General features: G+C 40.4%; 2 protein-coding genes across 2 annotated transcripts in view; one reads left to right on the plus strand and one right to left on the minus strand.

The window, feature by feature from the left end:
• pigk (phosphatidylinositol glycan anchor biosynthesis, class K) overlaps positions 1-7,692 on the plus strand; it is a 28,139-nt gene extending 20,447 nt beyond the window's left edge. Inside the window, exon 11 of the mRNA XM_019253601.2 lies at positions 6,321-7,692. Within this exon, the coding sequence (XP_019109146.2) occupies positions 6,321-6,437 (117 nt within the window). The 3' untranslated portion in view covers positions 6,438-7,692. The remainder of the gene's footprint in view (positions 1-6,320) is intronic.
• A 6,195-nt stretch (positions 7,693-13,887) lies between these two features.
• Positions 13,888-59,566, minus strand: st6galnac5a (ST6 (alpha-N-acetyl-neuraminyl-2,3-beta-galactosyl-1,3)-N-acetylgalactosaminide alpha-2,6-sialyltransferase 5a). The gene is made up of 5 exons (XM_010741583.3): positions 58,977-59,566; positions 57,873-58,082; positions 29,161-29,573; positions 20,110-20,217; positions 13,888-14,250 (listed from the first exon to the last, which is right to left on the minus strand). Exons 1-5 carry the CDS (start codon positions 58,989-58,991, stop codon positions 13,992-13,994), a joined length of 1,005 nt encoding a protein of 334 aa, XP_010739885.2. The 5' UTR covers positions 58,992-59,566; the 3' UTR covers positions 13,888-13,991.
• Between the last annotated feature and the right edge of the window lie 1,382 nt (positions 59,567-60,948).

Consider the following 60,948-nt stretch of genomic DNA (forward strand, 5'->3'; position numbering starts at 1 on the left):
GTTTTATGAGAGAATAATGCACCTGCTACTTAAACTGTCCCAGCAACTTGCCGAGGTCTTAAACGTCTAGGCGATACAGTGGAGTGTCCTGGCAGTGCACGCTGGCTGGCTGTTCTGTCATTCGGCTCCGCACAACATAAATTTTCCTGCAGTTTTGACCTTGGAGTGAGAGTGTTTGGCAGGGTGTTTCAGTCCTCCCTCAACGGCCATTAGCATCCTGCATGGCAATATTAATTAGCTCCAATCAATCAGGTGGGAAGCCGTTAATTGATTTTACTTGTGAATTGAATCCGCAACACAAAGCGTTTGTAATGGAGGCAGGCTGCCTGAGTCTAAGTCCCTGTCCTTGGCAGTAGGATGTGAATGTTTCTGTCAGTGAAGGTCAGCGAACACTCTCCTCTTTTCTGCTTCTCTCTCTCTCGTTTCTGTATGGAATATTTTTCTACCATCTGCCTCCCTCATGTCTGTTTTTTTGGTTTCTTTTGTTTTTTCTTCTTTGAAAAGTCAAAGTTAGATAGTCAAAGTCGTTACTAAATTAAATTTAAGGCTGTATCAGTTAATCATTTAAGCAAGTTATTGTGATAACAGATTATTCACTGAAGTAATTTATCAAGCAAAAAAAAAAGAAAATTGGTTGGTAAGTTGGTTTCACCTAAAAAATGTGAGGATTTGTTGCTTTTCTCTGTTGCTCTATTCTCTGTGCATTAATTGGATTTTGAACTGCTGCAATTTGAAGACATCGCCTTGGACGATAGAAACTTTTCTTGAGAATTGTTTTTTTTTTTTTTTCATTTTTATTTTAGAGCTATAAATGGGCCAGGCCAATGTATCATCTGAGATTATCTTAATACAGATGGGTATAAATGTATCAATACATAGGTGGGTCGATAATCTACAAGAAGTGTAAAAGAAAGGCAGCGAACAGTCACTTGGAGTGAGTTTCAGATGTAATCAGTGGGCTGAAAAATATGATATGTGACAAACACAAATCTAATGCAATGCATACAACAGCTCAGCCATCGATTCTACCTTTTTATTAAAGATAATATTGTTCAGGTTTGACTGATGTTGTCAGAGAGGTCTTACAATAACTATGTTTATTACTGAGGTGGTGGTTTGCAATGGTGCTAACCTGGTCCACGTTATATTAAGGTGTTTTTGATATTTTACCCAGCCAAATCACAAACATGACAGTGAAACAAAGCCAACATGGAAGTGCCAAAAGCAGCAGTTCTTGGCCACGTAAGGCTGGCTACAGAACAAGTCAGTCTCCAAAAAAAAACCCACATTAAAATGTCCAACTTCACAGGAGAAATAAACACGTTTACAGCCTGATACAATGACGCTACACCTCTTTGGTCATTTTTGGATTATCCGGGAGGCTGCAGGGGCAGCGGCCAGAGCCACCCAGAAACCTACAGGTGATGTCACGGAGACTACAGTATGTACTGTCTATGACTAGCTCTGTAATAAATATAGTTGAATAAACAGCTTGTGAAGAAAGACTTCCTAACAAGCTGTATAATATTTGCAAAGGTTGAACATGTTGCAGTGCCATTGTACTGGATTGCATTAGATTATATGGTTGGATTTATGACTGTGGGAAGTATAATGATCTTTAATAACTAAATTTAAAGGATCCTTATGAAAGGAACAACAGTGTAAATAATCAGCCTATTAAACTTCATTTGGTGGAAATGTGTAGTTATCACCCTCTCTTCTCCGACTTTATGGAGCCTACTTCTCTTCTATTATCTCCCTCGCTCTCTCTTCCCTCTTGACATATGCTCCTCGATCTGCCGGCTGTGCTGACATGGCATTCTGTCACAGTCCATCCATCTCCCTTTGCTCTCCCTTACCCAAGGGGCTTACACACACACACACACACACACACACACACACACACACACACAGTCAGAGTGACGCACACCTCTTCCTACAATTGTCACGAAGGGTCAACTGCCCCCATTGGCCGAACGCCCCCAGTCATCTCACATGAACATCCCTAGCCAGACTCTGCCTTAGCTCCTCTACTCGTCCTCCTGACATCCACTTTGTCAGCAAGGCTGTAACTGTGTCCAACTCATAACACAGATCTAATGCATGCAGTGTAGCGAAAGCAGGTAGAAGCATAAACATCGAGATTGTGCTGTCTGAAGTAAGTCAGAGCTGTCAGCTCAGTATTCATCTGATGGGACGTATCACTGTCGTCGTGGCTCTGTGTCAGTTTGACCGGAAAACATGGAGGACAACGACTCGAGCATGCTGGCAAATTTAATTGGGATTTGAGGAGATGCTCCTGTTTCAACTAAACTAGAACAGACGGGTTAAAATCGACCCCGAACCTGTGACAGGATTCAGCTTGCGGTTTCAGCGAAAAGTTGGGAGCCTGTTAGCCAACCTGCAAAATGTGTTTTTACAGTGAACATAACCACGATTTGGGCAAATAATAGTTTTGTCAGTCATCTCAGGATGGAAGTCTATTCAAACTAATATCATGGATTGTTGCACAAAGATACGGTCTGTTCAGTTAGTCTGATCGAGTTTTAAAAGTCTAATGCCACCACAGCCTCAGGGTATCTCTATGGTAATTGTCAACTTCACCTGAAATAATGTGGCACTAAATGCTTCTCTGTGTTCGCCACCAGCTAGTATGTAACTGTCTGCCTGCTCTTTAGTGATGTGCAGATATTGTAAAGTGGGTTTTTAGAGCTTCCTCTCTGACAGCAGCTGCCTTCTGCAGCAGAGTTTTGGGCCGAACAGCTAAAGTAGAAACTCAGTATGAAACTCCATAGAGAGATTCAGATGATAACCCCCTGTGGGTTCCTCACATTACCACCGACCCCTTTCACATTGTCATTTTATACATTATGAGTATATAAGAATATAAATTATATATTTTCTATAACTGTTTAAGTATCAATGGCTTAAACAAGCAACAATTAAGTTTAAAGTTAGGAAAAAACATCCTTCGTTTGGCTGAGCAGGACAGAGCAAAACAGGATAACAGCATGTCCGGCTGTAAACTTTACGAACTGAGCCTTGTCTTAAAATATCCCAACAACACAACTCTGGGGATGGAGATGGGCGACTGAAGTGACACAGAGCAGTGTGGCTCATTTCTGTTTACTGCTCTGATGCTCTCGGCTCCAGTGCTGAAGTGAAGTACTTTTGAAACAGTCTCTCTACTCCCATCCTGTGTGATTGACTCTGTGTGGTGCACTAGGATTTTATTACTGAAATATGACCATGATACACTTTTTTTATTTTTATTTCTCTGTGTAGAAATCGGATCCATACATAACACAGATGATGAAGAAAGGCATTAAAATGGGAGTCTTGTTGGAGAAACATGAGAGTTTTAGTGTAGGGCGTCTGCTCTGCATGTGTGCTGTACTGTAACTTGGCAGAAGCCATAAATAATATATTTCTCATAATTATAAATAGGTGGATTAAAAAAAAAACATAATTATATCTAAAGATAAAAAAGGGCACAAGATATAATGAAATGCTGAGTCGGTGCATTAGTCTGAAGTGTTGATTAATAGTTTAACACTCTGCTAATCTGCTTCATTTGCAATGTGCAGAGCTGGTTTGATCATATTTGATTGGCAGTGGCCTGGGAGCATGAGCAAACAGACCCAGAGCTGTCAATCTCAGTTCTGGTGCATACAAGTAGAAGATATCACACTTTTCCAACTTAGTCCAGTGAGAAGAGTGCAGACAAAAAAAAACCATCTCATGCAAAATGGCCAAAAAATGTTCCAACTATTGCAGAAAATAATTGGTTGGCTCCAATCCTTGGTGATAAGAAGTTGATTGTGAAAATATGTTTTCAGAGCCTTTAACTCCGGGCTGTTTTTTGGACTAAACACCCACTTGACATCTGCTTGTCTGATGTCAGACAAACAGGACCAAAATCAGTCTCTTGTCGAGATGTTTCCTGTAGTTTCTTTCGCTCTCTAACAGAATCTGAAAACATTTCTTTATAGTTTGAGCTTCGTGTGTCTCTGCTGCTCGCTCTTTCCACCACATAACCTGCAGCTTGGTTTCTGTCAGACACTATCTACTGTAAATATAATGTCTTGTATGAAAGGATTGGCCCATTTCACACAAGTGATTGATGTGCCACAGCTCATCTCTTACCCCTAAATTTAACTTCAGTCTTTTGTCTTATGATTTCATTTCATATCTGTCTATTGCCGGCCATTATTGGACAATAAAAACAGAAAATACAAGCTAATATCTGCATTGTGAATGCAGCTTTAAATCAAAAGATCTCTGCCTTGGACCTCGAGCACTGACTCTCCCCAACAATAAGCCTGGAGCTCAGGGCTGCCAACATCTTTCTGTCTCTGCTTTAGCATTCTGGATGGCAGTGGAGCTTTATTGATTTGACTTGATTGAGCTGTTAAATAAATTTGGAGTCAGACATAATGCAATTTTACTGCTGTCCTCAGTCCTTCTACATTAGAAATTGAAAGCGTCGTCACGTAACCCGGAGTTTGGATTGAAAAGACAGCCTTGAGAAGATAGTACCCTGCACACCAGTGTTGCAGAGGCATGAGTACACAGTCGCGCACACACTTTCTGAAATTAACTTTTCGCCTCACTTACCAAGAGCTGTTAAACTAATAAGATATTACAATTACAATGTTCACCAGCCAACGTCATTAATATTCATTATTCTAAGAAACATGTAACCATGCCTATTGTAAATGCTATTTCATGAATGGAAACAAGTGCAGTGTGTTACTTTAACTTATCACTGTGGGTCAGGTTCATCATCATCCTTCTCCACAAGCTGAGCTAATGTTGCTTTGTGTAGCAGGAGCATTATAGTCAGCTTCTGAGAAGCCTGTTTGAGACAGAGCCATTCTTTTTCTGTCGTTTGATTGGCTGACGAACAGAGCGCACGGCGGTCAGCACGGGAGATATTTAAAAAAAAAACTGAATATAATTAATAATAAGGCATTTGAATGTCACCGTGTCAGCCAGCGTGCTGGATGTCTTAGCTGCCAAAGACACTTTTCACCAGCATTTGGCGCTTGGTGGGTGGTAATTTCAGACACTGCACATATTTAACAAGCTCCACAGTGTGTGCCAGTCATTTATTTGTACTCCAAAGGGGACCGCTGTACATATGCCACTCAAGCGGCTCTCATAAAAAAAAGGAAATTCAGCAAAATATTAGATGTCCTATTGAATTGTACTGAATCAATTTACGCATAAACTGGAAGGCAGTTTTGGAGAGTAGGAATTCATCTGTTCAGTCGTTCGCATTCTCTTCTGCTGAGATTCAGTGAACGTGCTATCAAATCATAACAATGAGCTAAAAATTTCCTTATTATGTTGTTACTATAAAGAATATGGATTCATACAAATTTAATTTGACACGCACGCTGTATGTTTGGTAACTTTGTATCTTGTTTTATGGCTTTACTCAGAGTTTGTGGGTAATACTGACCCTGGTCTGGGCTTTCACACCGGCATCTAATGCTCCAGGACCTGTCAGTCTGCTGTCAGCTCGGCTCCAGCTCCTGCTGCAGTGTGTGTGTGTGTGTGTGTGTTTTGTGTCAAGCTGATATGGATGTACTTCAGAAACAGTAAATGTACACTGAATACTGTAGTAGCTCTCAGACAAGCTCGAGAGACACAGATCTTTTAAGTATATGTGTAGCAGCTTTACTGTGCTGAATGTCGTTCTAAGACAGACTCGGACTACGTGCTGTGTGTTCATCCTCTTTGCCAAGTCTCTGGGTTTTGGCTTTGGGGGAAGCCTTTACTGACTGGTGATTTCTTGACTGGTTAATGGCAGCTTGTGTAGCGAGGGATAACAGACATTTCTTAAGTGCGTCCTCGCAGCCTATCTATAGCTTTGTCGCCAGTGGAGGAGTTAGGAAGATTTTTTAGAGGTTAAATCTCATCTCTCCACAGAATATTGCTGCCGCATTAGCATATAAATGTGCTCCTTTGTGAGATGCATGTTTAATACGGGAGAGATTTAAAAGTATAATCATACACAAAGTGATGATGTGGCAGTGAATGGGACAAACACAAGACAGGGGAGGTGTACTGATGAGCTTTACCGCCCGCTTTTTGTGTGAACCTTTGTGTTTGTGTGTGTGACACAGCAGATAGTGTACGTAAAGTGTGTGAAGAGATAAAGTGAGTGTATATGTGATTCTGTGCCTGCATGCCCGTGTGAATGACAGAACAATCAGCGGTGGCCTCAACAGGAGAAATATACACACTATTACTAACCTCCTCCCCCATCTTCACCTCACCTCACCTCCCCCGCCCCCGCCTTCTCTCCTCAGAAACCAAAGCAGAAAGACTGGCATCCTCCTGATGGCTTCATCCTGGGCCTGTGGACTCTAATCCTCCTGGTGTTTTTCAAGACGTACGGCATGAAACACCTCAAACACATCTTCTGAGACGTCTGTGTTTACTCTACGCTGGATACCTGAGGACATCAAGCTGCAGATCAGGAACCTCCTCTGAAGTGATACTGGAGGAAGGATGCAGTTTGTATTTTGCTGCAAATGGAAGAAAGATGCATGGCACCGTAACTGCTCGGTGGGATGCAATTGGTGCATTTTGTTTTGTTGGTTTGGAAGATTGCTCTCTATTTGTGTATTATACCAGATGTCATGTGAGAAGGGACAAATACTTGAATACTTGAATTCATGCATCATCATCATTTTTTTTTTCAACTTATATTTATTTTATTGCGTCAAAAGTTTTGTCGAGTCATTCCGTAATAATAATTGCATTGATTTGGTTAAAAATGCACTGAGTTGAGTCCGCAGATAAGAGTCTAATTTATTTTTGAGAGCGTGCTGCTCTGCATATTTTAGCAGCAGCATTTTTATTTAAGTGCCACTCAGAACGTCTGCCCGGTCACAAAAAGAAAATGTGGTCACGGGGGCTGGCTGATTGGCTGCGAGTGGGCTGTGGAGAGATTACTATTTAATGTCTCCCTTGTCCATATACATTACACCCCTTGACCGTCATATCACGCTTGTGAAGGATAACAATCGCACATAATCCCATCTCACATGATGGACCCATCCACTTTCCCATTCACCAAATTGCCCTCCCTGTGGAAACATCCATTAGCTCCCCAGCCGTGTACTGCGCTGATTGTATTCTGGGTGATGGACAGCTATTTCCCCGGCCATTCCACGTCTCACACTACAGCTACAGCGATAAGTGAGTGATAACCCAGTAAGCCGCCGGCCGTCCCAAATGAATCTCCTCTGTGCTGGGACGTGTTTTCGTCCTTTTTTTTCCATCCCCTTTCTCCCCGTGTTAAACCACTTTGCATTAGACTCATTGTTGTGGGGAGTGACTGATGCTCAGAGCATATGGATTGAACCCGCGGTAGTTTATCTTTGCTCCTTGGCGTTAGGACCCACCCATCGGGGTGCTCGCTGCCACTCTCCCTCGTGGCTGAAGTGGAAAATAGATGGAGTTGGAAATTGAACCATTATGTATCAGGAGGCAGCTGCTGCGTCAGCCACCGAGTACGTTTTCTTAGAGGCTACATTATTTAGACTAAAACGCTTCCCCGTTTCTTATTATACTTGTAATCTTATTCTCCTTTCCAGAGAGAGCAAACTCATTTTGTTTCCACAATTTCTTGGATTTTGAAACCTTAAATAAAGATAAAACACTGGAACAAAGGAATTCATTTGCATCTTTATCTGCCTGTTTTATTATTTTACATTGAGTTCTCTTAATTACTCTGTAATGCTGCTTTAAAATCTCCTTTAATGTTATAACCCCTTGAAGATATGTCTGGCAGAGCTGAGTCTAAGCTTGCTTTATACCACAAAAATATCCTTGAAAGCTGTGCTTCTTGAGTTAACTTCCACACCTGCTCTGTTGTTTTCTTACTGGAGGCATTTCAAACAATCCAGGGAGGTTTTTAAAATGTTGTGTTCTTTCTGTTCCAGTCTTTTATTTCAAAAGACAGAGCAGCAGTTGGATCCAAGCCTCGATATACAATCAGTGTATATCAGGCTGGCAGCAGATACAAATTGAAATTAAAGCCACCCGATCTCAGATGGATTTGTTTGTTCTTAAACCCACTTCAAAATTGACTCCATCTCCTCTACGCCTCTCTCTTGTTCCTACTTCAGTGCTCGCAGATGGAACTGAATATACTCAGCCTTTCAGTGCGGCGATGTACTCCCGCGACTCCTCTGTCACTATGGTTTCCCTATGTTAATAAAGATCTGCGTCTGTCTTCCGTCACACCTGACTTGGTGGGGGGAAAAACAGTGACAGGACAATATTAGAGCAGCCATCTCCAAAGAGGCAGAAAGATCTCTGGTAGCAGAGTCAAGGAGAATGCTCTGAATATGTCACACAGGTTGTTCAAACAGCATACAGCAGTGAGCGCACACACAACATCGACATTAGCCTTATGTGGCAGCCTGCTAAATTTAATCATTTATACACAAACAAACAGAAGCACACACACACATGCTGATTTAGAGGCAGTATGTGTGAGCGTAGTGACAGGTTGTCCAATTTCTATGGAAACTCTGGATTTCCAACTGCTTGCCTGTCAGTGAGCCTTTGTAATGTCAATCATTCCCAGGAATGATAATAGTAATTTTAGCAGTCAGATTTTTATTCTCATCTGCAACAATAGCTGTGCATAAATCATGCTCAGTGGTGCAAGCTTACTGAGTTTTCTTAAATTTTAAATGTGGCTTTTTTTTCTTAAACTTTGAGTCGGAAAACAAAAATGAAGAGAGAGAGAGGAGAAAAAGTGTCACAGTCTGATGATGATTGCTCAGGCAGAAAGTTCTGTAATAAATATGAACAGCTTTTCTCCTCCTTGTCCAGATTGCAATGTTTGTCGATTTTTACAGCAAGTATAAACTAAAAGAAAGCAAAGAGAATTCAAATGAAGGACTGCACATACAAACAAAAGTTGTATTATGAACACAAGAAATAGGTTTTGAGTTAGAACGAGAAGTTCAAACAAGTAAGTGGAAAATGGAGCACCAACAATATCATGAAACATAACTGGGCAATCTCCAGCTTCTATCTGAATTAGTTCATCACATCAACATATTTGTCCTCATGTGAACAGAAACTGGTTATTCTAATAATAAACAGTAAATCATAAGTAATAATCATAAGTAAATCATAATTTCCCAGGAACATTTGGGTCGCAGTGACCTTATCAGGATCCTGTTGAGCCAAGAATCAAACGGAAAACAGAATCAACTTGCATGGCTCATTGCTGTGTATTGGATTGGTGTAAGTTGCCCAACCCTGTTTCTGTTGTAGGGTTTCCTCGTGTCTACCTTGACCTTTGTTTTATCAATTAAAATATATATTTGATGTACTGACTTACATGGTAGCAACATTAAACATTTATACAAAGCTTTTAACATCCCACGATCTTCACACACTTATCACATGAACGAATATATTCCGTACTCGAGGTCTTGTGATGACTAGACAACTGATCAGACTTCATCTGCTGTTGACGACTGAAAAAAGGTAGTAAGAGGATTTTTAATTCTTTTATTGGGGGGGAGTAGGAACTACCATCTTATATAGGTATATTTTAGACAGTGAAGTGGCTTGTTTGATTAGCTCATATTTAGAAACCCACCTTACAGGTGGGCTACAAAACATTATCTGTGGCTGTCCTGGTAACTCAGCCAGTCATCAGTATTATTACAAGAAAATGCAGCACAAAACTCCCTGATCTTGTTGGAGATTCTGAGAAAAGTAGAGACGTGAAAGTACGTTTAGATGTTTTTTGGTATTTAAAATCACATAAATGTTCTTGTGAATATCAAAAGATAAAATAAAAACACCTGAAAAGTGTAAAAAAAATGGGACATTTAAAAGGTAAAGAATGAATTTTGTTCAGTACTAACATGTTAATTTAAACCATTTATGTGTAACATGAGTAATCATTCTATTAACAGAACATTTAACTATTTTACTGATGGATTAAATCAAGTTAATACCAATCAAAAGCAGAAGGGTTCTTACACTGTTAACCTAACAAAACAAGATATTTAATCACCAGCTGTGGTTAATTTGGAAAGGCTTTTCTTTTCTATTTCCATGACATTTTGTCAGAGAACCTGCAGGTCGTGAAAGGTCTTAAAAGGCACTGAAAAGTTTCTTCACAAAAGGTCTCAGAAGCTATTAAAAAACTCTTAAATATAATTTACAAAGTCTTAAATCTTATCTTTTGCCCCTTTCTGAGCCGTATTATTAGTTATAAAATGTTTTTATATCTGCAGGCTGAGAGACATTAAACACCAATAAACTAGACAGCGGTCTGTGCACGCCGGAGGCTGTTTAATCATTTCTTTGTAGTTTGAGTCAAAACCATCAGACCTGTAGCAAACATAGTCACTACTGCTAGCTACAGTAACTATAGAAAACAGTTCATCAACTCATGACGACTCCAGTTATAATATATTTATTGCCACTGGGGTCCAGTAGTGTTAGTGTTTGTACCACAGGGCACAGGAGGATGCTGATGGGGAGCAGAGCTGGTGTTGTGCCAGAACCGGAGCTGGGAAAGCGTGTAATGTAACTGGGCTCAGCTTGTGTGGACATACTGACAGAGGTGAAAAGACCAAAGAGGATGTTGATGGAGGAAGCTAGGAGAAGAAAAAGAGACAATGACTGAGCAGCCTCCAGACAAGAGTAAATCTTAGACTGACACGGTTGGTGAGAGCTCGGTGAACTAAAAGGCTGAAAGACAGACGCCGAGCTGGACTTCTTGCTGTTGAACTAGTAGGTAATATTTCCTCAGGATCAATAAAGTATTTATCTATATATCTATTAGCTGGCTGCTGTGTCTTGTTTGCTTGATGTTGGTGGTCCACTTGCAAAGTTTTGATCATAAGTGATATAATCATAATAAATACAGTTGATGTACAGTTGTCCATATTTATCACAGTGGTGTTGCAAAAAAAAAAAAATGATACAGAAACTCTGTTTATAATTCTTATGATGTTGTGTTAACGTTACTAACTTGGTGTACATTAGAAGTGGATGAACAGAAGAACATTGTTTTTCAGCCCTGTTCATCGTTTCTTATATTGACATTATAATGTGCCATCAATCATCCTAAATGAATTTTACGTACATTTTATTGAACTCTAATAATTAAAGTGTTCATAACGCTCTGCTGAATACTCGGTTTCCCTTCATCATCTTATAATATTACCCTGATCGATGTGCTTTACCTTCAGGTGACGTGATGGTACCACTCTCTGAAGAAAATGCTCCTTCTCTCAGTCGTGAATACGGTCAGGGATGTTTGTTGCTCTGGGGAGAGATGGTCTCGTAGCTCTGCCTGTCTTTCATTATTATTTCAGTACACAGCCTGATGTCACAAGCAAACGGAAAGAAAGATTGAGAAGTGAAAATGGCAGCTGTCGTCAGCAGAAGGTGAAGGTGAGTCACTGGCCATAAAATCTCAATGTTTCATTTCTGGAGACTACTACACACAAGAGATAATATAAAAATAAAAAAAATCTTGCATTTAAACATCTTACTGTTACATAAAGAAACTGCTGAACGCAGCACTGTTGATAAAAAGTATTTTATTGAGTGGAATGTTACATTTCCATGTACATGTGCAAAAACGGAAAAAAAAAACAGATCAATGTTGGAATAAGTAGTTGAATCAACAGAAAATTGATAACTGATAAATCATTTAAAGCAACAGTTTGATATTTTGGGGAATGTGTTTTCTGGCTCACAGTTAGATCATCAAATTGATACCCATATAAATAAAAATTAATCCATATAGCTTAGAAACAGACCAAAACAGCCACGCCTTGTCCAAAGATAACAAAATCCACCCAGCAGCCCCTTTAAAACTCACTAATTAATGCATTAAATCTTGTTTGTTTTATCCGTACAAAAATTCGAATAAGCATTAGGAACAGGAACGTCCTGGAATCAAGAAATAGTCCGACACATTACGCTAAAAATGATCTTTCCAGTTTTTGCTGGCATATGTATATCATGTTTTCTAACATTTTTTCATATGCCATTATTGTTTTTATATTTTTGCTTCTTTACTTGAAGCACTTGCCATTTATCTTCATTTGTTCTACTAACTATGTTTGTTGTTATGCACCAAAATACCAGGACAATGTATGTGAAAACTTCTTGGCAATGAACCAGATTTTGATTCCAACTTGGCAAGAGAGGGAAAAATCATATTTCACAAATTGTCAAACTATTCCTTTGAGTTATTTATGAAGCAAACATTTCAAAGACTTCACTTTGTCAAATGTGAGGATTTGCTTGTTTTATGTCACAGTAAATTGAATACCCCTAGGTTTTGTACTGTTGTTTTTACAAAACAAGCAATCTGGAAATGTCACCTTGGGCTCGGGGACAATTTTCGGACATTTTTAAGACCTAACAATTTGTCAGACAAAAACAGTCTTTAGTTGCAAGCCTGAGCAACATAATAGGGTTCAGTTTTTTAGGTGAAAAAAACAAAGATATTACAGTGCTTATCACTTTGCTAATATGGACCATTGTGCACAGCCATTTGTGGAGTGAACACCTCTAGAAAACAAATCTTTTCTACAGTACAAAGTCAGCAGCAGGCTTCAGCATCTCTCTTCTCATCATTACTCACATTACAGAGGTGAGGGCAAAATCAATAAGGACTTAGCACCAGGATGTATCATTAGGATAACCACACATCTCATCACTTTCTCCAAACTGACAACGCAATTCTCATTCACGGAGGGGAGAAGAAGGGAATAACGTTGGATATCAGAGAGATCTCGGGGCAGTCTACAAGTAGAATATACTCCATCAAATAACAGGAGAGTGCACATAATACACAATCGGGAGCGAGAGAGGAGGAGAGTGACAGATCACATACTCATCAGTTTAACAAAAAGAAGAAAAAAAACGATGTAATAGAAGCAGCAGCAGATGAATTTAGTAGGATGGATGCCACCGCTGCATCCCTGCTCTCGATCTTAATCTCCCACTTGTCTTGTGTGACACAGCTGTGCATTTACATGGAAATCCAGCTACATAAATCGTGCTATTAACTGGCGACAGGAGCCGACAAAAGCCTTATGATACATACATACGGGAGCGGGGAGGAGGTGCCGCATACACATGAGATAAAACCTCCAGGTTAATGTTGCGCACTTGTCATTCAGAAAGTGCTGCATTGCAAAGTTTGACTTGGGTGACACTTTAGTGAGCTTACAATGCGCACCTCTGAAAGGCAGAATAAATGAAAGTCAGGGAAGTGAATATCTGCTTTGAAGAGTTTGAGCTGTTGTTACACGACACAGGTCTCGAGAATCTCATTCAGCATGACCTCCTCTGTGTCTGAAAAGAATATAAAATCTGAACAGTGACTCTTTCAAATGGTCAAATTTAAGCAACAGCATTTTTAGTATTCAGAGTACTACATTGTCAGATCCCGGGGCATTGTTAAAAGTATTTTTCTGTCAGTGAAGTGTAAGCAGTAAATCCTGTGTACATCCTTCATACAACAGAGGCTTTGTGATGAGCCCAAACTGAAGTATGTATCCCTCTGGTATGAGCACACACACACACACACATACAAAAACGAGGAGGATACACAGTAAGACACTGCATGCATGCATGGAGAGTGGAGTGTGTAATGACTCTGCCTCCTTGTTGAACCTCTTTACAAGCTTTTCAAAGACAGATGTACAACTTTGAACTGGATCACCTCCGTAAACAAAACACTCTGCTGGAGCTGAAGTGGTGGAAATGTTCAGAACAAATGTCCAGCAGAATCTACAAGACCCAGGTCTTCATCTGTGGTATCTATTTTCTTGCCTACTTCATGTTTTAACTTTTTTTTTTTTGTTGTTGTTGTTGTTAAAGGGTCCAGTATCCCTGAATGCAAATGTTCTCCCATCATCAGGCTTTCTGAGATGAATCTCTGAAGCATTTTCTTCACCGGACACCGGTCACGTCTTCTGGGGTACCAAAGGCGCCGCCGTTACCGTCCACTCCAGCGTTCGGTTGGCTGGGAGTGGCGGAGGGCTCCAGTCCGGCTGATAGAAGTGGATGTCAAAAGTCCGTGCCCAGTTGGCAAAGACCCGCTTCTCCGTGATGAAGCGGTGGTGGCTGCCCCGCCGTCCGCGCTCATGAGAGATATACATGGCGCACTCATCTGGACCACGTGGCTCGTAGTAGTGGTAGGGGACGGAATGGTGCTGAGGCTCCCTGTGGTGATGGTAAGAGAGGAGACAGTTGACATTTAAAGAAATGTTTTAATGAGTCACTTGAGTTTCATGTGACACCAGAGTGTTTTAATTTTGTGGGAGCCAAATTTAGCTTGTTTTTAACAATATTTAAATGCCGCATGCAGCTGAACCAAAATAAAGAAGCAAGTTTTCAAACGAGGATAGTGTTTTTTTTTAACCTTGAATGAAAAAGTACAGCCTGCAATTGTGTATGGCCTCTCGAATGGTCCATCTAAAAAATCTCCAACTCGTTCATTGTGCAAAAAAAACAACAACACAAAAAATCTGCAACTGTGCTGCTTCACTGCTGCTTGCTTTCAGAAGTATAACTCTCCATCTCCCCATTAGCACTTAAGTGTGAATTGTGTGTGCTTGGGTTTCTTTTAATCTGTCATTAAACAGCCCACACATAATGACTTCTCCACTTCTCCACCAAAGACAACAAAGCAAAGAAAAGCACACTAGTTCAATCCACTGGAAAACAGTGGGCATTGTGTGAGAGGCAAGTTCATATGTGTTTGTTTTTATATGTTTAACTTATATATTGTATTCATATATTAATACAGACAAACAAATTAATTCAAAAGTATTATTTAATGATATTATACAGTATATTAGTCTTATGTACACCGTTTACTCTACCGATTTTAGTGCTATCACCGTACCGTCACTCTTGCCTTGTAATTTAGTCTGTAATTTCTATTTTTTTACTTCTTATTTTTCTTTCATGACCCTCTGATAATTTCTTTTTTATTTTCTCTGTAAATCTGTATCTATTTCTGTGCTGTTGCAACAGGCCTTTATTGATCTCCAGAGGAGATCAATAAAGTCCTATCTCATCTTTACAAGACCATAAAACATAAAACAGAAGCATTAGAAAATATATAGGAGTGTACACTTCACGGCCAAACATATGTGGACACTTGAACATTATACTACTCCTCTGGGAAGACATTTCACAACATTTTGGAAACTGGCTGCAGGGCGGGAAGGGTACGATCACTCAGGAGAAGTACATGATTCTTTACGGGACTACAACACCGACTATTTCACTGATTTTGGCGAAACTGGATCATATTTAATGGAGAAAATGTTTTCTGGTTTCCCCTCTGTTGTCCTCCGGTATAAACTTTCTGTGATTTACAGGGTTTCCTGATGGACAGTAAAGTAGCTGCTGTTAGCTCAGTTTGTGAGCCGGGCTGCCCGGACTGTGAGCTCAGAACACTAGGGGACAACAAGCAACCAGAGCTGGGCAATGTAAACGGGCTAAATGAACATAATGAAAGAAGCGAAAAGACCAAAGAGGACGTATTGCTGAACTCTGAAACTGGGGGCAATAAGTCGCAAGTATATTCATTTCCAATCTTCAAGCACCCAATGTTGCTTTCAGACTTCTCCTAGGAAGTGTGTAAGTGTAGTGTCCACATACTTTTGCAGTGATAGAATGCTGCTGCTAATGATTGTGACAGCGTGACTCACCGTCTGTAAGAACTCTTTGTTTTTTTATTTGAATTAATGATTATGATGATAAAAATAGACCTCTTGTTCTTGTATGTTAAACAATTTATGTTCCTGAATGTGTTCAATGAGGCAATCTTTTTTTCAGACTGGCAGATATTCACACACTCACACACACACAGGACCCTGATCTGTCTGTCATAAGTAATAGTGCCCCAGTCAAAATGTCCACAGAGTCATTTATCTTCATATATTAATCACTGTACCATTCTACATTTTATTTTTCCTCATATCTGTGCATATTTTCCACATCTGATTCTTATGGAGTATGATCCTACAGACTGGTCATGTGAACATTCAACCTGCTTCAGGACTTGATTTTATGGATTTTGGACCTATATAGCAAACACAAACTCATCCATCCGGATAGTAATATGGTAAGCTCTCTCCTCTCAAAATGCTTCAAGTGAATAAATAAGACTGTGAATCATACATACATAAGGGGGATATTTTTATCTTAGGACATGTGGTGTTCTCTCATGCATGTGTTTTCCTTTCAAATACAGATGCTTGTCCTATTTATTTATTCAATTCTTCAGAGACGTCAAGTGACATTTTCTCGACGATTTGGGGGAACACCGAGTCTCCGCCATGTTCTACTGCTTTTCAAAATGACTGGCTCATATAGCAAGATATTCCTTTTGTGCCGCTCTCTAAATGTCATGTACAGCAGACTTGATGTTGGTGAAATTGTTCAGTGGTCTGAAGTCCTTACTAAGTAGTACACTGCCATGACAATCTAATAGGGAGCAGTTTACGTCATTCCCTTGTCTCTAAGGAGATATTGGCAGATGATAAAAAAAAAGCTTAAATTGTTAAAAAATAAATAAAAAAATGCTGCACCACTGTGTTCCAGCATTTTCAAAATGACAGTAATTGAGGCTTGAGACACAGGAACACTAGTAATGGTTTAGTGTTCTGTACGAAGTAATTATGGACACTGTTAACTTCATAGGTCAGTATTTTTTAAACGTAAAAAAAAGAAGAGAAAAGTACATAACAGCGAGCTGCAGTTTAACAACATGGAAAAGAAAGGACTGGATGCAAAGCCAAACACACACAGTAACAGTTAATGATTAACCATTAAGTGTCCCAGTAACACAGACAATAAACCAGCACACTCAATAGCAGGACCTACACTAAGTATGGGATACAGGTATTATTAATAAACCTGAATGTTTCCTGCTATGACTTGTCAAAATGTCTGGAGAAGGAGAATAAATGAGGACATGTTTCTGATAATACAACAGCTGTTGCATCATTTATATGTATTGATCTATTATTGCTTTGGCTTTATAAATATCTATAAAACATACTTGACGCAACGTCAGGGAAACATGTTTTTTTAATTCTCAGCTCGATCTCATCCAGTAAAATCTTCACTTGATATGAAGATGAAAACGATTGTTGAGTGTCGACTCAAGAAAGTGTTTGTTTAAAGAAGTGAACAGGCGTTCCCTCCTCATTATGACCATGATTGAATTTGCACTTAAACCCAAAGTAAAAAAATAAATAATAATTCTGTAATAAATCAGAGGTATGAACAAAGAGATACTGAACATTTTACAGTTTGTTCTTTTCATTGAGAAATCTAATAAGAGTTGTTCCTTGTCCAATAAAACCCCCAATTAAAGTGTTGGCTGAGATGGATGAGACGTGAGCTGTAATTCAAACCATTAAACTCTGCTAATGAGGCTGGATGAGTTAGCTGCTGAGAGCAAGACAGAGTCAGAAGAGTTTTTTTTATTAAATAAAAAGGACGAAATCTGAGGACCGCCCTCCTAAAGTGGAAAAAGCATAGTACATATACAGTAGAAGGGAAAAAATCTTGAACGCAGCTTTAAAAAAAAAAACTTTCTTTTTGCAAAATACTCACACAACAGAAATATTAAATGGATAAAGAAAAATTTACTTGTAAGACTAAGAAGTAGAAAACCTGGTTCAGTGTTTATCTTTAACACTGGTGGTTTGTAACCTTTCTCCAGTGAAAGAAATTCGGAAATACTTTTAAAAAATGAAATAAATTAGCAAATTATACTTTAGAAACATAATTATCACAACATAATTTAAAATTTTTGTTTCAATATCAGTGTGAAACGTAGCCATGTAAATCCACATAGCACTCATATATCTGTGATTAATCATGAGCTCAAATTTGAAGGCAAGATATGAAAGCAGAGGTCAAATGAACGCTCCAAAAAATCGTAGCTCCAAATGGGAAATGTTAGGAAGAGAAGAGCGGATCAGCAGTACACCTTTTCCACTAAATCAACTCTGGTTCTTGACTTGTTTTCCTCAGGATTCAGCAAAAGTCAACACAAATATATATAGCAAATATTTTTCTGATTGGAAAATAAGGGCTGACCTCCGTGGCTGTCTTTTAACGTCTGTCATAACAGTGGTACTTGTAGAACCTGATATTTTCTGACGTAATAGTCTAAAAAGTTTGAGAAACGCTGCTTTGCAACATTTAACATTGTCGTGAAGAGTTGACATTTGTGACGCATGGACATTCACAGGACGAACTGAGATTTGTACCTCGAACATTTTTAATGTTCCAAATGCAAAAAAGCATGAATGCTGCTTAGCAACCATCAAGTGTTAAAACTAAAGAATCTTTAGGGGCAAAACTATTCTATCTAATCAACATTTAAAAGATTTTAAGATGGTAAAAATTCAGTCTAACTAGTCGGGCAGCATTTGTGTGCTATGATCATGTTATATGTCACTGTTTGACTAGCTGGACACAAGCCTCCTTTACCACTCTCAGACCTTTACATCAGTGTACCACCAGCCTCCTGACAGGAAGCCAAACACCCATCACCGTCGCTGTTGCCTAAAAAAAAATCACAATTTACTGAGCTGGGACTATCTTATCAAATTTTACAGACGCTTGTCTTGTCCTCCTCCTCCTTCCTGCTCCCCCGCTCTTGTGTTTTTATACAGCAGAAAACAAATGATGATAGACACACTTGGACTGTGGCAAGAGAGGATTGTATAACACCAATGAAGAGGACAGTCAGCTTTCTCAGTCTGCCAACACTTATCAGAGACTCTGACACATTTTTGTTCATTCAAATCGATCAAGTGTGTGACCCCACTCTATAACTTATTTAATAATCTGAACTCATTGTACTGTAATGTGATTTGACTGACGATCATAATTGGTAACTGTAAAAAGTTTTTTCTTGCCATTGTCACCAAGTGCTTGCTCATGGTGCATACTGTATATACTGTAATATTTACTACCGTATGTACATAACACAACCTGTGCACACCATATTAATTCAGCATCCTTTGCACTGTAAAAAACAACAACAACAAAACAAATAAAAACCTTATTGTCTATATTGTTTTATGTCTATATCTAGATGTACATCGAGAGCAAAGATTTTACACTTGCAGTAATCTGACAACAGAAAATGTGATGGAGCATTGACAAAAGGGGACATCTGTTTTGTATTTGAAGGTGAAACAAAATGGCATCTTTATTTACTTAGTGTTAGCAGTGGCTGTGTTAACCTGACCAAAAACTACTCTGAAAGACCAATCACTCCAGTAAAATATGGCCTTCACTTATCGTTATCCCTCATACGAGTAAGCTGTGTTCAAGTTCATCAGCTGGATCGTCAGAAGGCTGCATAATCCAGAATATGTCATAAAGGATGAACAAAAAGCCTGTTCTATCTTCTTTTGCCTGAAAAAACTTGGATGCTGTTTGTAGCGTCTGCAGAGTGAGATGAAGCAGTAAAGAATGGACTGTGGAGATGCTGTACAGTGTGACAGACAAAGCAAATATGACCACGCAAAAAAAGAGGTAGTTGAAGGGGAAAGAAAAGGGGGACTGTTTGACTGCCACACCTTTAGTATTGTAGCATGGAGTGAGCTAAAACTCTCTAATGAGGGAGGTCCATGTACTAATACAGACCCTTTCTTCTAAATCCTTATATATGTGCAACATTTCCTAAAACATTTGCATTGTTAACGCACTCTTGCGTACTGTGGGACATCTGCTGTTTCCCCCTCTCATGTCTCAGATGCACACAAATATAAAAAACCCTGAAGTTTTGATATTTGTAATGCTAGACTTATTTTTATACTAACATTCAGGCAATATGAGCATTCCCAAAACACCTCCATGCCATACTGACATTTTATTTATCAGCTGCCTGACTATATTTAAAGCTTTAATCTCTCTTATCAGGTGACTGTGCTGCTATAAATTCATACACTTGAAGCGGCTGCATACACAGCTCTGCTCTAAAAACTCTTAGTGATGGTGCTTGTCGGTGATGTTTTACATTCAGCTCCACTGTCTCACCTGCAGAAGTCCGGGGCAACCATGCCGTAGACATTGATCCTATCGCACAGCTCCAGGGCGATGGTCATAGTGAACCAGCCGGTGCTCAGCCAGGAGTTTGATATCCTCCTGCAGAGAAGAAGAGGAGGAGGAGGGTGAAGACAGCTGGATGAATTTCATGCGTGGGAGACCACAAGGATGAAAAGCTATACCACTTTTTTTTTTATGTGATTAACTTGGAAAGATAATGAGAGAATCTGATTGTGGCATAATAAAGATTTATCTGAAACCCGAGGTCGATTTTCCTCGCTGCAAGATCATTCAGGTTCCTCACAGCTTCATTAAAATACAGATCCATCCTACATATCGATTGATCCAAATGAACCCTGTCAAATAATCAAACCCATAATCAGAGACAGCCTTGGTCTGCGTGTGGTGCAGATAGTTGGTATGACTGAAGCTTTCAGCTGCAGAATGATCTGCCTGCAGTTTTCTAGTCAAATAAGCACTAATCACACTTTTCTAAGATATGCGGTTATGAAAGAAATGTGAAATTATATTTTCGTTGCATGAGAAAATCTGAGTGTCCATCAGATCTCTCTCATCGGGATGAACAAACCGTCCAGTCTGACTGCAATACATTTTTTTAAAGAATTCCTTGTTGGTTTTGAATTAATGAGCTCCAGAGTCATAAAACTTGCACCACGTCTAAAAGGATCATTAAATACCTTCAGGTTAAATTTAAAATAACTTTGACGAAACAAAACTTTAAGCCTGTTTTTCTTTTTTTTACAGCCAGATAAATAAGCCCTTATGAAAGTTAACTCAAACATGCTGTAAGACTTCTAAAATTAGTGACGAAGAATGTTAAAGCAACACTGTGTAAGTTTTCTACCATAAAATAACATACTGATGCTACATTGACTTGTAATCAGGTGAGTGTTTCTCTGTCATTTATCTGCTCTCACATCATGTAACTTTGTGCTCAGGGTATGATCACTCGTGAGAAATATATAAATAAAGTCACACACCACCAACCATTTCACTGAGTTTTCTGATTGACAGTAAAGCTGCTGCAAATTTGAGCTGCTGTTAACTCAGTTTTTTTTAGCTGGGCAGTCTGGACTGTGACCTCAGAGCACCGGGGGAGTGTTAGTGTTTGAAAGAGGAGGTATTCAGGCCCAGAATTTGAGGGAATGCTGACGATGAGCAGAGCCGGTGTTGTGCCAGAACTGGAGCTGGTTAAGCGGACAAAGTAAACCAGACTTTGAAGCCACTATGGACGTAATGACAGAGGTGAAGAGACCAAAAAAGAATAAAGCCAAACAAAAGCTGTTGTCTTACTAGTTTTTGGTCACAAGTATTATAATCATAACAAATATACATATACAGCTGTCCATATTTACCACAGTGGGCAACACTAAAACTGGGATGCTAAATTACAAAAATACCAATTTATACACAATGCTGCTTTAATGGCCTGAATGAAACAATAAACTGTTTTATGTGTTTTAGCCCAACAGTTGTGTAGTTCTGTCAAGTGATGCAAAAATCTCTTAGTTATATACTCAACAAGCTTTCACTTATTCCATGAAGTATAGTAGCGGCTATTGGATGGATTGCCATTAAACTTGACTACAGACTTTCAAAGTAGAAGTACTTTGGCAATCCCTAGACTGCTGTGCAAAAGTACAGCCTCACATTGCTGCAAGCTCTTGTTTTCACCGTGCAGTAATGACAGAAAATTTCCTGATGTTGATCTCTTGGTTCGTTGGCCTGTAGCCACGACTGTGATCATTGCCAAGCACAGTCATGCAGGAGGTTTAGCTGTTGTGGTCTAAAGCACTTTTGGAACGATCAGTATTCATCAAATCAATTTATAAATTAGCTTGAGTGGGAGGAAAAAAAAAAAAAGCAAGTTCATGTTGCCTCACCCACAGTGTGAATATATTCAAGTATGAGCTGAGAAAATTCAGCTGGGATAAATTTGAATCCTTCGGCTGAATCAGGCACAGCTGTGCATCCCGTCATGCTCCCCCTGCTGCACAGCTGAACCTCATCTCGAGTGGGATGGCGACTGGTGCCCAGTGGATGTATACATGCATCAGTTATCAGGTGCATTTTAAGATGCCCCCACTGGAAATATTAAAAAAATGGTGATGAGGTTAAAAGATGAAAATAAACAACTGGTGCAAACTTAATTATAATTAAGTTACCAGAGAGTCATTTTCAAAGTGTAGAGACTGTAAACATCAAGCTGCTCAACATTTGAGATTAAATTTACTAAATGGGTTCTACTAAAAGCATTTACACTACATGAAAGCTGTTGTAGGGCCACCTACGCTCAGTATATCATTGCCACATTCATTTAATTTCAATTCTTTAGTATTAGATTGGCCTACACATTGGATTTTATAAATAAAGTACAAACTGGGACAAACGATACAAAAAGAATAGAGAGATATTATAATTCAGACTGCTGTGCTCTGTGAGCTTGGTGCTAATGTCATCATGCATCTTCGTACCATGAATATTTGAACCAAAAGACATCGCGATACATCCAATAGTTGTTCAATTTCTATCTTGACTAAAGTATTAGACCAACTGACAGAGAGACCAACATTGCCATCCATGAAACTATGTCACCAGCATGGTTGGACAGCATTTTTAAAAAATTAAAACAGACTTAAAAATAAGCATCAAAATAAGTCGTAACTTTGATACTTTTCCAGGTTAAGTCATGATATCTTTTAAAATAATGTGAGGTAGAGCGAGGAGGCAGAGGTTAAAACTCTTGCTTAAGAGCAGTTTGACAGGATCTCTCGACCATCTCATCACCCTGCTGCTTTCACAAAGCTTGTTCTTGTCTGTTCCCACACATATACACTAGCATCCACAGCAGCAATACTCAGCAAGACAGAAACAAAGCCCGGACTTTATAAGAAAAGTCTTGACAAGAACAACCAGGCAGGCATCTCGACACCGTGCTCGCCTCCGGTTGATGAGGGTGACACATTTAGAGTGGAGGGTTTACCTGGTTGTTTACAAAAAGTGTTCAGACTTTCTTTCTCTTATTTTCTCATAGACAGAACAGTGTAGGGGGGATACACGCCTGTTTAGCATTTGTATTTTAAACATTTCCTCTGCTTGGGGATGCAGGAATAGAAACACTTCTTCCTGGGAAGCTGTAAGGGAGTGAGGAAAGGTTCCCAGACTGTTGACTGTATAGACAGAACCTCAAGTATAACTAAGAAGATAAACTCTGCTGTCTTGGGTTGGAAAGGCTTTGTGTATTGTATTGTGTATTTCTAGATATGCTAGCAGGGTGGTACAATAATAGTCATTCCAACACGTTGGTGCAAAAAAAAATATCTTGGAAAACTAAAAGATGTAGTGCCATAAAATTTAGTGCATCATGTCAACAAGTCTATTGTTAACGTCCTACCCATCCAATGGGATGTGAGCATAGTTAGACCCAATTATAAATGAATATTATATAATAGAGAGAACACCAACAACTAACACCGGTTAACAAGTTGTCACGGTCATAAAAGAAAACACAATTTCTCCTGCAATGAGCTTGGTAGTTCCCTTAAATCCAACAGCGTGTTTATTGCAAACAAAAGACATCACCATCTATTAATTTGGGGTTCACGCAGCTATAGTAAGGGTGAATATTTAGTTGTGAGCAATCACAAATTATCCTTTGAGGCAAAAATTCACTTTGAGTTTGGTGGCAATACATCATTACAAGCCAACCTTACATGACCTACGACATCATTACAAGCCAACCTTACATGACCTATATGTTAACATCACATTGTTTATTTTGACATGTTATTGAGCTAATACACTGTTGTTATGTCAGTTATTCAAATTTACACACTGAACAGCGTCCCAGTTTTTTTCTGTGTGTAAATTTCAATAACATGGAAGCCAACCTGCATATAGTCAGCTGGGTGCCAGTGTTAGCACATTACGTACATACATGTGCCTATTTTAACACTTTGCAAGCATTACTGATATATCCTGATATATGTGGGGAAAGACTTGTTTGTATTTCATATTGGCGAACAGTGAATATAGTGCAGTATATAGAAAATGGTGAGTGTTTTTAGACACAGTCTCAGTTTTGTTTTCTTTCGGTAAATTAAGCAAACAGCAGCAACAACTCTCTCCTCCACCGCTCCATTATTTCACCCCTCCTGACCTTTGAAACAACAGCATCATGTTTGCTGGAAAAATATCTACAAGTGGTCAGATCCCACTGTTTCACCGTTTTACTGTCTGTACTGACCAGAAAGTGTGATGAATGGTGACAAAGCACTTCTGTCTGACTTTTAACTTTCTATTAGAGTCTGTCTGTGCGACAAACAACAACACCGTGGAGCCAAAGCGATGCTATCGCAGCTGAAGCACACACTTCTCATTTTCAGTTAATTAAGACAGGACCCAGGTTGTCTGGAACATGTTGATTTGTTGTGATATGCAAACACAGCCACTGGGCTTTTAATATGACAACAGTCTGGTACCAGACACACACACACACACACACACACACACACACACACACACACACACACACACACACACACACACACACACGTATGCACACACACCTTTTCCAAATTAGAAAACTTTAAAAGTTCAAAGCACAACATTTTGTCACCAAGCAATCTGTGGCGGATGCACAGAGGTCTTAGTCAGGAGGCATGCAGATAATCTCACTTAAGAAGTCTTCCTCATTTCCTTGTTTATGAACATGCTGGTGAATAATGTGGTGTGAAATGTCAAGCTCTTAGCTTCAATGGCTGTCTTTAAAAAGGACTGGTATCAAGCTGTGAGTGTAAAAGCAGATTTATCCCTGTGAAGGAGAATGATGTCGTTCTTCATGTTTACAGAGTTTGCTGGTGTAAATCGAGCAAAAGTACCTGTTTAATGAGTGGTTTAATTGTGTGTTGATCCTTGAGTCTTAAAATCTTATTGAGATTATTTTCAAACATCGCTCGCATAAAGAGATGACTTCAATATAATGACATCTGTTATAAGAAAACAACCTGATTTACCTTGAAGAAATGATATCACTTTGCAGGCATTTCTTCAGCAGCAAAATAATATTGAATTCAAGACTGGATCGAATAAGTCAAGATGTTTTTTTCACGTAAAAGAGGAGAACAAGTTAGTTGCTTCATTGTGTTGATTTCTAAAGAGCAGACGTGTATCAGCATTAAGTTCAAACTAATTGCTGTTATGCAACTGCTGAGAGGTAAAGGTCACACGGAGGAGTGATTGGGTGTAATTAGTTGAAGCTGAAACATCTGCTGTGCGCGTGCAGCTTGTCACTATGGATGTTACCATCTTGGTGACAAACTTTCTAATTTTACAGGTTCACTAAAGTATGTTTCAGAAAACATTTTAGAAATCGGCAATGCAGTAAAAGCCTCTTGATTCATGTTTGAGCGTCGCCTAGTTTGACAGTTTGGAGTTTTGTGAGCGGTGTGTTTTGCAGTGGATGCACTCGCTGACAACGACTTATTGATCACGGGGTCAAGATAGCCACGCCCTAAAGCACGCCCCGCTTTATCCTCTATTTTACTCTAAATGGGATCATAATTCACAAAATGAACGTCATGCTGTGTTGAAGGAGATTTAAAACCGAGCGCCAACCTCTGTGGCTGGAAGATGAAGTCAATGCGGAAGAGCCAAAAACAATGCAATTCACAGCAGCAGAAATAAACATTTTTACAGGCTGATACAAAAACACCTGCTATGAATGAGCCTTAAACCGACACCTGAGTGAAAGTGATTAGAGATGTTCATTATTTATTCAAGTGCTTTACTTTTTCCAAGGCCATCCACAGCTTCCATTTCAACCCTCTGTATTCTCTCTTGTTCTGGCTGCTTCCTGTAGAGGGGGTCACCACAGTGAATCATCTGTTTCTATCTCACTGCCAGTCTGGCATGGGGATCTAATGATCTGCATATTTGATTTGGCATAGGCTTTTAGATCGGATGCCCATTTATCTGGGCTTGGGACCGGCAATTAGGAACGCGCTGGCCTGTTCATCCCCGGTGGCTGAAGAGCAACTTGGGGTTCAGTGCCCAAGGACACTTTGACATGTGAAGAAGAGGAGGTGGGGATCAAACAGGCCAACCCTGTGATTTAGTCTACCAACTGAGCTACAGCTGCTCCCCCCATTTCAGCCTTCCTCGGGGGTGAAAATGGCACAGAACAAAGCTGGCACTTGTTTTGTTTGCGATCTCTTTTTCATTCATGTTGCCTGTATTAGATTTCTCTTATTATACATCTGTGATGTTGTTTTTTTTCAAGCCGCAGACTTTTCCTTCTTCAGTTTGTTTCTATTTTGTTTAATTTTATATATATTCTATATATTCCTGATTCTTGTTCATTCATGTTCATTCATTCCTTTTCAACAACTGTTGAAGCCTGTGAGAGAATTTTCTATTCTAGCACGTCATGTATCGGGGTTACACAATGTCTTGAGGTCACTGTATGGACAGTGTTAAATCTTTGACTGTTGAGGAGACACTGACTTCTCTCCAGCTGCATGTTTGTGTTTAGCAAAGCTATTTTGATTAAAGTTCAATAAACCTTTCAGCATAAGACATCTCGGGATCTGACTGAACTGACCATGGATTAATCTAATTCTCCACAACAGAGCTGATTGAGAGGCGGGTTACACCCTGGACAAGTCGCCACTTCATCACAGCTTGCACATTGACACAAACCATTCACACTCACATTCACACCTTTGGGCAATTTTGAGTCAGCAAATAACCTATGAAGTGCATGTCTTTGGACTGTGGGAGGAAGCTGCTGTGCATGGAGAGACACGAGAGAACATGCAAACTCCACAGAGAAAGTAAACACACATTTTTAGCATCTCCAGTTCAGTTTCCATTGCACATTTCTTTTATTTTTTTAAGCTCAAATCCACTGTTCGGACAGACATTTGCCCAACTTGAACCTGAGCATCAGTACGTGGCCTTTAAAAGGTCACTGTGTTTTACCTCAACTGAATTTAATTCTTGGCTTGGGTCTAAGAAGAGGTCTGGTTCTGGTTTCAGGCTCCTGTTGTGACCAGGTCTGCGTACTCTCTGCTGGTGCACAGTGGGCCTGCTGTGCCTCCATCTTTTAGACCTTTTCTTACAAGTCGCCACAGAATAGTTTTCCAGAACTGCAGACACTATAGGCGCTGTGATTTTTTTCAGCTTTTTCAACAGCAGGCAGGTAGATTTTCTGTTAAATGAATCAAACCTGTGATCTTTTGGTAACTAAATGATCTCTAACCTGCCACCCACACATTTTACTCTAGCAAATTACACCACTACTCACAGTGCAATCCTGAGGGGCTGTTAGCAATTACAATAAAACATTACAGGAGCATAAAACACTGAATAGGAAAAAAAAGTTATTTCAAAAGCTAATTTGCCTTTAATCACCGGTTGAGGCTCATTCCGGTTTGGCAATTTAACACAGAGGATGCAGAAGGACACCTGTTTTTCATTGCTCCTCTGCTGGTTTTATTAAAGTGGGTGGATGTGACAACATCCCACACCATCTTAATTACTGTCACGGAAATGGCGTAACCCATAATCACAATTACAGGCTCGCAAGGTTGCCGATTGCACAGTCAATTACCCAGAAACTCTGCCATTAGGGCTGCACACAGCCTTCCAATCCTTAAATTCTATTAATTTCATAAATTAGGTAAAAATATTGTAAGGCAAATATTTCATGCAGATATCTCCCCTTAAACTTTCTTAAACATTAGATATAAATGTAATTCTTTCAGGCTCCCTCTCTCTCTCTCTCTTGCCACGCTCCACAGAGCAGAAATTACCTTGTTTAAACCTCACAGATGTCAAATCCTATAGAGGATAACAATACAACTGAAGCATCTTCACAGTAAACATTTACCTTTATTGTAGGTTAAAGATCCTGAAGGATGGATGTTTGAACTATTCACCAAAGCCTCTAGTCGACAATTCTCCCATGACATCTATCCTGAAATCAGATTCAGTCTCCACTGACGACGGCTCAGACAAAGATAGAGTGTGCGTGTGTGTGTGTGTGAGTCTGTATCGTAGTGTTTTCATTAAGCATTAATGGCCTCAGGACTGAGAACTCAGCATGGACTCATTAAATTTGAGTCCTTCTATCACCGTTCAGCTTGAGAGAAGCTGCTGTAGAGAGAAAAAACAATTGTACATCATCCTTGTTACGTTAGTATTTGACACCGAGCTTTGACCGCTTTGAAATATTTCCTTTGGTGATGCATTCAAGTAGTTGCAGGAAACTCCAACATCTGCGTCTCTGTCTGTTTTTCTTTCTACTTTTTTTTTTTTTTAAAGACAACACAGACTGTAAAAGCTACAGTGTGCTTTTCTACAGCCTTCTCTCATATCTTTCATTTTCTGGGCTTTCCTCGAGCACTCAAAGCAACTATTACTAACTGTCAGAACTCAGTTGTCATGTAATGACCTTTTACCAAACATACAGCACGTTCATATCTGCATCTACATTTGTTTACGTGTGAAAAAAATGCTAATTAACAAAAATGAAGTTGATTTAAGGTTACTCTAAGTTTATTTCTGTGTTAATGTTCATGTGTCGGGTGCTTCGGCTTCCTCCCACAGTCCAAAGACATGCAGGTTCACTGGGGACTCTAAATTGCTCCTAGGTGTTAATGTGAATAGTTGTTTGTCTCTGTGGGTCAGCCATGTGATGAACTGGCAACTTGTCCAAGGTGTACGCCGCCTATCACCCAATGTCAGCAGGGATCGGCACCAGCCGCCTATGACCCTGATAAGCAGTTATGGAAAACAGATGAATGGATGGATGCATTGTCTAAAGCCCAAGGCGAAGCTGTCAAAGGGGATTTCATGTCTGACCAACAGTGTAAATTCAAAAGATACTCAGTTCACAATGACCTAAAACTAAAAAAATAGCAGCAAATTCTCACATTTAAACCAACAAATGTTTGGAATATATTTCTTATCTATTTATATGCTGACTTCCTGTACAATCACTGTGATTGTGACTCTCACCTGTCTTTGCCCGTCTCCTTCTTGAAGAGCTCGTCAAACTGCAGCATCTTCTGCCAGGAGATGATGTAGACTTTGAGTTTGGGCAGCACCTGATTCATCAGTCTCAGGTTGTTGTACACCAGGCCTTTCCCATCACGTCTCATGTAGCTGCTGGGGCCCCAGAAGATGAACACCGTGTCCTGGCTGGCGTTAAGCAGCTCGTGGCGACTCCTCAGGACCCTCTGCATGCTGGAGTGAGCGATGACACGCAGGGAGGTGCGGCGTCCGACGTCACGTGCGTAACCCCTGGCAGTGGGGGCGTCGTTCATGCGGATGACACACTCGGCCTGGTCGATCTCTTCACCCCGAGCGCCTCCGATGAGGTGACCTGAGCTGGTCACCAGGGCGCAGGTCTGGCAGTGCATCCTGAGAGGCTGATTGATGGAAGCAAGAAAGGAGAAAAACAACATGAAGTAAACATAGAAAAAAATCAAAATACATACTGTGCATCAAAATATTTGGCCTCCTCATTCCCTGTGGAAGCACCTGCAGCTCTGCCAACAGAATTTTTTCTGTTTTGCACCATATTTGTTGTTTTTTTTTTCTCCAGAAGTCAGAAAATGCTCTGAAAGTTCTGTTTAGCCCTGGTTTATACAAAAATATGCAAAGCAGACAGAAATGCACACCTCAGGGAACTTTGGTGAAAAGCTTCACTATGTGTTTGAGGCAGAAAATGCTTTGTTGACAAATGGGTAGCGACAGAGCCTGCTGGGGATATGTAGCTTGTCATATTGCTTTGCGATTGGTAGAAACCCCGAGGTCTTACAAAGGATTCACCTTAAATCCTTCTCCCACTCGCACACAACACAGGATTGTGTGTTTACCTCCAAAACAACAGTTCATACTGGATTCATCTCAGACCTGAAACTGAAGTATTTAGCATAGAATATAAGTGATAACACAGAACACACGATGGATATGTTTAATAAATATACACACAAATCCATGTTGTACTTCATCTTCACCAAGAGTGATTAACCACAACATGTTGGTGTTCAAATCAGGATGAAACCAATCAGAGAATGGGTTTAACGTGGTATACCTTTGCTTTATTTCATATACAAGCACCATTTATTAAATATTAATAAGGGACGACAGATTGTGATTTGCTTGTTTTTGGCTCTGCCAACACAAATACTTCCACAACTGGACTGGACCTTCACAGTTGCCAAGCAACACAGAAACATTCACCGACCACCAGCTTGTTAGCTACTTTGGACTGTGGACTGCAAAGGTCCACATGTTACTGCAGGTCAGATGCTTTGTATCATGTATGTAACCAGTAAAATAAGAGTCTGTTGACAGTCACTTTGGTGGAAATGTCAGTCCTTTTCTCGTCTTGATGTTCTGATAAAATCAAACATGTGACATGTTATATAACAATATTATCAGATGGTGGCCGCACTCTCTTCAGCATCAAACAAGAAGTAGGAAAAAAAACGGGTAGTTAACTTGAGTAACAATGGAAAAAAATACATTCATACACACAACAGATGGTTAATTAACTGTTACTTGAGTCAGTGTTTAATTCATCACATATCTGATCTACCAACCAGCATTCATTTTACTGAAGAGTCTTTCATTTTTGAAATGGTTTGCCTCATTCCTATGGACTGGAAAAGGACAGTCCATATATGATAAACTACAGCAGACATCCAAAGTAAGAGTTAAACTAATCATAACAGCACCTTGGGGGAGGTTAAGTGCCTTCTAGCTTCCTATGCAGACACATTCATCAGAAGTTATTTGATCAGTCAGGTACATTTTTCAGCAAATTTCTTATGAAGATGAATCGTCAACGGGCGGATTTATATCACTTGTTTTAGGAAAAATAAGCTAAGTTTTTGTCCCTTTTCCCCTCCAGTTATATTCAAACCACTAAAATATTGCAGCTCACTAAAAGACTAAAATCCAAAAATTTGGTACAATCTAAGACAGATGATGACCAGATGTTAGAAAAGCTGTAAGGCAGGGTAATACATGGATTTAGATTACTTATTCGGGACTAACTGTAACTGAAAAATGGACACGGATATGACTCCTGAATTGTTTATTTTCACATTTGCTTGCCAATTACTTATTTTGTGATGATAATACACTGTGTGGCTCCTGTTCGTTGATTTTCTTTATGCTTGGTTTAAATAAAAACAAACACCACGGCCATAAAAATGAACAAATAAATCTTTTTTCATGAACTGTCAAACACACGATTTAAGATGACCTGAAATCATTAGTCCGAATAAGAGAAGATTAATCAATTAGGTTCAGCAAAAATAAAAACAAATGTCTCATTCCAGCTCTTCATGTTAGCCTTCTACAGTATGCTGGTAAATTGAATATCTTTGGGTTTTTAGACTGTGGGCAGACAAATGAAGCAATTTCAATACGTCAACCGGAACAATTGTGATGGACATATTCAACTATTTTCTGACATTTGATAGACTAAATCAGTCAAACAGGAAAATAACTGACAAATGAATCAGTAATGAACAGATCTATTCCATCGGATGCACCAAGCATTTTGAAGATAAATCTATGGCTGCAACTATAAAAAAACATCTTCCTGCCTAATGTGCTGTTTTTCTTTCCTACACAGACCTCCAGTTGTGCCCTGTTGGTGTGCAGACACTCGAAGTGTTACATTTGTACATGTGTAGTTGTGGCCTCTTTTTCCCTATAGCATAACATAAATCATTAACATTAGATCTATTTGTGCACGTTAAGCTGCTCTACGTGTTGCTGGTGTCTTTGTGTGTGCATATATGAGGCTGCTATACATCTACTCTGTATGTGTGCACATGGGTGTGTCTTGGATTTTCCCTGCTTCCACACAGACCCCTGGACTGAAAATCAATGATATGCAAACCAGGTCTGCAGAGCCCTGTAATGGGCCCTGAAATATCTCCCCAGCAGAAATATGGTGGTTATTTACATTCTTATAGCCATGACAAATTTACATTTTCATGGAACTAACAAGAACAAACGATTACAGCTGGGTGTGTGTGTCATCATCATCCTCATCTGCAGACTTTGACTTAGTGGCAGATTACCAGAGGAGCAGGCTCATCTAGTTAATGAGACCTTACGGAGTAGTGGGATAAAGATAGAGAGGGAGAGAAAAGGGGAGAAAAAAAGAAAGAGGTGGGAAAGAGAAGGAGACAGAGAGAAGAAGGTGAGAAAGTGGTTACAACAAAGAAAAAGAGAAAGAGATATATAGAGGCAGTGAGAGCCACCGCGGTGCCATAGTGTTTGATGAAATGTTGAGCTAATGAGGTCCTGGCGGTCTACACCATCAACAGCAGCATCCATCCATTCCTCCCATCTCCCCCTGCCTTACCCGTTCCCACCTGGCAGCGCCTTGACAGCCAATCTGGCTGCAGAGCTGAGGCGCCAGTGGAGCAGGTCAGAAATCCCATTTTCACCCAGGGGCTTTTAAATGGCTCCACAGACCCCATTCTCTTTTCCTCTGTCTCATGGAGAATTTAAGTGGGCCTTTCTGGCCAGAATTGGCCTCTTCAGGGAGCTCGGTCAGGCTATTACCAAGAAATAGGCTGGATGGTCTGGACAAGGCTCTCCATTTCAGCCGGAATTACGTGACCCATCCACTGTGGTGGTTTGGGTTTGAGGTGAATTCAACCTCGACAAAACTGAAGTGAATATTGTGCTCCACTCAGCGACTGAGCGAATAAATAAATTCTTCATAATTAAAATATTTTTTTTGAAATCGCTGGCTTTGTTCTGAACAAAAAACACCTTTGATCATAATTCATTTAGAGCATCTAAACTCTGACTTTCAAAGTGTATTTTATCAGTGTCACCTGATCAAAGCCGCAATCAGAAATGTCATTACCCAAACTAAATCATTTATTATGATTATTATTTGGTTATCGTAGTGAAAGAATAAAAATAGAGAGAAGAGAGAAGATTTTCAGGGGCCGTTTGTACAAAACAAACACTTTCATTCAGCTCATTCCCCTTTTACAATAACAATGGAGCTGCACCAATGCATTTCGACTTTTCTGAGAAGCCATCCTTATTCTGGAGGCAATCTAACAATACAAAAGCCATTCCGGGAACCTTTCCATTGTTAAATTCAAAACGGAGCAGCATGAGTCCATGTTTCTTTAAACAAATTGTGAATTCCGGTTAGAAATGCATTTAAAAACATATGTCTGCTTTGGCAGGCGCTGTGTCCATTCCGCCATAGCAGATTCCCTGCTGAGATACCCCATTACAACACTACATTTTACTTCAAAAGTGTATGTTACGGCAAATATTCCTTCCTTGAATTCAGCTTTACCTTTTGAAACGCTACTATCTGACCTAATTGGCTCCAACATGTGCGGACAAATTAAAGCCATTGCAACCAGTATAAGATATCCTGTCCATGAAGAGAAATAATTCATTCAGCACCTATGTTTGGCTGCATAAACTGTATGTTTATATGACCATGATGTCAGCTGCTCATGAGTGACATAAACATTTGCACGCTGCAGGGACGATAAAGACCATCCATCTATTATTTAAGTGACTGTAGAGCTGTTACTATTATTCTAAATTAATCTGTCGATTACTTTTTAGAGAAGTTGAATAATCTTTAGGTCTCTAAATATCAAAGAAATCTAAAACAAATCATAGTTTCCTAGAAAAAGCCTCATTGGTCTCATGGTCCAAAAGCCAAAGAAATTCACTTTACTATCAAAGCAAACAGAAAGGCAGTAAATCCTCCAATTTGAGAAGCTGGACCCAGTAAGCTTACTACTTACTTATAGGCTCACAGAACGCCAAAATCATTTTTTATTTCTTAGTGCAATTTCCAGCCTAAGAGGGATGGAAGGTAACCTTGTCCCACTTGTGGAACACACCGGGAGCCTGTCCTGGTTTCATTAAGCCCATCCATCCTTCTACAGCGGCCTATTAAAAGTACAACAACACCAACCTGCAGACAGACAACAGCCAGTCAGATCTTTGCTCCACCTGCCAGAGTGACAACCCAGACAGCGAATGAGGAGGAGAAAGAGGAGGGGAGCCTGCCCTCCTCCTTCTCCTCTTTATTCTGTCGGCATCTGAACCCTCCCCTGCCTCCAGCGAGCCTGTCCCTCACAGGCCTGTAAGAAACCATCACTGCCAGCCCAAACCGCTCACCCTGCCTGACTTTCTGACCCAAGGAAAACATGGCTGTCAGAGCTGCGGGGTTTAACCTTGAGAGGCAGTGTGGTAGGAGGGGGGTAAAAGGAGGAGGCTGCTGGGTCCTAAACCACCTGGGGAGGCGGTATCCTTGAGAGCAGGAGGGAGACGGAGAGGGTAGGAGGGGGTTCTGGAGTCGGTTCGAGCCCAGAATAAACATACGGCTCACCAGTGAAAATGTGTCTCCGGTGTTAAGTCTGTTCCCGACATCATGTGTGAGTCAGACGCCTGCCATTACTGAATGGCATTTTAAGACCGTGTACAGGATGGAGTGATTAAAGACCAGGGAGGAATAAAGGCCTCAGAGGACTCAAATAATCACACATTATTACTTTGTGATTGTAGTTGGAAAAGATTGTGCAGTTCGTCTGGCTTCATTGACTTTGTAGTCAGCGCTCAGGGCTGTTCACTACCCATGGGTAACACAGGCAATAATTGGCGGCTAAAACTCACATGGGTCTTAAGGGGGCATGAAATCAGCTTTAATTCCTCACCCGACTCCCCGTCCTCCCCCAACTCAGCTCAGTCCCTTGGGAAAAAGACATACTTACTGCAGTGAACTATTACGCTTGACGTATGCTATACCCCCTCAGAGCCGAGAAATAGCATTTGAGTGTTGTTATAGATTTTGTGTGGCTGAATGTAGGAGGAAAGGGGGATTGAGCGAGGGCTTAGGGAGGATGTCGGGTATTCAAGGATGCGAAGGATATGGCCGGTAAATGTGGGTGTTGAGAGGCGGCAATCATCCAGCCCAGCAGGATGTCGTCTGGCTGTCTGGTATCGCCCGGAAATACAGAGCATTTTCAACCTCCTCCGAGCTGACCTTTAGGCTTGTCAAAGCCGCCTTTGTTTTTCTGTAGTGTCCTCAGAGATTGGACTTCTACCCACAGTTAGATATTAATGGTGGCTTGAGGCAAATGTGCTGTTGAAAGTGATTTAAAAAAGAAAATAAAAGGGCAAATTGTAACCTCATTATACATATAAATATCTTTTATTGCATCTTACGCTGCTCATGTGTTGCTCACTGGGCCGTGAATGCATCGTTTGTCCTTTATTGCCCACAAACCTGACTGATGGGTCACATTCTCCAGTGTCACATGAGTGAGGAAAAACAAAGCGAGTCTTGATCAGAAACAAACAGCCATTAGCCTATATTTATACTTGATGCAAGGGATTAACAGGAGACCCACCACAGATTCCCTACAGTGCAGTGTAGGTTTTTATTTATACATCACCCATTGATAGCACCAAATTAATTAGACAGTATGTACTGTATCTGATCTAGTCGTTAATTATACTCCCACAGTACCTGCGTTCACATTATTTCATTTAATTTGAGATAGGAGCGAGGGCTTTGCCTTGTTTCATTACTGAATGAGAATGTTCTGTGCGGCCACTGTGTTTATATTGAGTCACTCACAGTCAGGGTTGCATTGAGCAGAATGTCTGCAGTCAAAAGGCTTTTTTTATGCGTTTATTGAAAAGGAGCCTTTTTTTAAAAATAAAAAGTTTCAGATACTCAAAGAAGACATAAAGCCCATGCTGACCAATCACAGTTCTTGCTGTATGTACGGCATAACAAAATATATAGAAGTACAAATGAAGCTCATCTACAGCCATGTTAGCAGGTCTGTGGAACTGTGCTTTGTGCTAAATGCTCAAAACCACAAATGGCAACCTTAAAGTGACACTGCAGGAAAGGTCAGCGGATCACCAAAGTAATTCAGTATCCTCTGGGTACCAAAAAATATTTCACTGGATAAAAGTGGTGGGCCGACAATTGCTAACCTCGAGATACAAATGCCAAACACCAACAACGACTGCACCAGCAACAACAAATAAAACAACCAATATCATAAGAAAATCAACCAGGTGGAGCAGAGGACAGTCTAGTTGGGGAAAATGGTGCCACAGCTTTCTGGTAAAACCGGCCGCTTATAACAGCAAGGTTAACTTAAAACCAATTTCACTGGGATCAATCAAGTAGATATTTGCGATGCTAAGGGATTATTTCATCATTTAGTAAAATTGCCTGTGAAAAGGGGCAAAAAAAAGCTTTAAAAAAATCAGATAAAAGGGACAAAAATGCCCTAAAAAATAAGTTAATTTCTTAAGCTGATTCCTGCTGTGTGAGCCAACATGTGCAATTTATGATATGAGATGATGAAAAGAAGAAGAAGGAGGAGGAGGAGGAGGAGGGGGCGATGGAAGGAGAAATACAAGGATAAAGAAATAAAATGGATGGGCAGATTCATCCTCTTCTTCTGTCTGTCTCTCTGTTATGTGCATGTTGTCCTTGTCTTTGTCTTTGTCTTTCTCTGTGTTTGGTTATTTTCTATTTGTTTGAATGAATGCGCTTGAGCTTTGTCTCTGGTGTGTTTATCCTCTTTCCGGATTTCCTTGATGGACATGTGCTCAGGTCTGTAATCCATATTATTCATACCAGTACCAGTCAGAGTTTTGGACACACCTCAAGTTTTTCTTTATTTTTCTTGATGATGATGATGACAGTCCTGGCATTTTCTCAATCAGCTTCATGAGATTGTCACCTGGAATAATTTTCAGTTAACGAGTGTGCCTTGTCAAAAGTTAAATAGTGGAATCTTCTGCCTTCTGAATGCGTCTGATCCCATTAGTTTTTGTTCAGAGGTACAGTAAATAGCCCTATTTGACTACTGTAGTAATTCATATTATGGCAAGGACTGATCACCTAAGAGAAACCATCATTACTTGATGGACATGAAGACACGAAGGTCAGTCAATCCAGATATCTTCAAAAAAAAATTCAATGTGTCATCAACTCAAGTAAAAGCAAGCAAACCCGTCCAACTCTACGATGAAACTGGCTCTCATGAGGACTGCCCCAGGAAAGGAAGACCAAGACTTAGCTCTGCTGCAGAGTACAAGTTCATTAGACTCACCAGCCTCAGAAATCACCAATTAACGGCCCCTCAGAATAAAGCCTTGAAGCCTTGAAGCCTCTGCTTCACAGAGTTCAAGTAGTTCAAGTATCAAACACATCTCAGCATCAACTGTTCAGAGGAAGCCGCATGAATCTGGCCTTTATACACAACTGAGAGAGACCAACAAGAAGAAGAGAACTCAACATTAGACAGTGGAAATCTGTACTTTGTTCTGAGGGGTCCAAATTTCAGGTTTGGTGTTATCTGCATGTGTTGTTCCCACCGTGCAGCAAAGCTGTACTGTGTTCAAAATTCAAGGCAAACTTAAGCAGCATGGCTGCCATAGCATTCTGCCCAAAACTTGACAAAGACCCGAAACACACCTACAGGCTATATAAGGGCTATTTGCCCAAGAAGGAGAGTGATGGAGTGCTGCATCAGATGACCTGGCCTCCACAATCACCAGACCTGAACCCAGTTGAGATGGTTTGGGATTAGTTGGACTTTAGAGTAAAGGCAAAGGTGCCAAAAGTGCTCAGCATATGTGTGAACTTCTTAAAGGTTGTTCAAAACTATTCCAGGTGACAACCTTAGTATAAATTGCCTATATTTGACTTATTCTGTACACACAACATTTATTGCATTTGAACTATTTTTCCTCCTGAGTATTTCCTTATTTAGAGTTTAGGGATAGAGGATGTTGTATACTGTACCAATTATAAAGCTCCTTGAGGCACTTTTGTGATTTTTGTTGTTGCTCTATATAAATAAAACTGGGAAAGAATGACTGATGGACTGCAGAAACAAAACACCATTTAGACTTGATAGCAGCGAAGAGACAGTGGATGAGAGGGGCGGTGCAAGTGCAAGTGTACCAATTAGAGTAAAATCTCAACAGCAACAGCCGAGAGAAAAAAGTGAATTCAGTTATGGACGGTAAAGGCGCTCTACGTAGAGAAGAATCAGACCTGTTTCTATTGTGCTGACGAGCACTAGCACACAAACATCCCGGCAGGTTGAGTGCTGCAGGGCACAGTCGATGGAGGAAGGCTTATTTGGAGCTGTTTTTTCAACATGCTCATTTGACCAGTCATTAGAGAGAGCTGAGGTGAGGAACGAGCGCTGCTGAGGACTAATGAAGACGAGGAGGAGGGACGAGGAGGAGAGAGTGGATATCGTAACAGGGGCAATTAGGGATTCCAGCAGTCAGCAGTCGTACTCCAGGTTGACAGCTCCTGCTGCTCTGACGCTCTGGTCTTAATTAGGCCAGAGTTTTCAGCGAGCACCTTGAAACACAGACATGTTTGATGGAGGGCAATTATCTACTTCAGAAAGAAAAATAGCACCTGGCCTAAAAAGAGACGATGAAAGCGGAGAGTTTTTTTTTTTTTTTTTTTGTGACACGGCTGATGATCTTGTTGAAGGAGGACGGCTGGCGGAAACAAGAACAGATATCATCCACAGGATTTTAGTGGCTCTGATCTTCAAAAGCAAGCAGGAGTGTAAATAGGGATCTTTACTACGTGTGTGTGGCGGGGCGCAGAAAAAGACAGAAATTCAACACAGACAGCGCTGTGTTGTGAAGACTTAATGTGAGCCTGTGTGCACGTATTTGTGATCAAAGTAAAAAAGTGTACGACCATTAGAGAGGAAGTCTCTCTCGCTCTCACACACACACACACTACACACACACACGCAGGACAAAAAAAGCACAACTGTAAAATACATCTGACACTTTTGAACAAAAACTGCATCCTACGTACAAACTCATCCAGGATTTAGGCATCAGACCAGAAGCCTGACGAGAGGAAAGCTAAGACTGTTGTAGTCTGAGTGGGAGACAAAGAACTGATTAGGAATAAGTATAATTATGTGTAAATCAAAACAATGCAAAAACTATGCAGCTTTCAATGACAGGTCATAAAAACTTTCATCATTAAATGATGTCAGTTAGAAAGAGTTCCCACAGACAGATTCTTCGTCTTAAATCCACTTAACAGAGCAACACGGCGTTTTGAAATTCATCGTGTAGAACACAATGACACAAAGCATCTCCTCTCATAAAGTGACCTTTCTCTGAGCGTACCAAAGAAACCCTGTTCTTTACATCAATTGATCGGACAACAAAGAATGAACATCACTTTGGTTTACAGCTTGGAAACAAGCTTGTGGCCGTTTGTGGTTTTGCTACATGTATCAAATATCATTCAGCAGGAGGTAGTGGGGATAGACAGGAGCGAAGATACAGTACAAGAGTGGCGTACCCCTGTGATAGCTGTTGTAATAGACCCAGGCTACTGTAAATGATCAGTCATCACATGATTAAATAGACTTGACATTTGTCAACATGCATATTACCAGAGATGGTTTAGAACAGAGACGCTTCACTGAAGAATCACGTCCTGTATCTTTGTCATGCTGCCGCTCCCTTTTAGGAGAACGGCAGCATGTTCAGAGTTTATTGACTCTAATGGGAGAGCTCAGATTATGTGAGTGATTCTTTCTCTCCAGAATCACTGAAGTAAATAAGTTTTTCAGACAAATGAGGAGACAGGGGACTTTTAGGACTCGTCTCTGTCTCAGCAGCAACACACTCTCCTGAGAACTAGCAACAGATATCTTTTCTCTCCGTCGGAGATGAGGTGTTGGTCTAGTTTCACCCAAGATGATCTATAAGAACTGAACTAAAACTTAAACACAATCTGCTTTCACCACACAACGTTCACACTTCCAAATAACGACCACTTATGAGAGAGGAAGTGTAAACCGTCTCATATCATTGGCGAAAATTGTATCTTGTAACGTTATCTTCTGTTAAAAAATCATTAGACAGCAGTCATCATTGCATTTGTATATGACAAAACTATGAGAAATTATACTTTTAATCAATCAAATCTTTTTTTTCCTCCAGTTTATCCATAGTTCATGTAGAATAATTGCTTTGACACATTGCACTGCCCGCACGGTCTATATTTACACCCCTGCAGAGTTGCGTAACACTGAGACTGTCCTCACCACCTGTTTGTTAAATACTGTATATAAAAACAACTTGTGGTTACATTTTCCTGACAATAACATCTCTTGTGATATGCGTAGTAGGGCGATGAATCATCCAACCTTCAAAAAAGTTTGAAGAGAGCCACATTACACCTGCGAGTATTCACTCCGTCTCTTATTCGTTTTTGATTTTGATTGAAGCTCCACAAATATCGGACAAATATCCTGTCCCCAGACAACTCTGGCACACAAATCAAATCAAATCAGAGTTCATCTTTGTTTCACTTTGACTGTGCGGACGTGCAGTAGAAACACTGATGTAGTACTAGGTTTGGAAATGGAGTAGTCATAATTGTAACAACATGCAGTTTTGTACAATATCACTCTGACAGATAATAAACTGAATAGCTCTAATACGCTGCTTCCAGCCTGTGGTCGCCGTGCTCAATATTTACTTATTATCCACATCAGGACTGTGACATTATGTCTATTTTGGGGGGCGAGCAGTGGAGCAGAAAAGGACCAATAGTCCACATTGGTTTCTTTTAACTATAAAAACATCTTTGACAAAGAGTCATGGGATGATTGACAAGAGTGGAGAGAAAAATCAATTCTGAAGCACAAAAATCTGTTTCTTTTTCAGGCTTTTCTTTAATCTTTGAATGTTTGCTTACAAAATAATATAGTTTTACTTCTTGGCCTCTAAAAATGATGAAAGTGAAAGACAGAAATCCTCTTGTTGATCAAATGGCTCGCAACATCTCGCAAAAAGACACTGCTTCAATAAAAAGCGTTCACAAACCACTGCTTTTGAATATCACAATATATATATATCTAATAAAATCCTATTACGCGTTTTATGTCTTTAAAATTGACCACAACTTTGTAGCATCATCCCTATGACACGGTCTCAACAAAAATGTGACCACAGTGCTACAGGACATTTTAATATTTCGTTTGCATAATTTTGTCTTGTCCTGCACTAAAGCTTCATTTATGTCTCACACTCTACTCCCTTGCACTTCCTCCCCAATCAAAAATGCCCTTGCACACCAAACCCCAAACACCTCTGTAGCTCATGTGCAGGCCAACTCTGCCCTGAAGGCAGGACTCTGTGTCATTACACCTTAACTCTCCTCACCACCTGCACGGAAAAAAGTAAAAAGAAGAACATTCCATCTTGCTTTGTTTCTCTCTCCCTCTTCTCTCGCAGACAAAATGTGAGCTTCCTCCTTTTTCCTCACCTCGTCTGCTGTGGGTGAACCAAAGAGGCGAACACTTGCTGTGGGTTTCTATTAGTATGAGCTCCTGGAAAGACTGGACCCAGGCAGCCCGACGTGTCAAGCCAGTGGGAGAGTGTGGAGAGAATCGGGTTGCGCCTTGTTACAACACACACTCCTTCGGCTTAATTGGCTCCATATGAGGCTACTAGCCGCTGGTGCAGACTGTACAATGATGCAGCCATTGCTTGTCCCTATAACCTCTACCCAGATAGAGGAGGAGAGAGTCACTGCTGTGAAAACCACACAGACACATCCCTGTAGGAATGACTGCCTTGGCATGAATACAAAAGATGAGGTGCAATTTACCAGGTCAAAGAATCTCTCCCTCTCTCCGTCTTTTTGCTCTGAAATTGCAGAAGGAGGTGGCGAGCGGAAAAGACAGAGGAGGAAAAAAGCCAGGAGGAAATGACAGAGGGACATTAGGAAGAAAGGGGGAGGCAGAAAGATGTGAGGGGGGAGGGGGGGGGGGCAGTGTGACAGACATAGGCGGGTTGAGGAGGGGAGGAAAATAAAAGGCAATCTGATAGATGAAAAAGAGGAGCAAGAAAAAGGAGTGGCTGTCAGAGAAAGAAGCACTTTGGAGACCAGAAAATGTAGGGCAGGGCTTTCAGAGAGACACGGAGGGGATTTCAGAGGCATCCTTTGATGAGTGAAAGTTAGAAATGCACACTCACTTACTTCACAGCCGTCGTAGTTATGACATCTGATAAGGTCATTATGCGAGAATGAAGCGGCAGCCCTGCAAACATCATTAAAACATCTGCAGGATTCACTCTTCTGAGCGCACCCAGACACCTGAAGTCAATTCTGCGTTTGCGAGTGAACTCACGACCGACCAACATCATCACACCATTTATTGATGTGCTGGACTGATATGTTCCCATAATCCTCTCAGATCGTTGGGGATGATGGGCATAGTTCCCCATCTCCCAGCGCAGCACGGTAAACAATGGAGTGAATCGATAACGAGAAGATGATCTCGTTAAGAGAAGTTTGGTGAGTGTAATGACTTGCAGGAGACGTGTGAGCACAAGGTGTGTGCCGCTACTTCATGTTCACATCACGTCCACCCCTGGACTGCAAAAGTCCCTTTTCTACACAAGATACGGCGAGTCGAAAATGCAACTGAAAGATAAAAGGTGCAATATAATCCTAGCGTGAAGTCAAATATATGCATGGGTTGGGACAGCGGGAAGAAATTTGAATACGGCACTCAGTCGAACTGTTAAGCGTCAAACTCAAGATGACAAGTTTGTTGTGAACAAGGGCAAACAGGCAATTTCACACCAACGCAAAAAAAAACTTCTTCCAATCTGGAGACTGGCTGTTAAATCTTGGAGTGTGAGTGTAATAAATCGTGTCGAGCTCAATCCCAAAGGAGCAATTACTGTTGTGTTCTCGCAATATAACAACCAGCTCAAGAAAAAAACAAAAAGAAGACATCAATAAATACATCGCCAATACTACAGTCCCAGTGAGAGGGAAAGCTCTGCTTCCATCTGAAAACATTTCCAATACTAAATATTCTAGTTGGAGTGTGTCCATTATGTGCTGGAACAAAGGATAATGAGACAGTAACCAAAAAGGGTGTGTGTGTGTGTGTGTGTGTGTGTGTGTGTGTGTGTGTGTGTGTGTGTGTGTGTGTGTGTGTGCACATGAGTATAAAACACCAGCTGCCAGTGACAACAGTCGTCAAGCAGGAAGAATCTCCTGGGAGGCGACAGATTTCATTTTGGCAAGCAAGACACGTGAGCGTCTTTCAGTCTCTCTGCTCATGTGCATGTATGAGTCTACAGAGGTGGAAAGTAACTAATTACATTCATTCAAGTACTTAAGTAGAGTAAGTAAAGTACTAGTATTTTAAGCTCATTAATATTTATACTACATTTATCTGACAGCTGTAGTTACTGTTAAAAATTCACAAAAACGCACACAATAACATGAAGGCAGTGTCCTCCAGGGTCTCCTTCTTATGTTTCACGATCCTGTTGTTATGCATTCATAGTAAGTACAAAATCTTGAATGAAAATTCTGCAGATTCGGGGGGAAAAAAAGGGGGCATAAAAAAAGTTTTTATGCAAAAAAAAGTTGGCATATCCATAAAAACAAAAGGCAAAAAAAAGAAAATAGAAACAAAACAAATCAGGACGTAAGAGACGAAAAATGGCAGAAGATCTGAGGAGTGGTGAGGAGACACGAAGCAAACATAAATGCAGTATTTACATCATGTTTTTCCATCGTTTGACTCAAGCTCTTATTTTTCAAAGATTCTTTTTTCTACATTTCTGAAGAGAGAGAGAGCGGGACTGACACGCAGCAAAGGCCAGTAAGGACTTTGATACGCAGTATGCCCAACCAGCTGAACCACCAGGGCACCCAGAGTGCTTTCAATTAAGCCATCTCCCAGTGTCTTCTTCTCATTCTGCAGCGGTTTAATGACACCTGACTAGAAAATTGGTGCCACTTGTTAATACGTCCGTCTTTTGATATTCATGTAGTGGATGGATTTTATTTTTTATTTTTTTAGACTTTCTGGAAGTTCAGTTAAAATTGGATGGAAACTTGACTAATGAGTAATTAGCTGCCAAAAAAAATCACGTTCCCATCTAAACATCTCAAAGTTGTTTCAAAGTCAAAGAGGTGAAATAAAAATATGCAATATTTCACAAAAAGCACACAAAAGAAAAAGTCCAAAAATGAGTAAAAATGTATCTTCTCTCTTTCTTCTTTCCAATGATTGTTTGTCATCTCACAACCCTTCACATGTATCTTGTGACCCTCGCTGAATTGGTCCTTGGTTTTTTTATGCACTGAATTGCATTTATGTATTATATATTTTTGCAAAATTCAAGTCATTGTTGTCTACTTTTTACTTTTTGCTCTGTGAAGCACTTCACGATGCATGTTTGCACGAGCTCCTCTGCATGAAAACATTCATGATGTGACCAAGTGAAACTCAGAAGACGGCTTGTTTATGAGACACAGACCTTTAATAGGAAAATGCTAATAAAATGAATCACGATGCTAATGTTTATTGCTAATGTGATGCCTATTCATTTACATAATGGACACACCTGAGATGCAATAATAGCCAAACTGGTGATTAGGAACATGCAAATGAACGAGTTACATTCACACAGTGAAAGAAATAGTTCCTTCCAGCAGCTCTGAAGCTGACTCACATCAGTAAAAAGCTGTTTGGAGGTTGCTGTTTTTTTTTTTTCGTCTCGGTTTTTTACCAAGGTGATGAGCCTCATTAATCTAATCCTGAGTGTATTCTGCCTACCAGGAATTCAGAAAAGCACAAACCATGCACACATGCATGGTTACAGCCTTCTGTCTGGGAGGTGCTCTCTAATGAGCCCTGATCAGCGATTTTCTCGACTTTAAAAGGAAAGGTGAGCGCCACACAGACACAGCGGTGAAAGACGAAGTAGTAACATCCTGCTCTTCAAAGTATTATCATCAAATTGTACTTAAAGTATAAGCACTTACTTTGCAGAAAATTGTCCCCTGTTGGTGATGCATTATAACATTATTAATACTGATCCATCCATTTGTAAGGAGCTTCTTTTTATACACCATCTGGGAGTTTAATCTAGTGGTTCCCAACAGTGGTGTAGTGGTGCTTGAAGAAGTGGGTACATTTCCTCGTAAAGCCGCCCATCAGTAAACGGTCTGTGTTGTAAACAGCATCATGTTAGAATAGTCTTGCATAATTAGCCAGTAGTATTTCCACATTGTCACTTGACTTCAGGGAGTAAACATCATGAAATCAGTGTCAGCCGCAGAGGAGGTGCAGATTTGGCAATAAATACTGACCTCACCAACGTGTCAGACAACTACATTCAAATATTCCTAACTCTGTCTATGCATGAAATCAGCTTGCAGAACATTATTGAGTGATGTGCATCAGATGGGCTTTAGAAGTGGATAGAATGATGAATATACCCTGCACTACATCACTTGTTCCCATCATAGGGTCTATCCCCCTTCGCAATAAATAAATACATTTGACGGTTTATGAGAGGATTAATAGTCGACTAGGGAAGAAGAACAAAGTTTAGCTACACAGATCTGTATTCATTTGGACTTTACTTAAAATATTTGCTTCTTAGTAAAATATTGGATCTTTGTGTTTGTTTGAGCCTTGAACAAGTATTTAGTCTGAGAAGTTTAGAGGAAATGATTCTGCTAACTTGTGATTACATTGCATTGCATTTTGTAAGCTTATCCAAACTTTTATTGTAAACTTTTAAAGCATTACTGTAACTTTTCTACCATAATATATCAGGTTTAAATCATTTAATGTTACGCTTTACGGCACTAAAATCACACACCACCAACTAGTTCGATGATTTCATTGAAGCTGGATCATATTTTATGGAGAAAATGTTTTCTGGTTTCCCTCTGATGTCCTCCGGCTGTTCCACCTCAACTCTCTCTGATTTACAGAGTTTCATGATGGACTGCTGTTAGCTCAGTTTGTTAGCCGGGCTGCCCGGACTGTGAGCTCAAAACACCAGGGGAGTGTTAATGTTTGTACCACTGGGAAGAGGAGTTTTTTTTAGGCCTGGGACGTGGGTGAATACGGGGAGCGGAGCCAGTGTCGTGCCAGAACTGGAGCTGGGTAATGTAACAGTGCTCAGCACATAATGACAGAGGAGAAAAAACAAAGGAAACGTTGATGGAAGAAGCTGAGAAGAAAAAAATAGAGTGAGCAAGCCCCCAGACAAGAGTAAATCTGGGACTGACTTTTGGTCGTTGGCGAGAGCTTTGTGAAATAAAAGTCTGAAAGACTTCACAGACTCTGAGCTGGGCTGACTGCTGTTGGAGTACTAAGTTATTAAAGCTGGCTGTTATGTCTTATTTGCTGACTGTTAGTAAAGTTGTCAGCTTGCTAGTTTTTGATCATAAGCAATGTAATCATAACAAATACACATGTACAGCTGTCTATATTTACAACAGTGGTATTGCACTTAATCTGAAAAAGTAGTACTAACCACAGCTGTCAGATGAATAAAGTACTTAAAAAGTATTAAAGTAAAAAATGTTTCTGTGAACTGTAGTGAAGTTAAAGGGTATGAAGCACATCCGTCAACTCTGTGGCTGAGGGTTGTAACAGAGTGTAAGAAGCATTAAAACTGATATTAATGCCTGTGCAGTTGATGCTATGCCTCTCCGTTATTAGTGAGTTAGTTAGTTAGTCATATGATGCTACCATCATCATCAAGGCTTTCGTTGTATTATTAATGAGATGATGATGGAGGGCGGAATTAACACTGATTACAAGCCGAGGAAATGGAGTCATCCTCAGCTCATAAATAGACAGATAATCTTTCTCTGCATCTGTTGATTATATTAGCTCTAGCCAGCTGTCTTTGTATCATTCTTCTATGGTGTAAAAATGACAATTAAGAACGTTATCAACATGTATATTTTTTATACCAAATCTTTCTTCAGAAGCTCAGTTGATGTTCTGACACTTAACTTTGTTGAATTTCAAAGCATCAACTCTGATCTTGGAGGAAATTTGGGTATGTGGGGACCACGTCTGAACTTCTATTAACCAAAGCAGAGCGCTTCGATTTGAAGGATAAACTGAAGAACTGAAGGAAAAGAAGGGCTGAACTTCACTCAAAGCTCCATTTGGTTATCTGGACTGCTAGTAGCTGCAGTGTGAGACGAGTCAGACGTTTCAAAAGTCAAACTACTCAAGTGCTGCACCAAATGTTTCATAAGGAAATTCTTTCAATTTTTATTAGATTGTTTTATATCACTGGCCAACAATGCATTTCATTTATTTAATTACAAAAAGTTAGAGAAACATTTTAAAAAGTAACTTCCTTGCTGGCTCCCAACTTGATTTTGGGCTTATTATCTAAAAGAAAAGGCATCCATTGATTCTACAAAGAAGCTGTCAGGCTATAATTTGGTCTATTTGTTGTTTGTTCAGGGCTAGGTTAATTGTGGTCGGCAGAAGCTGAGCACAGAATAAGGACTCAAGCAACAACAATTTTCTGCAGCCCTGAATCACCTGTTGAAGGCTTTTCGTCACAGATTATAATCAGCACCAGAACTGTACTGGAAGTGTTGTTTTTAGTTACTGTAGTTACTGTATGTGTCCTCTGACAGTCTTTTGTGGTTCTAATGAGAAACAAAATAACTGTTTTCATGAAATCTTTAACATGATTTAATTTAATTAACCACAGAAGAGTTGCAAAGTGGAAGGAAGTAAAAGTCCAGTTCATTTCCCATTCAACAGACAAGTTACTCACAGTTGGAGCTCTTCCACAGCTTGGATCAGCATTTAACTCTTCATGTGTGGATCATCAGTTCAAAAGATGAGCAACTATGCTTGAGATATCTGGTTCTTTCATAAAAAGTTAAAAACTCCCAATGTGCATTTTGGTTTAAAACAACCAATCAGAGTGTGTGACTAAAGCAACTATAGATGTTCAGAAACAAAGCGCTGAGTCGTGGCTCCTTCTCCTCTGAGTATATTGTAGAAACAGCTACCAGCTACTTGTCCCACTTCTCATGTCTACTGCATATCATATCTTTTTATCTGCCTGAAACTGCAAGGTTTTGATAAGACTGTGTTGAGGGTTAGACCACATCCACTACACCCTGTTCCTCTCCATCTAAAATCGATTTAGCCATACTGACAATCATGGAAACTTCCACTGTTGACCTAAATGTCAGTGTGACCTACTTGCGACTACTGAAGCTTGTCCAAGATCTCAATAAAGTTCAGATCAGAGGCGAACACTGCGATGTATACTAACTCCTCTCAGTTATCTCAGAGGTTTTGTGTCTACAGGCTTAAATACTTTTCTCACAGGTGTTGTTTGGAGAGCTGTAAAGCGCTCAAGTTGCTCCAATTTTCCTGACTTTCTGGAACAAAACAAACCAACAGTCACACTGGGGTTCCACAATGATCGACAAGATGTGAACAAGTGTGGAAACAGGCAGAGCTGTAAGGACAAATTCTGTCCTCCACACTAAATTACTACTCGCTCTTCTGTCCACATTTACTGGAGAACTACACTAACACCTCTGGCCCGGCAGCAATGGAGACAGTGTGCAATCAAAGAAGTGACAAAACAACAAGGAAACATTTCTGCAGACTGATGACTGACTCTGCCCTTTTCTCCACTTCATGTTTTTGAATCACAGTGGCACAGCTAGTATTCATTTACACGTAGCACGCTCCATCTCCATCTCCTGGTGTGTAATGAAGTATTTTATTCTGAAGCCTGTTTATTGATCTATTGTACCAACAAATACTTGGCTTTTATTTTCCCTACCTTGAAATGAGGACCAGCTTTCTGCAGGATTTTCAAAGGTAGAATCTGTGATAACAAAGACGTGGGTGTCAAAGTAAAAGTGCAATACATGGACACTATTTACAAATCTGAACTTTTTCCTAATGACTAGAAAATGGAAGATTCTTCAAAATGCTCTCATGTATTAGGACTTGATACTCAAAAATTTTTATTTAATGGATACAGTGACATCCTGGCATTGCAGAGTATTTTAATCCTCATACAACTGTAAAGAATTATAAAGCCGTGACAGCTCACAATTCACTAACATCCCACACGACATAAAAGCTGCATTAGGCCCCATTTTCACTGTTCATTTTAATCATACTATATCCAGATGAAATCCAGGCGCGGGTTAACTCTCTTTCATTTACATGTGTAGCTACACATATCGTATCCGTAAAGCAGATTACAAATCTGATTACAATCCGTCTCGGTGTTCCAGGCCTACATGCAAATTAGGGTCAGCTGCAGTCCAGAGGGTGGTGGTAATTCACTTGATGCCGTGATGTAGCAGCTTTGATACAAAAACTAAAGGCTGCAAGAGCATGGTGTGCTTTTCTAGAGCCCCTTTTTACTCATTGGTTTGAGTGGTTTGAGCGCAACTTTAGCTGATATTATCATAGATTACTTTTAGAAGGTCTCACTGACATGGCTACTTGAGTAGATTTGCATCTTGAAGAGACATTGTGTATGCATTTACACCTTACATTTGCACCCCATCACCTGCCAAGGTGGTTTGAGCAATCAGTTTTTAAGTCACTCTTAAATACGTCCCGGATGAATTTAAACTTTTAAAGCTTTGATATGTGATTTACCCAACATGCACTAAGTTGCTAGGTGTATATGGAGTATTTGTAATGTTGTCAGTCCACCGCAAGTCTCCAGAGCAGTTTAAATACTCCTTGGCAAAAATCCAACCTGTCTCTGAGAACAATTCCTCTGAAACATAATCCATTGTTTGGTTGCTTTGATGGGAGGTCATGGGCGACAGTGCTGTCTAAAATGTCACACTAAAAAGATCAGATCTATATGATTTACACGATCTTCCAGGTCAGTAAACTATTCAGTGAACCCTCATTCCCCTTGTGGAAACATCTGCATTTGTCTCTACACTCATTTATTTTTTAAATTTGCTTAGGTTTGTGTGTACATTTTTTTGTGTTTCAGCACCATCGTCTGAAATTGTTCAGACCATCTACTACAGCATCTGCTTTACACTACAGAGACATGGGGTCCCATGAAAAACCCTAGGGTTGATACAACCTGAATTAATGTGAGCATTGTGAGTCCCTCAAGCAGAGAGGAAGGAAAAAGAGGCGGAAGCATCTCTGTATGAAAAATGCTTACTCCTCAGTAGCAATGAAGGTACAATCAGTAGGCCCGTCAGCGAGAGCACAGGGGCAAAAAACCTCAGATTGAACAACCTTGACAACATCTCCTCAGTGTGGGAGGAGGTCGCCATATACATCAAAGTGCACTCTGTAATTGGGACTGTTTCGACTGAAGGCAGACATCATGGGGGCAACAATTTAATGTCACATCAGCAAAACACTGCAAGGCTGTTTCTTCGCTGTTGTTTTGGCCATAAATCTCACTGTTTTGGCAAACTCCAGGTCTCCATAATTAATAACCTGGGTATCCAATATGTTTCTAATCTTGCAGGGGAGCAGTGGGGTGTTGGTGGGACGCTCATGGCTTAAAGAAAGAGATTACGTAAAATACAAGTAACAGTTTCATCATCCCTCTCTCCCACCATAGAGGACATGCTCATTAATCACGCCTAAAGAGCTGAGTAATGTTGCTGGCCTTGTGTGTCAGCGGAGTCAGAGGAAGGGAAAGCAAAGAAATTGGTCTTTATTGCAATGGTTCCTGCCAGGCATCTCATTGCATTCCCTCTCAATGATAGTGGAAGGCGACAATAGTCTCATCATTTATCTCCCGATGTTATGCCAAAAGGTATCTTCCATTTATCATAATTTAACCTTTTCAGATCCTTCACAGGTCTCTCGGGGGCCAAACAAGGAGAGCACTCCACAGGCTACAGCTTACCAAGCACCAAAGGTTAAGACACGGACAAGCATGAAATCACCTTTCAGCTTACGACACATGACTCCAGAAATTTACCTCCACTTCCTTTAGGTTGAAACTATATGACTTCACCAGTGATTCCCTAACCACAAAATGCCAAAAGGCACCGAGTGTGAGATGACTCCGTTGGGGGACTCCTTATCAGGAGGCAGCGCCTCCCTACCCCTCCCCATCTTCATCCATAATTGCTTTCCAGGCCTGCATTGGAAAGAGCCTGAAGCTCTGTTATGTTTGGAGGGAGCAGAATGCACTGGAGATAAGTTAAAATCCAAAACTATGCCCCAATTGGGACCACTGTGGCATAACGAAACCCCTATTCTTTTCTTTTCAGCCCAAACTGAGCAGTTTTAGTATTCTAACAAGGTTTCTGCATAAAAATAGCGGTTATCTGTCCGTAATGTTTCGTGCAGTTTGTGTTGTAATTTAAAACTCAAAATGGTACAAAATACAAAGGCAGACCATGCACTCAAATGGACAGGTTTATGCACGCACACACACACACACACACACACACTCAGACCTGCAGACTTCACAAACACTGTTAGTTCGCATAAAATGACTATGGCCATAATGGTCTAATTGGAAAGTTTTCTGACTCACTATCCAGCTGGCTGATTGCATAGCAAAATCCTAATGAACGGTGAAATATGGCTTTGTTGCTCAGAGAAAACCATGGAAGATGTGCCTGTCTAAGATGAAATATTAAACATCTCACTTCTCCAGCTGTCACTAAAGCTGTGGTTGGGTGACGGATGCCTTGTCATGTCTCCTTGGCACAGATGGCTTCGTTCTCCTGGGCTCATGCCTTCAGGCAAAGTGTACCTAGTCAGGATTCCCAACACAGATACGTCTAACACCGACTGTCCAGAGTTTGTGCAGAAGAATCTGCTTTATAGATCTCTGGTACTATCTCAGTAGGATTATCTGCAGCTGCACAACAGCTCAGGGCTTCTTTTTTTTTGCCATGTAAGGAGTGTGGTTGGAGAGGTGACAATGTGGGTTCATCAATTGGAATGGTCAGTCTGTCCAAAATTTTGAGATATCTCAAAAATAATTGCATGGATTGTCATGAAACTTTGGGCAAATATTTATCATCTCCAGAGGCAGAGATGCAGGCTTTTTATTTAGCGCCACCAGCAGGTCAACATCCACCAAGAAGAACAGCAAAAAATTTGGTTCAGACCTTAAGTGTCCCCAAGAGATGAATCCTAATGTCATTGGGGGTCCCTTGACTTTTCCTCTGGCACCGCCATGAGGGTTGACATTCGTCTTTCTTGTATGAAAAGTCTTAACAGCTATTGGATTGATTTCCATGACATTTTGCACAGATGTTCATGTTCCCCTCAGGAGGAATTGTAATCACTCTGGTGACTCCTTGTCTCTTCATCTAGCACCATTATCACCAAAACGCCCTCAAAACTAATCCCCATGAGCCTTAGCTGTACTTTGTGTTAAGTGCTAATTAGTGCAAACAAAATATGCTAAACCAATATCATGAACGTGGTAAAAAATGATAAACATTAGCATAAAATGTTACTATCCATTCTGATTCCAACTCCTACAACAGTAGGAGTTCAACGCTAAATCTAGACCACAAGTCTCAGAGCTGCCAGCAAACTGTAGGCTCTTTGTTTGCTAAGGAGCTACAGTAGAGGTTTGACTTTTAGTCATAGGAAAACATCTTGTGTCTTGTTAGGTGAATTAAAGTCAGCCTGGTTCATCCTTTTCTTGCGTAACATTAGGGTGCCCCTCATGTTTAATAAGGCTCCTTGCTCTCGTCTGCATCGAAACCTCGTCCATTACTTTGCCTCCACCTGACTTGCGGGATATCGGTTAGAAATCTGCATGATACTGGTGTCAAACAGGCAATCAGGGGAAGATGGTTACGCCGCCTCTTCCACCCTTCTCCACAAAGACACAGGCAAGAGTGGTTTCCTGTCCTCCTCCTCCTCCTCCAACTTACTGACAAAATAAAACGGAGGATACTGCTAGAAGAAAGGAAGCCCTTTGGGATTTCACTCTATCTTTCGCTTACGTGTCGGTTTCTGCCTCCTTCTTCACTCTCTTGTCTCATTCTCTCAGGCTGAACCTTCCCAGCGTCCTATATTCTCTTTTATCATTCTCTCCATCCTTACCCTTTCCCAGTTTAGTCCTTTTCTCTCATTCTATTTGCCCTTACTCTACAAGAATTTCTCTCTCTTCATCTGATTCCCAAGTTTCCTTCTTGGCTTCTTTATCTCGTCCCTCTCCTCCACAGTCTTCACATTGGTTGTCCAGGCCAACCAATTTTGTTGCATAGCTAGAAATAAATTACCCTTCATTTCGACCTATATCAAAACAAGTTGTGTTGAAAATACTTGGTATGTAGGATTTAGATGGATTTCAGATGCATAGAAACTGCCTGTAACAATGAGGACAAAAAAACAAACAATGTTCTGGCAAATGTTTTGGCAAAATCTGCAGTAAACTTGCAAGCTTCAAAATGTTTTCTGGGATGTGATGAGTTTAATACGATGGTGGAAAATAAAGTGAAGCAGTCAAAGGCTGACTGGCACTGCACCCTGCGTACCAGCCAGTTGATATCTTGAGAAGATCAATATAGCACAGGGGTCAGCAAGCAAAGATGAAGAAGACAAATGCTCGTGTCAGAGTATTTCTTTCCAAACACTGATCATTCAGCACCGCAGGAGAACAATCGTGAGGCAAAGCCAACAACTTCTTCCACTTCTTGATATATACAGAGAAGGCTCATCCATGTTGTTAAACCGCAGGGAGGACATAATGGCTCAGAAAACTAAATGCAAAACATTTGAAGGTTGTACTGCATTATGCACTACCACCAGCTGTAGTAGCAAAGTGCATTCAAATCATAAAGTATTGATTACAGCTTGCAGTGGCAGAATGTGGAGGGTGATATAATAGCAGGTTTGAAGAAGTATAAATGATGTTCAGTGGAGCTGTGGTCCTAATTGATGTCCCCTGTCACCAAAATGTCAATAAGTTTATTGCCAAGAGAAAAAAATAAATTGGTGGTTTACTTATGATGCTTGACTGCTCCCACCACTGGGGGAAAATCAATTCTCATCCATAGCTGGGTTTACTGGTGCATTACAGACAAATCCTTATCAAATCAAAACATACACGGTCACTGAATATTGGCATTTCGGGCAGTGAGAGAAAAGACGCTGTCTTAAACTATGACTGACTCATTTCACATGAGCTGGACTTTGGACTGAACTGTATAACTTAGCTGAGAAATAATTCTGATTGGAAGACTAAAAGCTAAATAGTTTCTGGTATATTGAACACAACTCTGGGTAAATCGTAACTGGATTTTATGATGTTTGGTAGCACACACAAGGTCCATTATGCACACCCTACTTATAAACAGCATTAAACAACGATTAAAGTTTACACACTTGAATGGAAAGTCAGTATTTGGGCATGGCTCTTATTGGTGAGGATGAAAATCTTACCAATTAAATTACTGAGATCGGGGGACAGCAAACCACACTACAAATAGCTTCACAACTGAGCACATTAATGCGACTCGAGTGACTAACCGGCTGTGTAAATCCCAAAGTTAAACTGAGTATCTAAACAAAATTATCTAGAAGTGAAAACAAAGATGAATGCATGTGAAATATCTGTTTTAATTGTCCTCTCAGGACCATAAAGGAGCAGATATACTATATAACATTCATGCTACATTGCATGTCTGCATAAGGAGTCCTCGGCACAGACTGGTTATTAATTTCAAACGGCATGCATGACTATCCACGTGGATCGTGATCGCCCGTGCAGTATCACTGCACTTAATTCAAACCTTAACCTTCATAGCTACAGGCTGAAACCTAACCTAAACCCAAATCTAAATTTAACCCAAAAGTCTAAAGCCTCAAACAGCACTTTGAAGAACTGAGGACCGGAATAAATACCCTCCATCCACAGGGGGTTAAGGCACCAACCATGAATCACAGCATCCCCTGGTTTCCTTTGTTGCATGTCATCCCTCCACCGCTCATTTACTGTCTCAGTAAGGCATAAAATCCTCCATTTCCAAAAACACCTTCATTCTCAAGGTCTAAAACTCAATTTACAGATAGATAAGAGTTCAGTTCAGGCGGACAGTGAATCAGAAAAATGTTTCTGCAAAATTTAACAGATGTTTGTGACAAACAGTAATTTTATTTCACTTTTGTGTTATTTTGGATAAAAGGGGAAAACTGTGGCTTTAGCTACAATTTATCAAATTGTCTGATTGCTTTTGCTGCTGCCTGACTGCTCTCAGTGAGTTACAGTGATGTCACCAAATCTCCTTAATGCAGCTTCAAAATGATGGTGGTTAAACTAAGTGATTAAACCAGGGTAAAAGCTACAAAAGTAAGATGAATGAAAAAATGCAATATGCAATATACACATATGAATGTATTTCCCCTGGTGATTCTTTACATCAAAACAGTATGTATGTCATATGTAAAGAGAACTGTGAATTCACAACATACGTAGATAGAAGACACATTTCAGCTCAAGTGGACACACGAGCAGGGTGTCTCCTGAGCAAACTCTGCCAGCTTAGATTTCACAGTCATCATCAGCATTAGAGGTTTCCACACTTGTTGGTTTCTGCGCCAACAAGATTTTCTTTTTAATGAATAATAGTTCCACCTTCTGTTGCCAACCTGCATTACTTTGTCACAAGATTAAGAGACTCTTCAGAGCCCCTGGTGTTTAATTTAGCAAAAGTTAATTTACCAGCGAGGCGACTTCTTCTGACATTCAGGAACAATGGGTTGACTTCCAAATCTGTCCAGCTGATACATGCTCATGCTGTACACACAAAGCAACTCTCCCGAGAGCAGGCAGGAGGCTGTCAAATTAGTCATATGCAAATCAACCAGTGAGTAATCTGATGACTTAAAACATGCATTCAGCTGCCTACAGATTCTTTCCCTGGTAGAGAGCCCTGTCATTCATGTGCCATCAGTCGAGCCATAGATGGATTACTGAACGGGCCTATGAGACACTGGTCCAGAGGCCCCCTTACCCCTCACGTACCTGGACAGAGCCTCTGATCGAAGTGACTAGGACCAATGTGTAGGATTTAGTATTATCTATAGTGTAGCTGCTGATTACAATCCCTTGCTTTACTTTCTCTTTTCTAGAATAAAAGGAGAAACTATGGTGGCTGTGAAGTGTGCAAATAAATAAAAAAAAGTCCCTAACTAGTGTCTGTGTTTAATTTGCCTACAACTTGGTGGACTACTGTACGTACTGTAGAAAAGGGCCTGCATCTGTGGATATAAAAGGCTCATTCTAAAAGGTAACAACAACTACTATACTCTAAACTTAGTTGCATTATATTCCATTTCTGCCAGATTCTGTAAATAGAGCCTCCTAAATCACAATGAATCTTTAACTTTTGTCATCAGAAAGTCAATCCAATGACTAATAAAAGAACAAAAAACACCCCCAGAGAGACACGTATCAACAGCAGAGACACAAACAGACCTTTTCCACCAACGTGGAACTGACTCTGTTTTGGTTCACGTATCTAAAAACGGTTCCTCTCGTCAGTGGAACGTGAGTTTGTATTTTTGCAGCTTATATTTTTACACATTTGCTGTTTTCGATTCGGTTACTGGTGGAAATTAACTAGTCAGAGGTCGCTGTTCATCGCCACACAAAGACAAATCGCTAATCACTATTAATCTAGGTTTCTCTAACTAGCCACATGTGAAGATGATCATGTTGATAACGTTTTACATTCGTGAACCCGTGTGCAAAAACAGTGTAATCCATACAATTTGTAAAAGGTGCTGGTGTGCCCCGCAGTTCACTTACTTATTCCAACAAATGTTTTACAGTGCATGTTCAGTTTGTTGAGACTTCTGAGCATTCCTTGATTACAGGTGGTGGAAACACGGGCTGGTTTGTTAGAGAGCACAGAGAGATTTTGAGAATCCCAAACAGACGTAAAACGACACCTCAAAGACACAAACCGATCTTCTAGCGATATGGTGCTTTTCAGTTTGAGGACAGCAAACTGGCAAATTGGTAGCCTTTAATTATGCAAACAGACTAATGTTTCAGCACCACAGAATCAAAAGTCAAAACATTAGTGTTAGACTGGATCAATCAGTGTGCCTAGTCCCTTTTCCCCTTGGAAACAGATTCTGCGTCTCTTTCAGTCTCGCTTTGGGGAGCCTTTTAAAAAGGGGCCCATTGTCTCGTAATCTGTCCGGCCAAAAACCATTTCTCTAAATTGTAAGCGTTTTAAATCCGATGGCTGGTGAACTACTGTTGCATCCATCATTTGGCTCAGTGGTGCAGACCGCTTCACACACATACACCGCCCAAACAGCCAGATTGCCCTGCGGAGAAACACACTGTCTTGTATGTTGCCTTAAGAAAAAAGCCTTTACAGGGTGGTTAGGTCTGCTTTACTCGCTCTGCCTTTCCCTCCCCAGTACTCAGATTGATTGTTTTCTCCTGGCTTGGTAAATAGATGGAAGTCAATACACTCCTACGGTGACGTCAGGGTTCACATAGCTGCAGGTCTCCTGGGTTTATCAATTAGAGCATAAGAATGCAGCAAAGGATTTCATTTGTAGCCTAAGCTGTTATTAGTAACGACAGGTGGGTATTGAGTGTGGCACAACACTGTGCTGGAGAAAATTGTGATAAATGATAAAAGCGAGGCTCTCTGTCTCTAAAGACCTATGGAGATAGATCACTGCTGGCCATTAGACGGGAGGAAGGAGTGTGTGTGTGTGTGTGTGTGTGTGTGAGAGAGAGTAAGTGGAGGAAAGGGTTTCAAAGCCTACTTTGCAGTGCATTATGCCCACATTTGATGCCTCTTCCTCAGAGCCACATCTGTTTACCTTATGGTCGATGATGCCGCTATATCCCTGCAGGACCGGGGGGTGAGGTTTGGCCACCCTGACGGGGGCTTCAGTGGGTCGCCGCAGCTGTTCATGCTGTCGGATGCTCGTGTCGTTAGCGTCCCTGGATGCGCTGTTGAAGCTGCCGTTGTACACGAGGAACAAGCTGGCGCACAGAAGAAGCACGAGAAGCACCGCTACCCCATGGCGCTGACACACACACACACACACACAGAAACACACACAGAAACACACACACAAAGACACAAAACAGATGCTGACAAATTAACCCTGTGGCACTGGACTGGAGTTAAAGACTGCACCCAGTGACAGCTGGGAGGCATCACCATCACCATCATCATCCTCATCATCCTCATCATCATCATCATCATCATCATCATCCTCATCATCCTCATCCTCATCCTCATCATCATCCTCATCATCATTCTCCAACTTCCTCTCATTCATCTCACGTGGGTTTAAAACTTAAAACAGCTCTCATCGATTTCATTTAAAGAGCCTGATCATGATATTGACAAAGTGTCACCCTGTTAAAGATCTTTACTGACTTTGCATGCGCGTTTTAATGCTTGAGGTGCGTTCAGGTGCATCGCCTCAGCGAGAGAAAAAAAGTAAGAAGTTCACGTTAATATCTCGACCTTGTAAGTGATGACATTTTTCAGTCCGAGCTCATAAATCCACACTAAATCACAGCTGCACAGCGCAGTAAGACACTTTTAAACAAACATTGTTGATTTTTTTTATTTTATTTCTAAGCCGGAGAAACGCACATAAGTCAAAATAAAGCTGTTCAATTTAAATGTCATGCACTTTTTAAATGCATAAAACGCATTAAAACGAATAATCGCTCTGTGCTGTGATATTTATTAGGAGAAAAAGCCGGATCTTTGGATGCCAGCAGAGCGCACAGCTGGGTGTCCATTGTTCACATCCTAATCTTTTGATCCGACAGAGTACACACAGCAGCGTTATGGCGATTTTAGCGCACTTCACTGAACAATGCTTGGATTTAAAAGCGAGCACAAACAGTTTGCCTATAGAGCTACATCTTTTTTCTTTTCTTTCTTTCTCTCTTTTTTTTACCATAGGTGTCTTCATTTTGCGCTGTCTTATCGCTGCGGCTCAGTGCGTCTGGCTCCACTTTCTCTCATGGTCCAGCGGCATCTGTTCGCATCCCGGAATCCACTCCAGTACAGTCCGCACTGTGCCAGCCCGCCTGCCGCTGCCTGTGTGTCTTCAGACCGGAGCCCAGGCGCAATTCATACTGTGGAGACCGAGGCGACAGATGTTCACTATTGTACCTCTGCTGGGTCTTAAAACCCCCCGAGTTTGAGGGGGCTTGGAGAGTGGAGGCGCAGCGCAGTTAATTAAAGAGACTACCTGCAAGAGGATGATAAGGCCGTTTTGTTTAATGGTTATTTCCTGCTGAGTAATATTTGATGGAAATCTTTGCTCGGGTTACCGTGGAGTACAGTCAATAGACGCCGTGTCATCTCTTGACGTCCGCTGCATGAAATATGAGCTGGATTATGAATGCAAGAGAAGTTACAGTAGTGATTATATCTTGGAAAGTCTCTGTTAATCAGTGGGGAAATAGAGCCTCTGTACTGCAAGTACTTTCAATTTCATGCCAATTTATGTTTCCACTCAACTGCATTTCAGATTTTTACTCCACTGCATTTATTTGACAGCTGTTGTCATTTGAAAGTGGTAAGATGTGCCAAAATGTGCATTATAATATGAACTCCATCTGGACTCGCTACAGAAAGACTCTAGTGGAGGTGAATAATCAGGAGTTAGACAAAAAGAGTGAAAGGGTTACAGTTTGGAGTTTGTTTTCTCATTCAGATTACAGCTGGTGTTCGCTATTCATACGTTTTGTGTTGAGCTGATTCAACAGTACTACTTGGTTGAACATTAGCTGGCTGATTAGCTTTCTAATATTAAGTAAAAGGACATTAGCACTGTTGATTTCACACACATTTAAGGTTGGTGTTTTATTCCATATCCGACACTGGCACATAAAGGTTTTGCCATGAAATATTACAGTATTTTACTGTATAATTAATGGTCTCTGATATAAAATACTTTATTCTGTATAAATTATCTTGATTAAGATTCAAATTAATTAACTTAAAACATAGTATAAATAAAGGTTTTGAAATATGACTGTGTTTTCTATACAATTAAACACAGTCTCATTTCATGGCATGTTTTACGGTCTTTTACTGTCGTGGTTTGGCAGTTTTTCACCGTAAAATCTATAGACATTTCTTTTATAGTGCAGAAGTTTGGGGGAACTTGCCAATGAAATCACCAGCAGAAGTGATCCGTTGGAATGAAAATGTGCCATTGGTCGGCCCTCCATGGCACCCCAGGGTACATAGTAGTTTTCTGCTGTTCTCTATACTGATGTTGTTATCTGGGATGCTCAGATTTCCCTTTGTAAAAGATACAAGATACAACCTCAAGCAGTCTAAGCAGCCACAACACAAGTGATGCCCTTAGCTGCCCTTATAGCTGTTTGTTCACATTTATCCATCCATTCATTATTTGTAAGCACTTATCCTCATCAGGGCCACAGTGCTCTTTCAAGCTAACAGCACCTTGTATTCCCAGCACTAACCAGGCCTGACCCTGCTTTGCTTCCAAGATCAGACGGGTGTATTCAAGGGTGGTATGGCTGTAAGCCCAGTTCAGTTTTATATTGCGCCAAATCATAACAGAAGTTGTCTCATGACACTCTCTACATTATTTACTCAACCATGAGTACTTGGCGACAGTAGCAAGGAAAACTACAGGATGCAAAATATTTCAACATGAGATATTTTCTAAGATGTTATTCATAACACTGACAGGAACTTTTGATATTTTCAACTACATTTTGCTAGTAATACTACTGTTAAGTGACTTACGTGACATTATCAATGCATTACTTTTATATGTGGTATTTATTATTTATTTTAAACGCACCAGCACACTGATTTAACATTGGTTTCTAACTTTTTGATCCACTCCCTCTTGTTTTTTCCAGGTTTGCTTACTTGCAATACTG

Source organism: Larimichthys crocea, chromosome II (assembly GCF_000972845.2).
Source record: "Larimichthys crocea isolate SSNF chromosome II, L_crocea_2.0, whole genome shotgun sequence".
NCBI classification, from domain to species: domain Eukaryota; kingdom Metazoa; phylum Chordata; class Actinopteri; family Sciaenidae; genus Larimichthys; species Larimichthys crocea.

What these genes read in the sequence shown, in the direction of transcription:
- st6galnac5a (XM_010741583.3), bottom strand. An exon ending in AAGGAGACGGGCAAAGACAG is followed by an intron (nt 20,218 to 29,160) that starts GTGAGAGTCACA and finishes TCTTCTCTGCAG; the next exon opens with GAGGATATCAAACTCCTGGC. An exon ending in GTTGCCCCGGACTTCTGCAG is followed by an intron (nt 14,251 to 20,109) that starts GTGAGACAGTGG and finishes CCATCACCACAG; the next exon opens with GGAGCCTCAGCACCATTCCG.